At 42.3% G+C, this 61,995-nt stretch overlaps 1 protein-coding gene across 1 annotated transcript; it reads left to right on the plus strand.

The window, feature by feature from the left end:
* Positions 1–7,341: 7,341 nt before the first annotated feature.
* Positions 7,342–38,053, plus strand: kitlga (kit ligand a). The gene is made up of 10 exons (XM_076733475.1): positions 7,342–7,665; positions 27,343–27,453; positions 27,936–27,992; positions 28,400–28,552; positions 28,638–28,818; positions 31,221–31,274; positions 32,713–32,810; positions 33,041–33,150; positions 34,284–34,348; positions 34,479–38,053. The coding sequence occupies exons 1-9, from the start codon at positions 7,651–7,653 to the stop codon at positions 34,312–34,314; spliced, it is 810 nt and encodes a 269-aa protein (XP_076589590.1). The 5' UTR covers positions 7,342–7,650; the 3' UTR covers positions 34,315–34,348; positions 34,479–38,053.
* Positions 38,054–61,995: the final 23,942 nt, after the last annotated feature.

Consider the following 61,995-nt stretch of genomic DNA (forward strand, 5'->3'; position numbering starts at 1 on the left):
GGTGAAATCGAACGCTCTGATGACCTCTCATGCTACTTTCAAACCCATTTCTATTTCAAAAAACTTGCTGAATCCTTCAGTAAAGTGTCAGTTCTTCTTCAAACACAAATCAACTTGAGCCGTGCTAGAATCGAGCACAACGGTCTGATTGAAACTTCCAAGTGTGTGAAAGATTGACTGTAGTGCTCATGTAGTTGGCGTTTTTGAGCCTGTGCACTGAAGCTTGTGATTCAATATGACATTTTAATCTCATTTTAATATGAAGGAATATGTATCAACACTGTTACAGAATTACAGATTGACGTGTGAAGTCTGCAGCTGTGGATGTCTTACTCAAAGTTTATCGCAGCACCATTGAAGCTCCATCAATCAGTGTTTTTCATGTAAAAGATAACAGTTGGTGACAAACCCACAGTGCTGCAGCTCTACAGAGCCTTTTAGCATTTTTGGCTCATTGTTTTGGTTTTAATGGTGCATTTATGGGACAGTTCTGCCTCAGTACTCTCATTACCCTTGTGTCTGTCAGAGGCAGGCAGCAATTCTCAGCAAAAAAGGTCTAATATATCCTCTGTATGCCACCTGCCAGTATGCCATAAATCCCAGTATTTTCTGGGGTTTATGGAGACAAAAACAGAGTTAAATTGCACGTGGAAAAAACTGTACATCAGGGGGAAAGAAACACAAATGCATGATAATGTTGCTGTGCGCCTGATTTGTAAATAAGCTACTGTAATAATATCCAATAGTATGTCAGGGCTGTGGGTTTGGCTGCTTGTTTTACAGTTTTTTTCCAGCCCCTTGTGGCCGAAAATCAATGAATGCAGCTTTCATGTCAATACTGTGGCCAGATTCTCCAGACATTCCACAGGGAACTCATATTATAAGTACAAGAAATCCTGTTTCTTGCAAGACTGGATTAAATTCATTGATAAATATCCGTGGAGGCGTAGTATTTTACAGACAGATTTACAAAATAAGCACATTATGTCATTATGCCTCTCAGACTGCAGCTCTATGTGAGAGGTAGGTGGGCTGTGTTTCTCAATTTTTTTAGGTGGTGGCCATTCAGTGACCGGCTACAAATCTCTGATTGTTAATCCTATTATTTCTCTACCAACAGTCCAACGTGTTAAGCAAATTCTTTACCAATGCAACAAAAGCTTTTGAAAGCCGAGCACGAACTATGTGCCAATCATCTGTCCTCAAACAATCGCCACACACGCTTTTCTCTAATGAGTTCTGACGAGCAGGTTACAGGCTATAAGACGATGCTTGAAACAATAACATGCTTCACAATAGCTACTGACCACAAAAACTGTTTGTTTCCCCCTGAAGGCACTAAGTGCTACTCTGCCAAATGCTTTTTTATTGTCATTAGAGGCATGATGAATAGAATAAGTCCCCATAGGCCTTGACATAATTATAGAAGAGACAGCCATCTTATTAAAAACCCATTATCTTTTTGTCTGTGGTTATTTACACAACAGCAACTAAAAGTATGGCAGAGCAGACGCTGTTAAAATCACATTGATAGTGAGATTACTCTCACTGCCAGAAGGAGGTTTAAGGCAATATTGCACGCAGCAGCAAATGAGTAAGATATGTATGTACATTTGCACCATACTGCAGAAAAATAGGCTTTTTAAAATTGATTTAATGGTAATATAGTTGTGCTAAGCCTGTGGTAAAGTGTCGCTGAAAAACAGCCAAAGAAAGAGGCAATGCTACCGCACAGGATTTAAATAGTAGGACAACATATATCACTCCAGTCTTTGTGTGTCACTGTCAAAAACATTTAAAGATCCCTTTCGTGCAGGTGTTAAGACAAACGTAAATAAAATCCTTAAAATGACTCCTGCATTCTAAAGTATTTGTGCACTGAAGGCTTCAGGTTTCCACATCACACTTCTCTACGCTGCATACTGGACCAGGATTTGGCTTCTAAACTGTTTGTAATGTCACAAATCGTGCTCAAAGGTCTGCCTCTTAAAATCGATTTTCAAATAGCTCAGAGAAAATTTACACTTTGAGCAACAAAACAGCCTTCTAGTGTCTAAGTCTGCACATATATCATTGTGCACAGTGAAGTTCAAAACCATATTTCTGAGTGGAAGGGGACTTTAAGGGGGATATTTGGGTGGAGAGATCAACATCTCCTCTGTGTTTGTGATTAAGCTGCATAACAAATGAATGCAACATCCTCGCTTCAACTCCGGTCGGGGACTTTTGATGTAAGTCACACACTTCTTTGATCCAGCCTTCTTCCTTTAATGATTTTGAGAGATATCAGTCCCTTGAAGCTCTATTTGGGATCATTTTAGGCTACAAACAGACAAAATGGTACATTTTCATCCACACGTTCTCATGTTGTTGCATGAAAAAAGTACGTGGAATCAACAGAATAAAAAATATGTATATTGAAAAAAAATGTTTTCTCCTCACGAGGATTTCACAGCTTTGACTGCAGTCAGTGGTGGGATGAAGAGCTGCCACAGAACGTGCCATAGAACAAAACTGTTGAAGCTTGTTGAATGAAATTGTACTTTGTGACAGTGTGGATAAAACAAAATGCTGAGAATTTTTTGAAACAGAAGGAAGACTGAGGCAAAATACTTACACCATGTATACATGGCACCTTTGACATACATCATTAACTTTTTAGCGGATGAGACTTCCCAGACTGCATTGCTGTGGACCTGTCTCCAAAGCTTTTAAAGCAGTCTGCACATATTTTATTGGAAGAATAAGCCCATTAGCACATGTTTACAATTTGTCAGTATGTCAGCTGGTTCCAACTTTTCTAACAGCCTTGATTGTAATAGTCAAATGCACTCTTCTCTGCCAATAAATGCCATCTGCCAATATGTAGGTCTCATCTAAATCAGAGGATGCTGACAGTATTATTATATGCTCAACAATGACAAAAATGTTGAAGAATGCTTGGCCTCTTGCTTCTGGCAAATAGTCAGCAGGCCTCCACGTTTCTCAGTGAGAACCTGCAGTCAGAAACACGTTATTTCATTTCACTTTGAGTCTGACGACCCCAGTGAGAGGCTGACGCAGATTCATCCAGGTTTCACTAAACAAAAAGGTGCCCTTGTCATCTTAATTGTCCGAAGGGGGCAAGAAGGGAAAGATACCTGCAAATGAAAATACATGCATGTTAAGATGAAGATTAGTTCCTCAGCGGTTTGACTAATGTCACATGCGAAACAAGGCCAGGACACAAATATGACTAGACTGAAATTGTCCAGGGGTTAAATAATAAATAACCACAGAGGACACTAACAGGAAATACCTTCAGGTCACTGTAAAATCAGCATCAAGCAATGATTACACAATGTACACAACATATCTTTCAACTGCATTTTATAAACTTCTGTCATAGATTGTTAAGAAAAATGGCCATAAAGGTTTATGGTGTGGCACAAAGGTGGCTTTTTTGATCATCTGAGACTGTCTTGGTCAGTCTGTGCTTCTCCCTCATTCCTAGTGTTTCTGTTGTTAATCCTCCCCTTGGTTCTTAAACTGGTCCCCTGTTTGTTCTCTCTGTGTGTTTGTGTGTGTTTGTCTGGGTGTGACGCTTTCTTTTCCCACCTGCTGCCAATAAACCTGCACACCTGCAACCCATCCGCCCATCAAGCTGCTGCAGTATATACACCTCAGCTCCACACTCCAGTCTTTGCCAGGTCATTCAACATGGAGCTAATGCTACAAGTTTATGTCTTCTTAAGTGTTTTTCTTGTGTCTGCCTGAATCTAGTTTAGCACATTTCATGAGCTTCAGGTTCAAGGTCCCTCTGTGGTCTGTTTTTGCCCAGTGATTGCCAATCTGCCTTCCAGCCAGCTATTCAACTCTCCCTGCTTGCACCATGATTCTGGCTCAGCTCTCCACACCTACAGTTTGACAGATTATTAAAAAAAAAAAAAAATCCACATTTAAACATCTCAAGCCATATGTCTGAGTTCTGCTTTTGGGTCTAAAAAGAGTTCATCGTTGCAGAATGATCTGGCCTGCATGGACTCTGCAAACTCTGACCCAGAAATGATAAACATTCAGGAAACACGAACAACTACTACGAACCCTCTCTGACAGCAACCAGGTGGTTATAAATCAAATAACTCAGTTATCTGATCAAGTGACTGCTATCAACTCGACTCTCCTCACCAGTCTCTGAAGTGTAAATCATTCACCCTCCAGCTCCAGCATTTGTCTCCCTCACCTGGGGACTCCTAAGTTTCTGGCCCAGAACCCCCACTCACTTGGGATCTGGCAGAATGTCTGGGTTTCCTCTTTCAGTTCTCCTTGGTGTTCACTAAGTGGCCTCTGACTTCCCCTTCGGATCTATCAAAGGTCCATTACCTTACGACTTTTGTCTTTGGCAGAGGCTTTTAATGCAAACCAGTCTGCTATCATTCTTTCTAATGACGATGATTTTCGTGTCAAAGAGTTTTTGAGCGCCCAGATCACTGTGGAAATGCTGCTGAACATATGTTAAATCTCCACCAGGGATCCATGAGCGTCGCTGATTGGCAGCAGACTTGAAGTGGAATGATGAAGTTCTGCAGGTTTTTTTTTGTTTTGTTTTTTTTTTTTTGACTTTTTCCCTACCCATCAGGCTTGATGATCGTCTGAGTCAGCAATGCAGGAATGCATCACCTTTGTGAGATCTGGAGTTCATTCATTCCCCTTGGCGCAGGCTTCTTCATCTGCCATCTCATCTAAACCAAGAATGCAAGTTCAAGCTACCCTCTGTTACAGTCAGTTCACCGCGCTTCTCCCAGCTCTGGTGCAGAAGTCTGTTTTCTGATTGGTAATTTGGCCCTTCAGTCAGGTATTCCTCTTTGCACTGCTGATGCTCTAGATGTGAGGTCTTTGGCAGAGTTCAAGTGACCCTGCTCCTGCCTGGCAATCATAAGGAGACTGTTAAGCTAAATTTTATCTCCACACCTCAGACACCCCAAGTTCTGCATCATCCTTGATTGGTCTGCTGGGAAAAAAGTCAGCTGGAGTTAATTTTGTCCATCTTCTCTGCAATCTGCAGCACAGGCTACCATTGTTCATCCCCATCCTGAGCCTCCGTGTTACCCCCAGCCGGGTTTGGTTCTGTCTCAGCCTCCTCACTGCTCCTATGATTGTACCATTGAGCTCCTTCCTGGGCCCTCTTACCACCTGTAGACTTTACAATGCATCTCATCCTGAAAGAGGCCATGGCGAAATAAAGAAATGACTCCCTGACTGCCATCTTCCTCCCCTGGCACACAATCACTTTGTGTTTGTGTAGCTGGACGACCTTCTGATCTTCTCCCAGAACATTTCAGACCAAATGGCAGATCTCCCATGTCCGCCATTTCCTCCAAAGTCTTCTGGAGAAGTGTGAATTCCATGCTTGTTCTGTCAGCATCTTCTGTTACATCATTGAGACTTCAGTGGTTCTAACTTTCACCGTTGTTTCATGAGTAAAGTTGCAGCATTCCTTTCCAGGTTCACGTCCTCCATTCCATTTTCTTGAGGCTGAACAAGCATTATCTGAGTTGACCTCACCTCTGCGCCCATTCTGGTTCAACTTGATCCCCCTCACCAATTTATTGTGGAAGTGAATGCTTCTGACATTTAGGCCATTTTCTCCAAGCTCTCTAGACCAGTGTTCCTCAACTGGTGGGCCAAGACCCAAAAGTGGGTTGCAGCTTTTGCCTGGGCAAAAAAAAAAAAAAAAAGAAAGTCAAGAAAAAAAAATCCTGTGCTTTTATTTTGAAGGGGATTTTTATGCAGCGCAGTGCTGTCATGTAGGGGCTTGTCATTAAGCCGTGATGGTGGGTCCCGAAGCCAGACCAGTTGAGAAGCACTGGTCTAGACAACACATTCACACTCCCAACTCATCGCATAAGGACACTTTGTCATTACCCCTTGGCATCACTTTGAAAGGCACTGGGTACCATGTTAGCGTAATTTTCAATGTTCAAGACTCTACGGTGAAGTTAGCAATAGTAAATATACACACCCTCACCAGGTGTGTAAACGTCTGGCTACGCTTTCAAAATAACCATGGTGTTGTGAAACAGTTGCTTTTTGCTTAGGTTACGACACCAACAGGTTTAGGAAAAGGTTTGGCTTAAAATCAGTATGTTAGTAAAGTTTGTTACTTACGTACAGTATGTTACGTATGTTACGCTACTTCACTTAGAAAAGAAATCTACTTTGGTTTCACATGAACTACAGTCTCCAGGATGAAAGCCTGTGCTTGACCCATCCAACCACACCAACCATCATCCAAACGCAGACCTTTCACCTCTATATACTATTGATGTGTCTATAGAAGTCGGTCAAACTACCCTGCTTGTTGAAAAAACACGCTAAAGTGTCCACATGTGACCAGTTGGGAGTGAGAATGAGTTGCTCGTGAACTCCATCTCAACATCTTATCAATAAATCTGCATTGAAACATTTAACTGCAATTTGTGTCTGAGTCTGCTCTGAGTCCAACATTAGCTCACCAGTACAGAGACAGGGAAGCATGTCTATCAGTGAGATTCAGAAACTCATTGATATGACGGAAGCTGACTTCCGTCATATTTTTTTGTTGTTGGTCGCAAATTGTTGAATTTTTACAATCTATTGGGAAAATACCCACGCTTCCATTAGATGCTGTAACACACACACTGACTCATTGTGTCACTGAGTCACATTCACTTAGTCACACACACAAGGGGATGGGGCACAATTTCACAGTTCAAAGGTTTTTCATGTTAAATCATTTTGTGAATTGCTGTACTGTAACTATACAAATACCACTTGTTCAAATACGGTGATTCAGTTTCTTCTGACAGTTTCTGGCCATTAATATTTAGAGCACGAGGACGGTCATGTTTCCCATTTTTATTTATCTATCTATTTATTTATTTGTTTGTTTGTTTGATTGGATGCGTGATTTTAGAGAATAACTTAGCAATGCATCTGAATTGTATGTAGTTAAAAACATTAAAAATGTGCCTGCTTGTATATTGTTCTATATTATATCATGAATGAGCAACAGATTTTAAGTTTTCCCAATTAAAATCTGACTTCTTGTCATTATTATAAGAGAATGTAAACGATAGCCTCAAACTTCAGCTATGAGTGTTAATGGGTTAAATGCCTCGTAAAAGCAATTAGACTACGGAATAAAGTGATTATTGAGCAAGCGGCAAAGCGCAGCTCTGAAGCTGCTTTGTAGTTTGATCTGTTTATACTGGCAGTCGCGGTTTTAGAATGAACCTCTTCACACTGCGGCTCGTCAGTGGGCGGCTCTTGGCTGCTCTTTACGCATCATTATAAAGGCTTCTCTCCCTCCCTCTGCGCGCTGTCCCGCTCCGCCGCTGCGAGCCCTCAGTGTCTGGATCCGTGTTGTAGATAGATGGGCTAGATGCCACACGCCATTAGCCTACAGGCTGCAAAGGTTCAAAGTTTAATTTCCCCCCTTTTTTTGCCGTGCCGTGCTTCTGCTCCTTCTCCTTCTCCTTCTCGATTTTGGGGCTTTTTTCTCCTTTGCTTGGATACTGCTGACTTAGGCATTGGATATGTGCACACAGGATGATGACAACCCCTTTCCTCCCCGTAGAAGTAAAATAAAATAGGCTTTCGCACACGCTGGATTTACTCCTGTCGTTCCATATGAAGAAGTCAAACGTAAGTGATTGATTTTTGTCTGTTTTTCACTTGAGGAAAGAGACACTTTGCGTCGCGGCGTGACGCAGGGCAGTGGGACGCGTTCCCGCTGCTCTGGAGTAGTCCAGTCAAACTCAACCAGGACACTTTTACATTTGACACGTTTTCACACAAATGCTTCTCGCGTTTGAATGTAGTTTTAGAAGCGGACAAACAGGTTTGGAATAATAAAGTTAGAAGTAGCAGCTGGATCCAAGCTGCTCGGTAGCGCTTCCTTTCTCTGCGGTGAGGCTTCATTTCCGATCTTCTTGTGGTGGCAAGGTGGTAAACCCGCTGCACTCTTGTCGTAACGCACCGTTTTGGAACACGCTCTACCTGTATAGAGTTTGGTCACCTTGTCCCACATACACGTCTTCCTAATTTAGCTGCTTGTGAAGCGGTCCCAATGCGATCAGTAAGTTCACATTAGCGGCGCCTGTCAGGCACTTCTGTTTGTCCGCTTCTGGAACGGTCCGCACTTTGCGTAGCCTGTCACTTCTTCAGTTTTTATTCCGGACATGATTGCATTTGTAAGGAGGCAGAACACTCCGGGAAGACAGACTTTGCACCTTTTTACCTGCAGAGCTGTTATCTTTACGCGCACCCGCTCACTCAAAACTCACTGCTTGTCTTTCAAGGAGGTGATTCCTAAATCGAGCAGAAAGACACGCACGCCCACTGATTTATTGTTTGATATGTAAATTACCCACCGCCCCAGAGTGACAAATTAAACCGGTGCAATCAGGTTTTAATGTGATGTCAGGGTGGCAGTCTCTGCTCTTCTGAGCAGATTTCTGTCCGTAATGGTAATTGTTCGCCTGTGACTGTGATATTTGGCCACCTGAACAATTGAACTGCCTTTTCGTCCACCGTCTGTCCAGCAGATTCAGGCGACCCTTCAGGGTATTGCAGTTTAGGCTCTGTGAGGGCAAGACCTGACACCATAATCTGTGGCCTCTGACGTGCCTGACCCAAAGGCACAAATTGACGACTAAAGGCCTCTTTTAAGGCCAATGCTGTTATTTGTTTAGCAGGAAGAGACAGAAATGATGCACATTTCTGCATCTGACGACCAGCTGTCATTTTTATCACTGTGGTGCAGGTAAAGATGAAAGATTTAATCCACCAGCAGGCGATCATCTTAAGACAGCCATTCAACGCTAACACCCTTTTAACTGTCCGTAAAGACATTAAATCTGCATTTGAGGAACTCTTCAGGCTGAACATTGCCTTACACATATTTATGCCAAACGACTGTGTGTGAGATGTGTGCATGAGAAGGTGTGCAAACTAAATTTAGGCAGGTTTAACCTGCATTACATCCTCCAGGCTGTTTGACCAAACCTTGAGCATATGACGGTTTTGAGTAGTCTCTGCCTCACTCTGCTTAGCAACTGAAAGCTCCTTTGATCGCTATATCAGATAAGGAATATAGGACATGAAACATTAATATTGCTATGACAGGGCGTGTGTGTGCGGGTGTTTGTGCATGCATCTGGGGATGAAAGTCTTTGAAGTTTCCTGGAGGAAGGGTGGGCATTTCTGCATCTCTGCCACTGTTAATCAAGTTCCGAATAGGGTTTCCTTTGTGCCTTTTTAATGAAGTTATACAGTATGTTACAGTATGCTGTGCGCCTGGCTGCACCAACAGACACTTTTTGTCTCTTGCTCACAGTCCTTGCCACAGCTCCTGACGCTGTCCATTGTCGGATAACAAGATTTAGAAAATACTCAGAGGACGTCTCTTGATTTTTATGTTAGTTGTCTGGAATTTGTCCTTCTTAGAAAAGCTTTCCTCAAAGATGCACGGGTCTGTTTGTTCCCCTCGTGTCTCTGTAGGGGCTTAGAATGTGAAACAGTTAATTTACTGTGAACTCATGACAGTACCATCTTTGGTGCTTGTAATAAATTATAGCCATGAGTGAAATGGCTTGGATCCACTCTGATAAAGCTCACCAGCATCCTCAGAGGAGCTGTGGCACACGAGGCGTTTGCATGAGAGAAAGTGGGAGAGCATGTCTGGACCTTCACACCCCATAGAACATTTAACACCAGTAGGGAGCGCTCTGATGCCTGCGCAGTGTCGGAGAGGCCAGTAGTTCAGGTCCTTGGAGAGAACTTTTACATCTGCGGTGCTCCTCTGTTGTCCCATGACAGAAATACAAATGTGTGAAAGTGATTTAGTTTTATTTCCTGCTGATCTCTGTGATGACACGCAGCTTGCCAGTTGTTTGCCCAGATTACACATTTTCCACATTGAGACGCAATGATTGAGACACACACAGCTCTAACGCTTGCCGTAAATCCACAGGCCTACTGCTCACATGATGTAGGCTCAGTTTGCTTCTGCTTTATTGTTGTGACCTCCAACCTGCTGAGGACCAACACCAACATCAAAACCACCTGAGTCAACTGAGATTCTCCGGAGAATAATCATTGTTTCAGATTCTGAAAGATGCGTGTCGGTGTGATACAGAAGGCAAAGCATGAGAAGAAAAGCCAGGCTGCTCTGAATGGTTAGGTTTATGTCACATGATCTGGGAAGAATACAAGCAGTAGGCGTCGTGGCAAGGACTGGGTAGATGTGTCAGAGTGACGCTCTGCAGCTGAATGAATCAGGCAAATCTGATTATAAAAAGCACATGCAGTAAAGGCTTAAATGTGCATGTTAGGTTAACGATGTGATAGTTTTATAATAAGATCATGTTAGCAGCAGGAAAGGAAACGCAAAATATGACATTAGAGCTGCTGCGCTGTGTGGCGCAAGTTCACTCAGTGCAGAGCACGGATGGTGTTGCATAATGGAGTAATGACTTCCTCTAAAGTGCATCTTCTCATTTAAAAGTCACAGTAAGACATGGTTTGATCTACTTTGCATTCCCACAATTGAATACATTCTTTCGCCTCCGTGAACTTCAGCCCTCGGAGGTGATTTACGACACCTTTGTGGAGCCAGTAAACATCCCTGGGATGCCGGCAGTCACCATCCTCCTCCTCGCTGTCAACAGACATTTCAGCAGGTCGCAGCAGTGATGGATGCTCGTTTGTCAATGCTGCGTATCAAATAGACCCTCTGACTCATGTTTTAATCACAGCTCGTGCCTCATCCTCCCAGCCAGTGATTCACTTTGTGTTAAAAGAGATCCATCACTGCCTGATTGCCACAGCGCTGTTACCATGTGTCAGCGTAATGTACCCCTCACGCTCCAGATATTCCACTTGTTTTCTGGTTTTGATGATGCAGTTTGGGTTTTTTTTGGCAGCCTAAAATGAAATGATGAATAGATGTATTGGATATTATTTCCATGCTTTTCTCTGTGAATCATATCAGTATTTAAAACCACTGTTGATCCTGTAGTTTCGACTTCCATTTGAAGTCCCGTGTGTCTGAAGAGTGCTCGCTCGCAGGGAGGATTGATCAGCTTGTCAGTTATGGTTTCCACCTCCGAGGTGATCGACCCACCAGGGGCCACGTGGGGCTGGAGAGGCTCAGTCACATTGATCTGCAGTTTCAAGTTTTTGGAAAAACTAAATTCATTTGGCGAAGCGGCTTGTTTTCAGGCTTTTTAAGTCATGATACTTGATTTTCTTTGAGTATGAATTAAACAACTGAACCTCTTTGCTGCAGAGATTCTTAACCAGAATAGACAGAATATCTTGCAGGTCTGGTCTCTAATCAAGAAGGGAAAGTTGCCAACAGCTGTGTTTTAAATCACAAAGCCTTCACAGTGAACCACCGTTACAGAAAATCTAATTAAGAGCGTCACCGCCCTTCGCACAAGGCTGATGTTTGATCTTCCTCATTTGCAGCATCCAGGCTCAAACAGGAGGAAGAGAGAAATGGAGCCGTTTCTTTATGGACACAGCGATCTGTAGAGCACAGCTGGACAGAAGAGTGTTTTATGAAAAGGAAATTATTATTTAAATCTTGATAACGCGCCGTTTTTAAAAGAAGCTTTCTCACCTCAGTTTGAAACTGACGAAGGATCATTTGACAGGGAGGTGTGCAGGATTGCAGAGGGGTTCAGTGGGTGGTCTCTGGTGATGCCAAAGGTCAAATCATTGAAAACACAGTCCACCAAACTTTTCCTCGCGTCTCATAATCAGCTCTAAAGCTGTTTGCACTCAGTCTGGAGAAGTTGACTTTCTCCTTGTGGAAAAACAACATTTTTTTTTTCACAACTGTAAAGTACGCAGAACAATGAAAGCAACAAAGAGATTTTCTCCGGTCACAGACACCAGGCCTCGTGTCTGAGCATTTGATGTCTTAATTCTTCTACAACAAAAAATTCAGTGTGTTGTCCCAGATCCAGAGAAAGGCTGTCTGCAGCTGTGTGTCTAGTCTAACATTAACCCTGTCTGAGAGGACTCGAGTGCTTCTCTTTGTAGGAGTGAGTGGCAGAGGTTTCAGAGTATACCCGTGAAGCCATTCGGGAGATATAACTCACACAAGAAGATGCAGGTTTGGGATTTCTCTGTTCAAAAGGTGCAGAGAATAGGTGTGGTGCTAAAATCACTGTCACATGGATGGCGGCACACGATTTACCAGCACTTATCACAGCAACGGAACCTCTCCTCTGAACTCTCAAATCACTCCCTATTTGGTATTTAACTCGCTATACTAAATGTTGAACTTAATATTTGAGTCTAAGGACAGAATTTATCTTCTGCTTGCGGCCATGTAAAATTCATGGGTGTCTTCAATCTCAATCGGTTCCTCGCCATGGAGCAGCCTTTACATTGTTAATGGCTGAATGGCAATGACAGAGTTGTTTGTCCAGATTTGTTGGACTGCATCGCTGATTTAAAAGCATTTTTAAAACATTTATCAAGAAAAAAAAAACACCAACCACTTCTCAAATGTGATTTTCTGCTTTCTGTGTTTTATGGCATCATAATGTGAATGTTTTGGGGTTTTGGCATGTTGGTCTGATGGTCGCTTTGGGCTCTGAGATGAATCATCTTCATAATTTTAGAGATAAAATCGTTAATTCCTCATAAAAAATAATGGACAAATGACTAAAATTATTGTTGTTGCCAACATAACCAACACAGTCTCCATAATTCTTCTTGAAATGAGCACAGTTGCACTGGAGGACACATGACGTAAACACACTCTGTGAAGTCAGGTCCAAGTTATCGTACTTGCTTGCTTGATTGATTGATTGACTGCAGCCACTAATGTCAGAAAGCTGCCAACCACATCAGCAGGTCCACTAAAGGTATTCTCTCAGGCACCAAACGCAATATGACAATGATGCATTTAGTGGTTTGTGCTTTGGCTTCGTGTGAACCAGCTTCGGACCCACAGTGCCTCTTTATAATGAACCACCCTCCTTTGGGTCCTCTAATATTTTGACAACATTCAGCCACATTTCAAGTGATTTCAGCGTTAGTTAAAGGGTCCATTGCTCTGCTGTGGGAGGAGAGGAAATCCCCCCACACCTTGCAAACTTCAAAACCTAATATGCTGGATAAAACTCATGTCAGTTCTTGTTGGTCCCTGAAAAGCTGACATTTTGGGGACTTACGGTTTTGCAGAGTAGCTGCAACATATTTTCCGGGAGCTGTGGATGTAACCCTCATGGCCTTTCTGTTGAAAGAGTGAAACCTTTTGTGTTACCAGAAACGCTGATGGAACTCTCCTACTGTGCGCCGTCTGGCCGTGTGAGGGTACAGTAGATTCTAATGTAAACAGGATTTGGCGTGTTTATTTGGTTTTTCATCAGTTGAATAAAAGGATGGTTTGAGTGATTTGGCTTCATGTCTTCACAGAATCAGTTGATGACGTGCAGCAAACTGTGAAGTGATTGGTGGATTACTTGTGCACACTCATCATTGTGGTTGTGTTATACATGTGTATTCAGGCTCTTTGATATGCCTTAGGTCTGGTGATGCTCATGCAGGACTTCTGGATATTTTCACAAGCGCAAAGACTTTTACAAGTCTTTAGCAATGAACTATCCACGTGTACATCTGACTCAGAACAATTGCTACTGGAGGGCATTTAGAAGGCTTGCTTTGAAATTGCCATTTCCACATGATCAGTTCTTCCTCAAGCCAGGATGAGAAGCCACAAATAGATAGATTTAGCATTGGTGTGAATCATCCCCACTGTGCAATGAACATAGAACCACATTGCTTTAAGCTTGATAAGCCTGATGTGCAGTCAACTAAAAGTCTTTCTTCCGGTTTTCAGGGCTGTTAAAAGCAATATTTGTCAGTTCCAGCATGACTTGGTCATGTGAACTTGACATGATATTTCCTTAACAGTAGCAAGCAACGTTGTCTATGACTGGAATTTAGCCCTGATGCTAACTTCAAGGGGAAATTGTGTACAATGCATACTCACAATAATTTTGCAGTACATTATTTTTAGGGCAACAGAGGAAAGTTATTTTGTCTGTAGTGAAAGGATGTTTAATACTCAGCCAAATTTCCAAACATTTCCATCTGTACAATTCAGTTTGCAGTCCAGCAGGACGATAAGCATGTTATTTGTTAGGAGGGTGGCACATTCTTTCCTTTATTTCTTTACCCCTATTTGGTTGCAACAGCACATGTTGCTGATCAACAACTACTTGTGCAATCAAGAAAACAGCATCAGAGATAAATTGGATTGAAATAATTGTCCACATTGATCTTGTTATTTACACAGAAATAGCCATTACCGGCCGCAGTCATACGTATCCAGTGATAAATCACAAGGTTGAAGCTTTTTTGTTCTCTGAAGTTTAATACCTTCTTTGCCAGAGCAAACTTGGCTTTCTTCCTTGTTGACCAGGCTGAATTCCCCTTCTGCAGTTATTGCATATTAACCAAATCCATCCTTGCAGTTATTTGTTGACACAGTCCGTTATGTGGCGATATAAAGAGGCTCTAAGGGGAGCATAAGATAACACCTGTCCTTTCCAAGGAAAATAAGCATACAGTCATCGCACGCATTCTATCGTCACCCCCTTCTTTCAAATTTGCTCTGCTGCTTGACACCGACGGGATGACGCGATTGCAATCAAAGCCTCAGTGCCTCAAGTTAGCACATCCACTAAAGACGCAGCAGTTTGGGTAAATCGGTTCCCTCATGAGTTTCAGTCAACTGAAAAACAGCACATTTCACTGTGATAAAGCAGTTGTCCAGTAATTTGACATAATGAGGGCCATAATTCTTCAAAATCGCACAATGGGAACTCCAAAGAAAAGTCTCAGAGACAGTAAACTGTTTAAGTCACTTCTGCAGCTTGGTCAAGCAAAATTCCCCGAAAAAAGCACCTCTGGATTGTTTTCCTCTCTGTGCTCATTGTTTCCTTAGCTACTTTCTTCTTTGTGTTTCCACCATTAAAACCTTTAATCCTTTCCAGATCACTGACCCTAATAGTTTATTAAAAATAATAATAAAAGAAACATTTGTTCCACATAAATCTTGAAGCACATTATTTAACACCATGAGTGTTCTCTCAAATTTCCACAAAGCCCTGGTTTGGTCTCGTTAGATACTTGAAAAGGTTTGTTTTTTTTCTGTCATCACATTGGACTGGACTGGGACTGGGATCCTGCGGCGGCGTTAAAGCTGCTGCGATCAAAAAATAAACACCAGTCATGGGATTCAAAAGATGACGTTGAAAAGAGGATCAAAGCGGGTCATTTCAATGCAAAAGCAAAGCAAGGCAAGTCTGACATTTGGACAAATGTCTCCGTTGCTGCTGTCAAAGATGGACTTTGTTGTGACTAATTTGCAAAAGTAGTGACCGACAACGGGCACAAATCCGCCACCTGTGGGCTGAGGCGACATGCCTGCACCAACTTTGTCGTCATCGTGCAGAAAAGAACTAGACAAGAAGCGCCTCTCCCGATTAGTGCATTAAAAAAAGGGGAAAGAAACCAAACGGCACATATTCTAAAATAGAATTAATAAGTGTAATGTAATTTTGCACTAGAGCATAATTTCATTTGTTACTGACAAGTATAGATCTGTTTATTAATACGACTCAGTAAAATGAGTTTTCCCTGTGAGACAGAAGAGGAGTGAATGGTCATGCGTGAGTAGACACACTCTTTGCACGAGCAAAAGCACACAGCGGTGAGGCTGCAGAGAAAGAGCTCATTCAAGTAACAGAAACACGTGAAGGAAAACATAGCTGTGAATACTATATGAAATTTCTGCCAGTGAATCCTCCACTGTGGACCTTTAAGTGGCTTGACTGACCCCCACAGGGTCTCTGTCTCCGTCTGCCCTGCTGCTGGTAATACATTTGACAAGGTTTTTTTTTTTTTAGAGCCAGAGGGCATAGACACCCGTGGAGGCCGTCTTCCTGCGTGACATTTTTTATTTTTCACTTGTCAGTCAGGAATTCATTCATGTCTCACACTATTTGTCATTATGTTTATTCACTTTTTGCTCATCTGTACTTCACACACTTCACCCTGTGCAAGAAGCCATGCACCATCCAGTGTGCCAGATCAGGTTCAGCCAGATAACGACCATACGAAGCAGATTGGGTTTCGGCCACATCCCCGTTAAATAAAGTGTCTTCAGCATTGGCATTATAAAATTCATTGTTTCTGCTACAAGTAAAAAGTTAAGTGAGTTACGGGCTGCAGGCCGCAAACATAGGTTTTAGCACCACAGCGATCCCCTGTGCATAATATTGTCTTGTTTATGCCAATTAATTCCACGCAGTAAGGTAGCTGTTATATATGAGGTGGATCAGGTGTCAGCCTGATCCGTATGAAGTTCATTCTTTCAAAGCTGGCTGTCGACTCAGGTTGTAACATCACAGAGGCGATTCAGGGTGATTCGTTTGGGGAAAAAGACAGCAGTGGGTATTGGGTTATGGCATTGGGAGAGGGAAAAAAACAACTTTTCATTTTGTCTGTATTTGCAAGTCACTGTCCAGTTGAACTGGTGGAAATTTGCCCTAAAACCCTTGGAGCCAGCTACGTGGTGGTAGTAGTAGTAGTAGTAGTGGTTGTTGTTGTTGTTGTTAAGCCACGCCTCGTTAACAATGCTGACAGACACTTCCTTTGTCTGGAAACTCTCACCAGTCAGTTTAAACTTTCACAGATTTAAAGGTTCAGAAAGGTCGCTTAGACCGTGAAATGTTTTTCAACACACAACAATCATTATGTTCATCGAGGGATAACACTGAAGTGTGCAACAGTTATTACCATCAAGCAGTTTGATTCTGTTTGACTCAGCATAATTGCTTGGCTCCTCTCTATTACCTTGAAGTGTATTTTGTTACTGCCAGCAGCTGTAAGTGCACCGCGGCAGCAGCAGCCTCTCTGGATTTTCTCTCTGAATTCACAGATGCTAATTTGATTTACACATGAAATAAGTGAGCTCTAGTCACTTAAAATCGAGCGCACGTCCAGGTTTTACTCTGTGATGGTTTTGAAATACATTTCACGGGTCATATTTTATGTTATCAAGGTAATGGATGTGGACCGCAGTCTCGCTCACGGTAATGTTTGACTCATTTCAAGCTCAACGCAAACATCTAGAAAGATAAGAAACGCTTAAACAGCTGTGTTATAGGCTTATCTTTGTAGTTTCTATGTTGTTGGCTTCCCGAACGGGGAGGCTTTTACTGAGCAGTTTATAATGCTGACATGTGAACACGACCATTTCTGATGGCCTATGGCTGATCGATTCTTCACAGGGCAGAGTGGGAGAGACACACTACACAGCAGCACACACATACAAAAACATTGTAAACACTTCAGTAATCGGGGCACAGATTGTGGCTACCGACAGAACGGGAATGCTAACCCCCGAAGGTCCGTTTTCCACTAACTGATACTGTCATTTCATTTTTGAAAAATTCCCACAGAAACAGCAAAAACAGTCGAGAAACGGGACAAAAGGGGCAAAAACAAACCTATGAATGAGGTATTAATTTGAAGCCCTTGGTCAACCTTGGATCAACCCAAGAACATCTGGACAGCAACAGCAGCCTGGTTTTTTCTTCATCATCTGCCCAGTGTTAATCCTCGTTATGAAACATGGGAACTAATATCACATGGCAAAACTCAAAACAATGATCTAGACAAAAGATTAGGATCCATCTCTGGTACAAAACAGGCTGCACGTTGCTATGGTGGACTAATGTCATGCAAGCTCCTGTGTTCTGCTTTTATGAGATTATGTGGTTAAGAGGGCCACGAGGCCGGCGGTCTGGAGAGCCTGTTCAGCTAATGATGCCTCGGGTTCAAAGTGGTGGTGGAAAATGAGACAGGGGTAATCATCCACAGCATCAATATGACGAGGGAGAGCAGGCTCGCAGGCCTCGAGAGCCGTAATGCATCTGTCAATGACCGACGAGAGGGCTTTAGTTTGCACCTGACTGTTCAACTCCTGCTTTGATAGCAGCTGGTTTTGCTGTTGTGGGGATACCAAGTGGTTTGTTTGCTTCAGTGAGGGCACAGACGCAGCATCGTTTTCAGTGCTCCAGATATAAAAGGGGGCCATTTCCAGCATGGGAAATAATTTCATTCCCCGTCAGTGCTGCTGCTGTGACTTCAGCCTCATAAGGCCACTCAGAGAGTGTGAGGGAAACATTCAGATGAGTGAGCTCAAGTCGTCTCTCCTCACTCAGGCCTGGCTGTTTGTTGATATGTTCGGTTCAAGCTGTGTGTTGGGAGTCCATTAGCATTTCTGGAGCTTGTAGAAACAAGGTCTGTTTGCTTTTGCACGGGTATTATTTAACCAGATATTTTCCCATCTACTTCCCTGTTGGAATAAGACTGCTCACGATAAGATAAGAATTACGGCTCAATTGTGCCTTTTGGTTTTATAGAAGCGTACAGTTTTAGGAATCTGCATTGTCATGACTGTGGACTGGACTGAGCCAGCAACTGTGATATGACCTAAACTGCAGGGATGGAGTACGCAGCGAGATAACAAAGTGTGTTGAGCCAAAGGCCTTTTCAGTCTCACCAAGGTGTCTCTCTGGTAACTCATGCTGCACATCTGACCTGCTCCGAAGATCCACATTTAAACCGCAGATAACAAAATTTAATTATTCTGTCGGTATTTTTCACAGAAATATTCAATTATAACATTTATTTCACTTTGAGTTGGCTAAAAACTAAAGTACTGTACTTGCAGCAGCACTGTTGTTTGTCACTGCATATTTCTTTATATTTTTCATGGCTCTCCATTATAACATCCTGTTCCTTTTTGACTGAATTAAGCTGAACGTGATCTGTCCAGTTTGCGCAGAAGAAATGAAATGACGCACCAAATGCGCCCAGAGCCTAGCGAAGAAAGCCTGAGTTAACAAAGAAAGCGGATGACCACTGTCATGATATAAGTTACCACCGGCTGGCGTTTCATATTGTGTCAAGTAAGCTCACACAAAGAAAGCCTTTTTTCCGCAGTATTTTTTTATTTTTTTTTTTTCAGCACCACCCTGCCTAGCACGCATAGAGGAATGATCCATGCCAACGGCTTCCCGCACACTCAGGGATATATACGAAACAAGTTTGTACACCTTCACAGGGAATATAAACTATCACAAGTGGGATCAATTTAATTTAACAATCAAAACAAATTGAGAAGGTCAATGAAATGAGCCAGTAACACTCAGCAGTCCCATTTAAGACTTCAGTATCGAGTCAAATCCTTCATTTATCATCATTCACACAAAAACCCTCACATGCAGTTCATTCGCTGGCCAGGTCTCCTGTCATAGCTTGAGGCTTATTGGTCAGCCTGTAAGTGGATTTCCCAGTGTCTTACTCCAGTGTTCAGTATTGATATTATTATAACCTGGGCTGCCATTATGCAATGTTTTTCGAAACTGTACCCTGTATACTTTTTATTTTGACCTCTTTATGCCACTGTGCTTGCTCTTTGTATAACTTGGTAATGCTGTAACGACTAAATTTCCCCGGTGTGGGATCAATAAAGTCTTTTTTCATCTTATCTTAGCTTCAGGCCTTGGATTTAACAATGTAACTTGGTCCTTTGTATACAAGGCAAGTGCAGAGTAACTAAAAGTGGACTAATTTGCTCTGCCCTAATAGCCGAGCTACAGAGTTTTGAATGAACTGAAGTCTCTCTCAAGTGTTTTTCTTTTTTTTCTTTTTGTGCAGTAAATAATGCTCTTCAGTAGTCGAGTTGGTTTGAAATATAGACATTAATCAGTTTTTCAGTTTTTGATTTATACATGATGTGATGTGGGACTTTTGTTTAGGACTGATTCAACACAGATGTACAGTTGTGTGTCATCTGCATAACGATGAAAACATTCATTGTCCTCTCTAATGATGACACCAAGTGGCAGCATGTATGGTGAGAACAGTAATAGACCGAGGCAGCTCCCTGCAACCCCAAAACGGATGTCATGTTTGTCAGACACGTGCTCTCCAAGCCTGATGTCAAACTTTCTCCCTCTGTGTTAAACTGGTTTTCTTACATACGCCACAGTCAGAAAGAACAACCATCCTTCATGGTCAGTCACATCAAATGTACTCAGAAGAAGGTCTCAGAAGAGATGAACTGAGACCTTATTTTCATCAGAAGAGGTCACTGATTATTTTAGTTAGAGCACTTCCAGTGATGTGGTGTGTCCTAAAGCCTGACTGAAATCCCCAGGATGTTATTTTCTCACAGAAATGGATTAATTTGCTCTTTTCCAGATGACTGGGTGGTTGTCAGCCTGTAGTTGGTGAAAGCATTAGCATCTGGGTTTGGTTTCTTTAGTAATGGCTTTACCACAGCTTTTTTGAAGGCATTTGGGAAAATGCTTGTTGGCAGAGATGATCTACAGGACATGGCCTGAAACTCTGTAAAACACCTGCGTTTAAAATGCTGCAGGTACAGGGTCAACACATGAGGTGGATACTGACCTGATACTGATACATGAGACTCAATGGCGGTGCTGCAGAGCTCAGTTAATATAAATTAGGAGAATTTCCTCATGGTTACATCTGTTTGACAGGGTTTGTTGAGGTAATCTGTGTTCACATCAGCAGCTGCTGGCTCTGATTTAAAATCATTTTGTTATTGAAGAACGATGCAAGTTCTTCAGTCTTGTGCAGAGAACTGTTGATGTGTGGGGGCGGTGTTGAGTTCCCAGTGTTCTCTGTAATAATCTTGGACAAATAATCGTGTCTTGCCAGACATACTGCTGTGTTATAGACATTCATGGCCGCTTGTATACATTACAGTGAGCCCAGTTTACGTACATTTTCTTCTCTTAATCTCATTAACAGCTATTGTTTAACCATGGGGGAGGGGGTCTGTCTGCTGGCCTCTTTTTAACCTTTAGTGGATGCAACAGTGTTTAAAGCGGATGTATTGAAAAGTAATCACTTTCAATAAAACATGGAGGACTGATCAGTGTTGGAGCAAAGATGTGGCTTATTATACTTTGGTGGTGGTCATATTCAAGTATTTTTTGGTCATCATCAATTACATAATGGAATTTAAAAGGAAATATCAGCCCATATCCTGTCATGTTTAATGGTTCAATTAAACAGTGCAGAAAAATGTTTGATGATGCACTTTTCGTATATGATTGAAAACTAGAAGGTTCTTGGAAAGTCGAGACCAGAAGGTCTAAATGCAGAAATGCCAGATCTGAACCGCCATCAGAATCCGTTACTCTGTTCCTTAAGGCCCATCTGACCACAACATTTGATGAAAATTGTTTCAGAAAGCCACTGTACAACTTTTGAGCACCAGAAACTCCAGGCAGATTTTAATCACTTTGGCAGGCCGTCACAAGTTTCAGCTACTTCAACATCATTAGGTTACAGCTGCCTTATTTCACGGGCTGTGAATCTGTCACATAAAGACCCCGGGAATGGCTACCGACACCGCCGTCATCACTCACACATCACGTTGTGCTCGGCGTGCTGCTGTGTTTACGGGGCCGTACTCGCTCTCACAAAAAAGCCACAGGGATGACCGTAAGTTTTAAGGCTCAGAACAGCAAATAGCCATGAAGGCTACTATGAGCTCTGCTAGCCAGGTAGCTTTCAGCATGAGGAGTGCAGATGTGTTCGCAACATTTTCACCCCTTTACTCACTTTACTCCACAGACGGAATGCACATGTGCTATGGAGCAAAAGAGCCTTGATGTTCTTTGAATATTGCATGTCGTTTTGTTCAACATTTCCAAACCAGCCCGGAGACAAGTGTGATGATGTATGGCCACCATGTACAGGCTCATAGCAAGCACACACTGTAAGTGGATCTAGCTTGGGAGAAGCAGTTGTGCTCAAAGAGGCTTTCTTAGTGGCAGCTTCTCCTCGTGGGTTTTGACCACAGAAGCCACTCTTCTTATTTTGTCTCTGATTTGATTTTGATATGGTTTTACAGCCTGTCTACAAAGGATATAGTTTCTTTTGCCCTCTGATGTCTTTTTGACACGAAGGTATTCACCACCTACTGAGTCATCCTTTAAATAAACTTTACAGGAATAAGCGTTAGTGTCGTGTTGAATGAAGTGTTGTGTGAGGTTCTCATTCACTGAAACCAGATACAGTGAAAGTGTCTACGACACGATGAAATGAATGTAAACAGTGAGCGCTGGTGCTTTGTTGCAGCTTGAGGCAAAACAAAAAAATGTAAACCTTCATCTTCCCCTGAAAACTAAAACAAGGATTTTGACCTGCTGAATTGAGATCACATGGAGAAGCCACATGGATTTTGTCTTCCATGCTTCTGTAACAAGCTTCCCTGTGTGCACTAATTTCTCTTTATATTGCACAGTTCCTGCCTACAGGGTCATAGCAAGCAGTTCCTGCTTAAGCAGGGAGGAGGCAGCCAGGCCACCGTGTGCCAGCTGGGACTAGTCAGAAACAAGTGTGGGACACGTATAGATTGAAGTCGAGATAATATAAGAAGTAGTTGCAGGGGTTGTAATATTACCCAATAACTGTCAGTGAGTGGAGACATCACCTGAGACTGTTTATGACTTTGGGCTTTTGTCATGTCTTTAAATTCAAATTAAATGCTTTAGCTCAAATTACCTGATGTTTTTAAGAAGACAAGCATCCTGTTATAGATATGTGTATTATGTGGGCAAGAAAGATGGAATGACATCTCTGTGTTTTTATACTCCAGTGTAAATTTTCAGAACATCAGCAACAGCATTTCACAACATTAAGACACATCAGCTCAGTCAGTATATAACAGTACTGGACTCCGGCGGTGTGTTGCTCTAACAGAGATGGCTCGACCAGACTCGTCTGTCTTGCACCTCTGTTGGCGGTGGAGGAGCCAGATCATTGATCATTTTGTACACAAACTGGAAGCAGCAAGACGCTGTAAGCTGCCAAAGGTCAGGAGAGAATACCTCTGAATGATGTTAAAATGAGGGTAACTTGATGCTTTGAGCGTTTGCGTGTAAAGTTTTTGCAGATGTCTTTCCAGCGTGTGATTCAATATGAGATATGTGAAAAAACTACTGAGTGCATGTACATGCATGTGTGCATTTGTCATCCACATACATACTTCAGGGCATCTAAGTGGCAGGTCGTCAATGTATAAACTGATTAAACAAGGTCCTAGAACTGAGCCTTGGGGTATACCAAAAGAGCAATCAAATGAAGAAGTCTTGTTTCCAACTCTGCTGCATTGTCTTCTCATTTCATTACATCCACAGATAAAATTGGACAGTTTTAAGTCAGTAACTTTCACAGTGATCTTAGATAGTGAGTAAGATACCGATGGGTCTATAGTTCTTTTCATCAGTTTGTTTGCTAGTCTTGAAAATAGGAAAAACAACAGCAAACTTCCATGCATTTGGGAATATTGACTGTTTTATTGACAGTTTAACCAAGTGTGCAATAGGAGTGAGATGGAGTGTGTGTTGCTTTTTCAAAGATGTTGAATCCCACTGGATTACATCTTTTGTCTTTGAGGTCTTCAGAGTGCTTTAGGTTCAGTTTTTCCTTCAGGAACAGGAAAATGAGTTGAGTGGGATTTGGGATTGATATTTTTTTTTATTCCTGCCCTTGAGTTATGTGTCAGTCTGCACTGAATCGATGAAGTTTTTGTGAAATGTGGAGCCACTTTAATAACGATGTCTATGATGTTTCAGCTGCACATTACCAGCAAGAAGGAGGGTTGTCAACAGGACAGCAAACAGCTTCCTGTTCGGTCGTGACTCTTGCTGTGTTGGTTCGATCAGATCTTGCTCGTCCGTCTCATAGGATAGCAGTTTTAAGGGGTTTGTTGGCTCCAAGCATTGAGTGCAACTGATTGTATCAGCAATATTGCATTTTGACCACCCGACTGATCTCGCAGCAGCCAGCCTAGAAGAACAATAATGCTAACATGTAGATTAAAAGATCTCTGCACAATGTTGGCCCACGTTTGACCTTGGTGGTACAGATGCAATCATAGCTTTTCAAGCTGATTTAGAGAGTGGGGCTGAGAGCAGAGGAGGAGGTTTGCTGAATGTGTCTGCAAAATGTGGTGGAATCTATTTGATTTGTTTTGGAAGGCAAATGTCAATTTTACTTTGCGGAACAACTTGTAACACGGCTACTTGCAAAGTCCCCGACCTTATGTACCGTAGGGGCGTCTCTGATTTCATTCACTGTTATTATCCTGTACAAATGTGGTTCATGACAAGCAGAGGTTGAGGCATAACTGACGAATTACACATTTGTGTACACATTTATCTTCTGCTAATCTCTCCTAAAACATTGCTCGCTTATTGACCCTGTCTGTCATCTAAAGACGATTAGTTTTGGTGAGCAGTAGAAGCCAGGCAGCGCTGTGTTACATCTCATCTGCCCTTTACATGGTGCTTTTCCTTTGGCCTTTCCTGCTGTTGATGGATCATTGTTCCATTCTCTTCCTGTTGTGGCTTTGTTTGACAAATATATAGTAACAGGGGGAACGTGGGTGGCGGACTCTGCCTTGAGGATTTGAAAATGACAGATCTAAATCACCAAACTGGCAGGAGATAGCAGAAGTATGAATGTGTGCAATTGTGAATGAGAAACAACAAGTTTCTGCAAACGAGCAAGCATGGATCATCAAACCCTTGCTTAAATAAACTAAAGAACAAAATCCTATTGTGCTGGTTGAAGTGAAGATTAGACATGGCTGAGCTCACTATGATCTTTTCATCCCTCTCTCTGAGTCCCATTTGTGGAACACTCTAAAGCTTTATTCACCAAAGTGGCGGTTCACTTTCAAGGTTCCTGTATTGTTTTGGGTTGGGCTCCGCTTGGCCCTAATCTCTATTAAGAGGAGAATTGTGGGTCCATTGCATAATATGGTCACACTGTCACAAAGAGGAGGTAGGAGGTCACCCAATGAATGGCAGCCGTTAATGTACGACAAGCCAAAGGGAGAAACAGATCACAGGCCTACAACCATGGGAAAGAATTGTCTTCAACACCAGAAGTATGTTTAAAGACATTGAGTCCTCACAGAACATTTACCAATTTTATTTGCTTGCAAACAGTCACTGCCTTTTGTTAACACGGCCCTACGTGTGTTGGCACATTCCCATCACCAACTGTCAGTCTGCAGAATACCATGACACCGGCGTCAGGAATCATGCCGGGTTGCATGTCTTCGTGCACATAAGCAAAACAGGGACACACTCAGAAAAACATTGCTCCCACTGGAGGTTGAAAGTTCCTTTAAGGCTTCATTCATATCTGCAAATCCCATCTTACGTGTCATTTTACTTTTCAGAGAAGCATTGCTGTCAAAGATACTCTCAGATCTGTCATAGATTATAGGATACTACACACTCGGCCTTAAGTACTGATTGAGAGTGGCTGCAGAGAGTTTACGTATAAATATGTCATTCATGTTATTTTAAACTGACGCCTCCCTTACTGAGACATTACTTTGATGAGCTCCAGACAGATCGCCCTATCTTCTGTCACGCAGTCGCTTGATAGACGTTGGGTTTCTGATGGAACAACTCGTATCGAATTACCAGACGCTGCACATGCATGTCCTCACATCCAGAAGATGATAGGCGCTTCTCTTTTTGTTTAAATCAAACTGTTGTGCTGCATCTCAGCTGCACTCAGACACGTGATGACATTTGATAGCTTTAGATCGCTTACCTGCAGGTCACAATAGCATCAACTGTTCCAACAAGACAAAAAAAGTTATCTGAAGTCTGCCTTTCTCACGGCAAAGTTGGCTCAGAGTCAGCTGCACGACAGCACCTGAAGAGAGCTCAGTGACAAAAAATGCCGGTCGAACCAGTTAAAACAGAGTGAAAGATGCTAGTTTGTCAGTTTCAGGCAGCTTCTGCCATCTTTTATGAAAGGAGCCTCAGTTTCAGTGTCCTGGCATGCTGACTCACTTTTACACTGGCATGTCTTACTGGGACCCTTGAATGGAAGGGACATTTTACTGCATTGAGTACTTTTTCTTTAATACTTTAAATACATTGTTTTCAGTAACATTTCCAATACAGGCTTTACTTGTGCAGAGTATTTTTACAGTCTGGTATTAGTATTTTTCCTGAATGAATACATCCTGCCTCAGTAAACCAGCACAAACAGGAATGTTGACAGTATTTGATTTTGCACTGAGAGCTACATTTGCGCTGTTGTACTCTGAGTATGAGCAGTAAGGCAAAGTGAAGAGGAGCACTGGATTATTTATTATGAAAAACATTCTGGTCCTGCTGTACTTGAATTTACTTTTCAAGTTAGATTTAATCTTATTTAAGGGTACAAGCACGGAGGCAGAGAAAGCAGGAAGTTATTTGGAGCAGTCATGCTAATTCCTGCAAAACGGCCACTGAAGAAAGAAAGAAATCATGTTGTTTGAGTTTGTTGGTGCAAAGAAACCTGTCCTGCTGTGCTTTAAGTCAGTTTCTAGTCTCACTTTGTGCAGCTTGGTTCTGTTGTATTTCATGGAAAATGGTTCAGTGATGGAAGTTTCTCCAGTTTTGTGGGTTTTTTCTATTTCTTATTGCAGTTTTGCACAATAAATGTTCTGAAAATACACTTTGTGAAATATGTCCTAGTAATACAGTTGATATGTTTATATTGACATTAAAAAACAAAAACAAATATGTTGTGACATGTAACTCCCATTGTTGGACTTTCAACAGCAGCATTACAGCATTTCCTGAAGCATCAGTGCAGTTCAAGAGAACACAAACATGTATTTCAAAACCAAAATATAATATAAGAATTCAGTAAAGATTTTGTTTCGAGTCCACATGCATGTTTCTTTAACTCCTGTCGTCCTCTGACTGGCTCCACTCAGACTTTTGTACAGACTTCAGACTCGATGTAGTAGTTTAAGACAAACGTGACCTGAGAGTCCAAAACAAAGACAGTACTGATAGTTCACTTCACTGTACTCTGTGATATCTTTGACAGTACTTGTGAGTGTGTGTGTGTTAAGAAAAGAGCGAGTCAGCACTGTTACACCTCTAAATCATTGTACAATCACTGTAAATCACAGCATCTGTTTGCTGACTTGCTGCACAGAAAAGTCTGCTTTGTACATACGAGGTCTGCCCTTAAGTGTGGTCACAGTGAGGGAAGGCTAATTTAGTTAGCTGACGCCGCACTGATGACTCGTCCACACTCAAATCTGCTTTTTTCTGTTCTTTCTGTGATTTACTTACAAATTATCTATATGTTATAAGTAGAAAATGTGACTAACTGCCCAAACGTCTTGTGTTTTCTTCTTCTGGTTTGCAGATTTGGATACGCATTTGTGTCCATTTACTGCTGTTCATCACACTTGGAGTACATTCAAGTAAATTTGACGTCAACCCAGTGACAGATGACATCTCTAGACTCTCTATTTTGGTAAGGACAACACTGTCAAGGTTTTTCAGCTCAAGTCAACTTTACTTCACTGTACAATGAGTAACAATCATACTTTGACTCATTTCATGGAACGATGCGCCTGCTTTCTGCTCATAATTTGCTCATTATTCTTCTTATAATGTTTAATTAACCTCAGGTCATAATCATGGCTGCTGCCACTGAACCAATATACTGCATAAAGAGAGAATTCAAATGCTGCTGTATTAGCAACATGTACGAAGGTCAAAAGTGAAGGAGGTCAAAAAACTTTCTGTAAACAACGAGAGAAAATCAATTCACGGCACTGGACAGAAGAGAAGAGAATGATCAGCAAAACCTGCTCTGCGCTCAGCAAAATGTGTGTTTCTGACAAAGAATGATGTGACTCTGTCCATATTAACTCAGCGTAAAGTGCATTTCTGTGTTTTAAAGTTGAATGAAATTTTGTCTGCATTGTAATGTTTTTTTTCTTCTTTTTACAGAGACAAAATATTCCTAAAGATTACAAAATTCCTGTACGTTACATTCCAAAAGAAGAGGTAAGACAACGCCGTGTTTGCTAGCTCATGAGGAGTAAGAAAGCCTTTTAAGCATCCTTTCATTGGCAGGAATTTCTCAAACTCTACCGACGGACGTGTGACGTCTCGGTCCAAACCTCCTTGAACAGGAAGAAAGCCATTGACTTTGTTTTCCTCAGCTCCTCAGCTACACCTTCACACTGAACTCTGGCTGACTTTATCACTGTGCGCTGTAAATATTGTGTCACCTGCCAAGTGCAGTCTTAACTGTCAAAGTAACATTTGACTGGGGGTGTTAATAGACTTTGGTGGAAAATGTATTAAAAGCAATAAGGTTTTGTCAAGGCTGATTAGCACACTCTGTCTGATTATCATTCAGTGTTTGCTGTTGCTCCTTTTATGCCACATCTCTGCTCTTTCTCTTCCAGGGTGGGATGTGTTGGATAAAATTAAATGTCTTCTACTTGGAGGAGAGTTTACAAGATTTATCACATAAGTTTGGAAACATTTCATCCAACAGAAAAGATATTAGCATATTCATCCAAATGCTCCAAGAACTACGGCTCAATTTGGGGTCTGTGGTAAGTTCATACGCACCATAACGAAAAGAGGTGCCATTGTTATGCGTGCTAATCCTTTTAGCTAATGAATTTCTTTGATCTGCAGGAGCTGATCATGTACGACTTTGAGTGCCACTACAGGAAGGAGAGGTGGCAGACAGCGCGATACTTCGACTTTGTCAAAGACTTCCTCACAGCCGCACAGAATAGAGAAGATTCAGACGACTGTGATCCTCCCTCCTGTCCCACCACACCGCACACAGTAACAACAGAAGAATATTTAAACGGTAAAATCTTCAGGATATGTTGTGTTTCTGTGCGCCGTGCTTGTCGGCAGAGTCGGTTTTGTAGTTTAGAAGTGTGAGAGGTGAGAAACGTCTTGAACTACAGTAGGTTTGAATATCTCTTGGTTTGCGTCAGGATATGAGCTCACTGATTATTAATTAGTATTTTCATTGTACAGTTATCAAGAAATACCACAAAAATATTTAGACTTGCAGTGAATGAACGCAGTTACTTTAAGAGAGAAAGATGAAGATTAAATGATCATTTTTATCCTTTTGTTGATCAAGTCAGTCTCCTAAAACAAGCCCTTTGCTGTTACTAACGCTGTGCATTAGTGCTGGAACATTCAGTCAATCAATCGTTTGAGTTTAGTTTAAGACAGTTAAGAAACGAGATGCATCGAGCACAGTTTTGACCATCCATTAGTTGTTGCAGTCTTAAGAAAGCTGGTTCCCACTCCTCAGATGTGAGGATTTCAGTTGGTGACTGCAGACCATGTGTGTAGAGAAGCAAACTGAGTCCACAACCTCAGACTTTCTGATGCCGAAATATTTCGTCTTTACTTTACTCAGCATGTTGCAGCACTTTTATCTTTCTCCAACCTGGCAGCTGTGATTTAGAAATGATTGGACCTCTCTATATTTGATCAACATTGGTTAAAATTCTTGTCAAATGAGCTATAAGCCGGGTAGAAGTGTTTTCTTCAAGTCAGGGGGCCTCTCTTCCCTGGGGTGACAGCACTGGCTAAGACAAGCTTATGGACTGAAAACACAAAGACACGTGGACTTAAAACAGAAACGAGACACGGCTGTGATTCCTGCCTCTTGTGGAGAGAAGCTCAGTAAGCTGTTTGAACTGACATGTCTCGGGCATTAAGCAGACGCAGAGTGATTTGAAATGTTCACGTGTGATATCCTCACAGTGAGCTGTACACTCTGTTCATCCCATCTGCTGCGTGATGCTTTAAGCCAAAGCACACTACAATGAAATGGCAAGACTATGAGAAGATCTAACAGTCGGTCAGGCTTTCTCTGGACCAGGCTGATGTTTTGGGAACTGTTTGAATTTCACATTCTGCGTTTGGATATGCAGCATTGGGTGGATCCGGAAAGTTTTATCTGGCAAACGATCACAGAACGTCTATAGGGTGTTGACCTGCAAGCTCAGAGTATGAACAGTGCAGAAAAACTATGCATTCACAGCTGTTGGTGGTGAAAATATGGGCATCAGGAGAGATAAATCCATTCGTCATATTTAAGAGAGGGATTGGTGATAATGTCTCCAAGTCAGCGAGCTTCAGATTTACAGTACATATCAGTTTGAAATGAAACTGGCTCCATGATTCTGTCAGGAGAGAGATAGCATCACCTGAACGGCTGCCAGCCACACATCCAATGTGTGATTTGTGAGTTTAGCTTTTTTTTCTTTTTTTTTTTTGTTTTTGTAAAGTTTCGACAATCCTGAGAACAATTCTTCAATGTTCCTGCGATTAGTAACAGGAGGAGCTTTAAATTTACTGTGTCGAAGGCGCTAAGACAGCTTTGCGGTCTGTAACAGCGCCATGCTGTCAGACTTTACGATGTCTTTCTTCAGAACAATTATTTCAAATAATCCGAAAAGACGCGTCCGTTGAGTCGTCCACGATTTCACGACGCTACCGCCGCATATTTGGGTGGTGGATTTAAAATTTCAGACATCTCCAGCCCTCAGCAGATAACTCCAGACTATCTGCGTTGCCCGATGGAACCAGAGATGAAGACAGAACATGTGCGCTTTTATGACTTAGGTTAACCGACCCTCAAAGCCTTTTAAGTATTGCCGATGTAGGTCACGCCTCTCACGCACATTTTCTGAGCTGGTCCACATATTCCAAGCCGCAGCATTCCAGTCACAAGCTCGCTTCTCTTTGGACTATTGTGAACAGGCTCTATTTAGGACAGATCTCTGGTGGCCATTTTGAGGAGCTTTTAATCCAGGAACCATTATTTCTTCACAAGAACTTTGCAAGATAAAAGCTCAAAACGCTCTCAGTGCTTAGACGGCCCATTGAGACACGGCTGAGTCACAGGACTGAGGGAAGATGTCCCCTGGCAGCGCATGTGAAAAGGAAGAAAAGGGCCGAAACCTGATTGTATACGTGTTGATTACAGAGCAATCTTCCAATCTTCCCAAGCGCTCGGCTTTGCCGGAGTGGTCGGATCAGATCCTTTATGTGTGTGTGAGGAGGGGTAAAAAAGGCGGCGTTGAGTTGACTTTTTAGCACCTGACAATGAAATGTTTTCACCGTACGGCGCGAACGCTCCACCCTCATCCCCCTTTTTCAACCCTCCTCTCTTTTTTTTGTGCCTCTCGTGACCCCCGAACTCACCAACTCGTCTCTTTCTGCCTACCCCCCCCCCTCCAGAGTCACCCACGTCCAGCAGTAAAGGCTCAGAGTGTACAACAGGCTGCAAACCACGTAAGTCTGCAATTCTCTGCATTTCTGAGAAAACAAGTGTCAGTTCTTGATGGGTTGTAAAACCAGTCCAGCTGGTGTGTCAGAGTGGAAGCTTCAGTATTTTGCCACATTCTAAAGCAAGTCACCCCATTACCCCGAGGCCGGTGTGACTTAACTAATGACGCTCTGCAGGGCAAATTCCTCATCACGTCCCGTGTCTCATGTCTTATCTTGTGTCCTGTAAAAAAGGCTTTTCTGTATTCCCCTTGTTGAGACCCTCACACAGAGCTGCGTTTTCAACAGTTTGTCTGTTTCTCTCTCAGGGACAGGAAGTCCCAGTCATGTGGCTCAAACAGAGATAATGTCATTTATTTTTTAAACTGCATTGCATGTACACAATGCTTAATGTCGCGATGAGCAGGTTGGAATAACACCACAGTGACGCTCACTGTGTCTGGAACGCTGCCCTAATGGAGCGCTTTGTCTTGTAAAATGAAAAATAACTGTCTGGAGAAATAATTCATCTCAGTTTTTGTGTCTGTGTGGCGTCATGCACTTACATCAGCATGGATGGATTACCAGAACATGACGATTAAATCTAACTTCAAAGTTCGCCTCCGCTCAGAAATGTATTTTGCTCACTGTTGCTTCTGTTGGATGTTTGAGCTTCACTGTGCAGAATGTTGTATGTGCACAGTTCGACTCCTCAAAGCTGTTTCCACTTTCTTCTGCTGAAGGCGGAAAGTCTCACTGCGCTCAGATTGAATCTGAGTTTAACGCTCCGCTCACACGGATACGCAAACATTTTACTGCGTCTTCATTCTGCTCAAATTTACTGACATCCATCCGAGGCTGTGTCCTTCGGCAGCCACATTCACGATGTCATGTAACGTTGTTCTGGCACCTCCTGCGTGCTACAAGCATAAATACACACTGGCAGCTCATTCAGATCAGGTAACAGATGCCTCCTCGCTGCGCTTAGGACGACCTTTTTTTCGCTGCCATCACTCATTTTAAACGTCAATATGGCCGAGCTGGTGGCTGCTGTTTCACATTTTATGAGCTGCGATCAAATTTCACACTGCTCAGTATCTGACAACAGAAAAGAAAAGAAAAGAAAACACGACCCCAAATCAATCACATGACCGCTCGCTCGGAACTGATATTATCACATGACGAAACATAGCAGCCAATTTGTGGAGGACTTTTCAATTTCCAATTTACGGACAGACAACCTTCACAGTTATTACAGATTAGTAGCCAGGTGCAAGCCAGGGTTTAAGACGTGATCGTACCGGCGTGATTCTGTGACATCACCATTGTGGAAGCCAATCATGGTCCAGTATGAGATTCCTACTCATACTTTTGGCAAACAAAGCAGATTATTTGTATGTATTGTAAGACAGATGATCGCACTTTAAGTTTTAATTGATTAAGTTTTGTTTCTTTTTTCTCTCAGATCATGAACCGAGCGCCTTGACTGAGGTGATGGAGCGAAGCCTTCTCTCCTTACTGTTCATTCCACTCCTAGCCCTGGTATTCCTGCTTGTGTGGAAGGTAAATTGACCTTTGACCCCTGGCTCTGAGCTGTTAAACTTCCTGATGTTTGTTGGTGGCCTGTTTTATTGTCGGAAGATAACGCTTTGTTCCATGTAATTTATGACTGCCGGTGACGTCCTTTCAACTTTCTGCAGATGCTTTGCAGACTGTGCTGATCTAAGTTATGGTGATTTCAGCTGGAACTGACAACTTTTGGCTTTAAAAGTGATTCCCTCCCCCCGAAACAGGTCCGATCACGGAGGAACGAGGAGGATCTTCAACAGAATCCCGGAGAAGGTGCACTCTTCACAGGAACAGAAGGGACTGCACCTCCACTAGATGCTGAAATATCAGAAAAGTGAGCTGTTTTTCTTCTCTTTTACATGTATTTCATGGAAACTGTTCTCCTTTAGGTGATTCACTGCCTGTTCACTGTGCAAACTTACTCCAGACCAAGTGGCTGAAGGCCAAGTTTAGATTAAGAAATAGCATTTTCCCGCAGATGGTTTTGGGATGTGGATGTGTTAGCCTCATCTGAAAGGCTACTACTTTGGCAGGAGTAATAAAAACTGAGCAGAAAGAAAAGAATTCAATGAATGAAGGGATGAATTAATGGCATGAATGGATGAATGAGCAGCAAAAACCTTGTGAAGAGCTTTGGATGAAAGGCCTAGAAAAACCTCGCAAATCGCTTTCTAGAAAATAAAGACAGCAAAGAGCAGATGAGTGTGTTTGAAAGGGTGTGCATAAGCCTGACATGACACCTGTCAGGAACATAAAATGGTTTTTGAGAGCATTTATGACCATTTAGTCATTTACGTCATTTTTAATGGGGTTAGAGTTAATTGAGCGATTCACACTCAGTGACAGCAGTCATTAACGCTCATAAAGTTTCCTTCATGTTCATGACAGGTGTTATGTCAGTCTTACACACACCAGGTGGTAAAAAGCAGGAGCTGTTGGGAATTGCAGACCTGCAGCGTCAATTGTGCAATCTTCACACTTAAAGTGGTAGAAAATGAAGAAAGACAGTATCTTGAAAAGCTTCTGGACCCATTAAAGGTGTAATGAAGCTCACATTTGACAACCCCGAAGACGTCATCGGTTTGTTTTTGGTCCATTTTTAACAGCATTCCATCTTCATAAAAGAAAATTGGATTTGGGACGCAGAGTGGGCCAAATGAAAGACGGCATTCAGTTGCATTATGGAGCTTGACCCATACGAGGGACCAAAGGTCACAAAAGTACAATTCCCTTCCACAGTTGTGTCCCTCCAATAGGGCCCACAGCTCATTGCACATAAGAAGTACATGCTTAGAATAGAGAATCTATATCTGCAGGTTTCTCAACAGCTGAACTCTTCATTTTGTCCTTACAAAGCTCAACTTTTACTTTACACGAACAGACATGTGAGAGGCTTTTGACAGCCTCTGACCCTCAGAGGTTAAACCTCGACGACACATCAAGTCTCTTTTCTGTCTGTCCAAACAGAAACAAGTTGCACGTCATCGAGACAGTGTAACGCTTCTGCTCTTCGATGTTCCTCAGCGTAATCGGTGAGACTTTTCTTATCACGTTAAATTACAGCGACAAAAATGAAACCTACCCTTGCAAATTTAGAAAATAAAGAAAAATCTTTGTCTGACGCTGAGCTCTGAAACCTCTGCCCGCTCTTTCCTCCCACAGGGCTCTACTCTTTTCTCCTGTCGGTGATGAAAAACAAACATGAAGCTGATTCCATTATGAGATCTCGGAGGTAAAGGGCCTGTTTTTGACTGCTCTCCAGATACACGGTGGCAGATTGACAGTTGCCATGAATCCTCTGGTTGAACCACGCCTGCTGCCGTGTGGATAAGCTTGCCTTTCTTGTAAGACTGCATTAACCCCATGCTTTTGAAAAAGACTGAGAGAAAACCCCCGTACCACTCCCCCACTGGATTCTCTGGCTCTCACGAATCGTCCACCAGAACCTGCTGCATCGTGAACTCTTCGGGGAAAACTCTGCATCTCCCTCAGCATGTTGCTCCAGTCTGCCTGTGTTCTTGGGCCCGCAGAGAGAGACTGACACTGGTTATCTCTTGTATGAACTGAGGCATGAATTACTACCTCCGGTGACCCTAATGTTAACCACATGCTCAACAGCTCCACAGATTCCTCCTAGTCTGGGTTCTCCCAACGAATATAATGTAAAACATTGTAGTATCAAGGTGTAGTCACGTTGTCTGCTTCAGCCATGTACCCACGGGGGTGTATGATGTATTTATTTATTGGTGGCGGCACTGAGCCGCTGCTACTGATACAGCTGAAATGTTTCAAGCGATCATGTAAGAGCACCTCTACTAATGGGTCACATTTAAAGAACAATATGTATACTAACACATCATAACCCCTCCCCAAAAAAACCCCTTCCTGAACAAGTTACATTTCCTCATATGATGTTGTTGTCTGTATATATGACTCGGGTGATTTAGGTTGTGTGAATGGATTACATGGAGAAAAATTATATACACAGAATATGCTGCTTTGACTAACTTACATTTAGACAATTGAAATTTGCGATGACGTTCTGCTAACGAGTATCAGGGATGACTTCTGTGGATCCAGGATTTTTCTTTTTCTTTTTCTTTTTTTTTTTTTTTTGTAAGGTGAGTTCAGAGCGTAGGTGTCAGACACATGTGAGACAACGATGGGCCTGTTAGCTCAACAATGCCTTTATTTTTTACACATCTCATCTTTAAGCTTGCAAGGCAAACGCTGTTACGGGAGAGATTTTTGACAGCCTTTCCTCTGTGAAGGGCAAAGAAACGAAATCAGTAAGATTTGTTCAAGGAAGAAACAGAAAAAGAAAGTAAATAAGAAAACACAAATGCTGTATGATATCAAGTGTTAAATCGAGCTTTCAAAGCTTGACTATTCGACCAAATATGCTCACACATCAAGCCCATTAGCTAAGACTGTTCACTTGTGAGGTGTACTCTGTTCTTACTGACTTTGCCTTTGTCCAGTGTCAGTGTTGTGCTTGCATAATAAAACCCATTACAGACAATCTGACAAAGCTAGTTAGTGCATTTATCAGGATTCAAATACTAATGAAATGCTGAAGGATGAAACCACTGGGTATGAAATTTGTAGTCGTGCACCTTAGTTATTTTCACAATCCACAAAGCCCGCCACATGGGAATGCCATGCACACCTAAATATCGATTTTGCCTTAAATTTGCGCCATAACACACTGTCAAAGGAAGTGCACTGTCACCTCCTTCACATGCTGAACTGCCACACAACGGTGTAACTTTCAAAAAGTTTTTTAAAGAGTCGCTTCTCTCCGACATACACGGATCCATAAGAAGGGCAGGAAATCACTTAGTGGCAGTGAAATGCAAGCAGTTGACCTGAGGTTGCCCGATCCACGTGTATTTAGCTGCAGCAATTGCAGAAGCCTTCAGGCTCATTCCAGTGTTAAGTCTATGTGCCCCTCCCTGCTTCCTCACCATTATCCGCTCTCTGATCTTTTAAGTTCAGAGCTGGAGGTCCTCAGTAACAACACGTCGTATCAGAGCCGTGAAGAGAAAATGGTTCGAAAACATCTGAACGGGGGCCGACTCCTGCAAAGCCTTGCCCAAACGCAGAGTAGATCAATAATGGATTATAGGTGTTAAGGTAATTATCAAGAGTATTAATGACAATCAGTAAAGAGGTAGGAGTGTGAACAGGGCACGCTGGCTGTGACCTTTCCCATCAGGCCATCAAGTGGCAGGACTCAAATATCTGTTTCTGTATCTAGTTTCAGTATTTCTATCATGTCTGTGGTCTTACATTGCACCATGTTCATTCTCAGTTTTGTGCCTTGTTTGATTAGTGTGATTGACTCCGTGTTAAAAGCCTGTCTGTACTTCCGTGTGGTAGCAGAAAGTGGAGAGATCATTACAGGGCAGATCATCATCTCACCGCAAGACCCCCGAGCCCCAGTCTCTCACTCTTACTTAACTTAAAACCAGTTTAGTTGGCCTGACCTGTGCCCAGTTGTGATTCGAACAGTCTTCTGGATAAGCAGCGGTTCAGAAAGTGGAAACTTGGGGCAGAATAAACTGCAGTGGTTGTGGCATTTCCGTCACACGTTACATTTTAGCCTTTGTAACCTTTAGGAAACACTTAAAGTGGTAACTGCTTGTTTCATGTGTATTTGGGACTATACGTTGGGAATTTTTCTTAATAGGAGACAAGAGTTTATTGTGCAAAATTGAATTTTTGTTTGAAAAAGGTATACCACATTGGTGTTCATATAGTTCAGAGCAGCAGTACCCTTCAGCATCAATAGCTGGAATTCTTCGGTGTGGTAAAGTATTGTTCGTTGTGTTGACCTGCAAGATCATTTTTTCATTCAAAAATGCATTTTTGAAGAACGCTCTTTGTTATTTTTACTCTTGATGGTGATGTATTACCTGTGCCATATTCTCTATGGCATCTTAGAGCTGAGTCTGTGTTAGAAAAAGTATACCACATTGGTGTTCATATAGTTCACAGCAACAGTACTTAGTAGGGATATCTGAAATTGCTGGTGTGGTAAAGTACTGTTTTTTTTTTTTTTTAAAGCTTTTATCCAATTATCTCTATTCAAAATGCATTTTTGAGCAATATTGGAGCATACTATCTATGGCAGTTTAGACCTGAGACTTTCTCTTCGATCATCTTTAGGTTTCGCTTCTCTACATGAAGACCGTTATGTGCAGTGCCCAGTATTCTGACAGAGACACAGGCTAGTCTAGCCACAAACTAACTAACAAACAAGGTATACGATGTCAAAAGTTGCTTTTTATACATAGTCTATGGATATCATGAGCTGCAACAGGTCTAAGCTGTGAACAAAAAAGAAAAGAAAAAAAAAAACATGGTCTCCCATTTTCCTGTCTTTGCGAGAGCCTCAAACAGTCTGTATGTCTGATGCATCGAAGCCAGAAACCAAGCAATTTCATGCATTAGTCGAGAGAATGACCGCCCTCAAATACTGTTCCTATGTGGGTTGTTGAGAGTGAGCAGAGCTGCATCTTGAACAGTGCTTTTGGGCTCGAGTGATCCAATCAATCCCACTTCAGTGGGTGAATCAAGTGGCTCGAGGCAGGAAATAAGTCTGGGTGCCAAAAAGCAAATGTAATTATTGCCCAGTTGGTATTCTGGGTGAAAACTCTACTGTATTCTGTATTTTTGTATAAATGTAAAGAAACATATATGAGATATGAATAAAGTACATGTATCCAACTGTTATTTATTGGGCTGTGTGTTGTTGTTCAGGAATCAGCTGGGAGTCAAACTGAGAGCACACTGACATCTCAAACATTTGCCTCAGGTGAAATAGCTCAACTGCAGTCGTGTGGGGTCACTGTAATTACCCACATGCCTCTGGGAAAAAAATCTACAGGTTTCAAACTGCGTCTTTACCAATACCGTGGGATTGTGTATAAATAGCATGCCGCTTTTAAGAACATTTCGTGTGCCATTTTAAGCCCGAAGGACAATCAGGTGACCTTTGTTGTCACATTAACAATAATAAGCATGTAGTTAAAGTCGTGAAACAGACAAAACGACTTGGTTAGGATTAGGAAAAGGTCATAGTTGTGGTTGAAATAAGAACTTTAAGTTACATTCCATACATAACGTATGTAAGTTAAGATACCTGATGATGTGTGCATGAAAAATTAAGTGGAAAATTTCATGCTGGCGGCGTTAAATGACATGCAAAAAGCAAAAAATGTGTTGTGGTCACAGGTGGAATCAATTAAAGCACCACCAGTGTCGTTTCACAACCAAATGAACACCACTATCCTTTACTTGCTCCACCCTCTCCTTCGCCCTTTCTAAAGCCAGTATTTGTTTTGTCCATTCTGGCCTACTGTAGAAATATGGAACATGGCGTACTGCACAGCAGACGACCCGCTCCCTCCGTAAATATAAAGGGGTCATTCATTCGAAGGTAAGAAACCACAATAGCTTCTTCTGAATCCTACAAGCTGGACCCTTAAAAAGCTGCCAAGAATAATGTGCTATGTGTCTGGTTGATAAATTAAACTGGAAAAACTGGAAAATTACATCTCTCTCAATAATTATTACAAATCCTGAATTATAAAGATGTATATTTTGCAGAACAAACTTCAAAATGAATCCTTGATTTCATTATGACTCCGTTTACAATTAACATCACAAATCCAGTGTCTGCCGATCACGTGAACGTGTGAGCCTCCGTTACACCTGACTGGAAGCCCACTGGCCGAGCTGTAATTAGTTTGTGTCCAATTTTCAAGCTGGAAGAGCAAAGCTTATACATTCCACCTACTAAGACTGAGGTCCTTTGGAGTGTGTAGGACACTGTTAAAAAACATTTTATGACTCTGTGGTGGCATCTGCAGTTTTCTATGCAGTGGTCTGCTGGGGCTGTGAGAGCTCAGAGAGGGGCAAGAAAAGACTGAACAAAGAGAGAGCTGGCTCTGTCCTGGACTGTCATCGAGGAGGTGGGTGAGAGGAGGATGTTAGCCAGGCTGACATCAATCATTAACAAACCATCCCACCACCTGCATGAGAGGGTGGGGGGCTTAAGCAGCTCCTTCATCAACAGACTGCTGCATGCAGTGTGCAAGAAAGAATGCTACCACAGGCCCTTCATCCCAACAGCTGTCAGACTGTTTAACTCCAGAATCCTGTAATGTAGCACTGTGTTCATGTTTCCCATTTCAACATCACAAACCTACTGTTCATATACAGTATGCTCACATCCATTACATCTTATGCAATTTTTACTGTATTGTATATTTTTTTAACTGTATTTATTGTCCATATTTGACTCATGCGCAATTCAACATATGGCATTGGTAGATTATTCATCGTGATCCTTCCATGCCACTGTTTTTGCCTGTTTTTTCATACTTTGCTCACTGTAACAACTTTATTTCCCCGGAGTGGGATCAATAAAGTTTATCTTATCTTATTTTGTCTTACGAAGCTTCCTTAATCTCTAAAGTCATACGTCTTTTGTGCGTCTGTTTGAGCTTGTCAGGTGTGGTAAAAGCTTAACGACAACCCTGCTTACTTTGAAGATAGAAGTCTATTTACACAGAACTGTCATTAGGAGCCTATGGGCATTGTTGGTCGGCTGTCACCAAACTCCTGTCAGAAGCATTCCAAACTAATAAGTCCCACTTTCCACCTTGATTTTCTAAAGCTTATATAATAACACAGCTTATACTCAGTTATTAGCCCATTTATCTCATTTATCTGCTCAGCATGCACCACATTTCTGGAAAACGACTTGGAAATCCTTGGTAGCGTTTAGATAATAAAAAAACACATGCCACTGTCTGTCAACCTTCTTTTTCCAGCACAGCAATGAAGCTGCTCATTGAGTGGTTGTTAAGTTGATGAATGCTAAAGCTCAAAGTGCTTCTTTATGTAATTGCAGCTTTGTGAAAATGTTTTAAAGGTTGGTTTTTGCAAGGGCTCTTTCAGACTCGTTCTTTGGTTGTTTGATGAACAGAAAAGCAACCGTCCATTTCTCTTCCACATGACCGAGGTGGTGGTGCACCACAAGAGTCTTGGTTTTCTTCATGATGATAAGCCTTAAATTTGAACAACTTTCAATAGATTATGGGACATAAAATAGAAGAATACACACCTGTATGAGAGGTGCATTGGAGAGTGAAATCTTGTGACTCTGCAGACTATAAGCACAAGTTTTATTAAAGACAGTGTTATGGTCAGGGATGCTCATCTGGTATCATTTCATGCAATTGTGCAAATACTTTTCATGTCATTGTTGTATTTCTTTAAACTATTCTGACATAAAGTTATGCAAGCTTTTCTTTGGAGAAAGTGTCTGCCAAACTGTCTTTTCTGATATTGACACTGAGGGCTCTAATGTCAGAATTTTCCAGTTTGATGCATAACAGCTTTAATATATTTTGTGCTTGTGTGCTAGATGTTCAGATATAAGCACTATATTTGTTTTGCTTGGCCGGTGGCTTGGGATTTCCATAAAACTGGTTTATCAACTGTTTTGTGTATGCAAAGGACATACATCACTCTGACCAATGTTATGATTTCATCTTTGCTATCAGGGAACAACAGGAAGGCTGTAAAAAGTCCATTGTTCATAGACATGTTACAACGAATGTGCAATTGTGTCGCTGTGAATAGATTTACTAAAGCACAACGTTAAGTGCCGTGTGAGATGGAACACAAACAAGTTGCCTGACCTCAGCCACTGGCATGTATATGGACGACGTGAGTCGGCTATTTCCAGGGTCACACGACTCTCCTCCATCATGCTGTGCCAGTTAAAGGAATCACACAGAACAAATGATTGGTTGGAAGGGCACTCCCATGACCAACAGTGATTTGATTGCCCTTTAAATAATTATGTCCTGGCAGCAATCACAGCTCCAAGACGTCAAGCCCTTGAGCGTGGGCCTTAGGTTTTCCCCCTTTTGCCATAAGAGGAAGCTGATTGCAGATAATGATTGTGATCACTATTGCAACAAAGCAGCACAAGGAAGCATAGCTGAAAGAGAAATGAGGCTACTTTGGCCTTGAGTGATAACATGTAACGTACAGCAGACTCTAACCAGAAAGTATGATAGAAAATGTCTTGAGATAGCGCTTATGGCAGCAGGCGTGTCAGAGCAGGCAGATGAACTCAAATCCAGACAATATTGAAAAAAGATATTTGATCAAATATGATAGGAAAATAAGTTCACAAATGATTAAAAAAAAAAATCACTTTATAAACGTTTACAGGGTGCTAGGACGGCTGAGGACCCCAGAGATCTGGGGGTTGTACAGGACATATAGTATCATATTCAAGGCTCATTGATGACTGAGAGCATCACTCCTCTGCAGGAGAAGAGCAGAGTCCCCAGACTGCCTCCACAGAAGGAGCTCTCCCACTTTTATAAACATGACCTTGAGGTCTCTTTTCTGTCAAGACTTTCATAATCTCCCTGGTCTCCACCTCACAGCCAGGAGCTTCCGCTTTCCTGTCCTTCCCCACAGACAACTCCCAGCTGCACAAGCTGATGAAGGAAGAGCATTTAGCAACCCGACCTTGTTTTTGTGACTGTAAGCCAGTTGAACTTAGACCACAGTGTGCTGGCTCTTTGTGCGAGTGCACTTGATGGATCAGTCCCTCATGGACCCATGAATGCAACTTGGATACGTGTTCAAAAAGGAGGTTGTTTTTTATTTTTGAAAAATGTGTTTTTAGTTTGCTTTGTCTCAGGCGAAGACAAATGTGCTTCAGTGTTTCTCCATCAGTTCTGGCTTAGATAACAGCTCAGGAAAAAAATGAAGAGCAAACTACTCGATCTGACAAACAGCAGTTCAAGTAGAGTCACTCAGAAAACATTTAACTGTGGGTCTTATCCAGAAATAACAATGCGTGCAACTGTAGATTGGTAGCAACAGCTTGAAAGCCTTTTACTGCCAGCTTTAGAAGCCTACGGATAGTAAACACAATTAGATGCACACTGCTCAGACAATGGCTTACATATTTGTGTTTTCCTGCAATGTTCCTGTATAATACAGAAGTCTTTGACGAGAACTGGGTTAATATCATCATTTGCAAAATCGGCTCAACAGCCCAGAAGCGCAAAACAACTCGCTGCAAGTGTCTCGGGTTAAACCGAGATCTGCCTCGAAAACCTCAGTCTTTTGTACCAAAGTAAACATTTAAGCAAGGTTGGCAGGCTCAGACATGAGCCAAAATGAACCAACCGAACAGGTTCGCAGCTTCAACGTGCACACATTTGGGAACCAGCTTTTGTTTATTTAATGATATTGTAAGCCATAATAATAGAACTGGAACTGGACCAATCTATGGCCACACAGATTAATATCAGTAAGGGTGTCAACAAGGCAAAATTCAGGTTGGGCACGGTATCAGACGTGCCGATCACCTGTCGCTCCGGTCCACCTCACTGGATGTTTGCAGCATGTTTTTCTTTAAAATACGATTTGGACAAAAGGAGAAATGACAACATAATTATGAATATTCCTGCCAATGGATTCACCTCAATCCTGTACACTGGACCTTTAAGATACTTTCAATTTGTGAAGCAGATCCTTCAGGCTGAATGCCAGAAGACGTAACGGCTGATCACTTGGTCAGAGTTGTTTAACTGCCGTCATGTAACTGTAAACCTCTGATCCTCTGGTCCACCTCGGACACCTCTGTTTGTACACATTTTTCTCACATCCACATCTTCACAGACCTCCTTGTGAGAATGGTATGTGTTTTTTTTTCAGGTGCGTCCGTGTGTGTGTGTGTGTGTGTGTGCGTGTGTGTGTGTGTGTGTGTGTGTGTGTGAGGGCAGGCAACAACAGAGTCATTCCAGGCAAAGACAGTGAGAGGGTGTCATTAAGGCTGCGAATGCTCCCTGCTCTCCAGCGTTGACGCATACATTAACAACACACACAAAACACATTATCCACTCTCGAGAATGCATGACAAAGCTCTTTATCATCATAAACTGTCTTTTCTGTGTGGGTGTGTGTGTGTGTCCCCTCCCACTCCGTCTCTGAGTGTGTGTGTGGGAATCAGCACAGGACCCTAGTCACAGGTCAGGGGCTCTAAGGTTACTAATAGCCCACACCAATAGACTTGTGATCCACGTCTTGCCCTTTATGGCGCTCTTCCCTACGGCTAGAGGAGAATGCCTTCCCCCCCAGGTGGGGAGCGCAAGCCTGGCCAGCCCCGTCCCGAGAGGACGTAACAGGAGGCTTATCGGAGCGCCAGGCTGTGCTGTAATACTCCTGTGAAAGGTCTTTCAGGTCGCCTCCCAATATTGATTTTTCTGGGCAGGAGGGAAATGGAGAAGGCCCCCCTCAGAAGCACCGGAGAGACACAGAGAAGAGATAAGTTTACCCATCCGTTCGCCATACAGGGTTAATGTTTTATTCCAGTCTGTTTATGTAAACCATGCGCTTGACTAACCCATCCACCGCAGACTGTTTTCTGCTAATAGGCTACAAACAGGCTGCAGACAAACAAAAGTATAACTAGACAATTTCCCTGCGGGAAATTTTGAAAGGGCCACGGGGTCTACTGCCCGACCGCGTACATATACATTACATTATATGCCCATATGTCTGTTTATTTGTGTGTGGGAGCATGAGAGAGAAGTGCTCACAGAGGTACTGAGCCTCAGAGGTTACCACAGCAACTTGAGAGCCCCTCCCAATCATGCTCTATGAGACCCAGCTGCGCACGCACACACACGCCCCCTCTCAGCACTCAGGCACACATGCACTCAGAGAGAGAAAAAGAGACACAGACAGACGTGGCTGGGCTTAGAGGCTGCTAATTCAAATTCTGTAAGTCTCACACATTTTTCCAGCACATTGTGAGAGAGAGGACAAGTTTGTCTACAACTGTGGAAAAAATCATGCCTGTAGTGTGTAAACTGTGGCCGGGAGGAGCCTGGAAAGACAGAAAATCTGGAGTTAAAAAAAGGCTCTCTGCCACTGAGGCCCAGTGGTTGTCATGGCAATTTGGCTTGGTTGCCCATGACGATAGGGGCAGACAGAGAGGGGCGACAGAAAAGCGGAGAAAACGAGCGATTTTCTGCCTCTGCACTCCTCTCACATTTGGGCTTCTCCTGAGAGAACGGAAGCTCCTATCAGAAAAACAAAGACACCGTGAGCGCCTTGAGGACTTCCTGAACGATTTGGTGTAATTTTGTGTTTCTACAGAATATTTTGTGGACACAGTCGCGAGTTGAAAACAGGGCTCCTTTCTGCTCTCTCCGAAAATCTTTGTATTGGAGTGCATGGAGAGCAGAGACAGACGTGGCCGCGCTTAGAGGCTGCTAATTCAAATTCTGTTCATCTCACAGATTTTTCGAGCACATTGTGAGAGAGAGGACAAGTTTGTCTACAACTGTGGAAAAAATCATGCCTGTAGAGTGTAAACTGTGGCCGGGAGGAGCGTGGAAAGAGCAAAAATCCAGACGTTTTTAATCGGCTCTCTCCCACTCTAGCGATGATGTCACCCACTCTAGCCTCTAACTGTCCACGCAATACACACCCATTGAAATCAGAGAATTTCTCCAAAAACGCTCATGGTCATTGATGAGGGATTACTCAAAAACTACACAAGTTATCAAAACGTGGCTTAATACACCAATAGACAAGACTTGTGTCTACAATTTAAAGTTTAAATGGAGTCTCTAGGTGAAAGTATGCCGGAGCAGTAGCCAGTAGAAAAAGTGCGACAATTTTTACGGCCTCCCATTCATTTCTTATGGGAAATTTATCGCAGTTTTTCGCGACTTACGTCGCGAAAAACTGCGATAAATTTAAGAAAAATAATAGCATAGCGATCCCGATCGAGACGCACGTTTTGATATAACATTTGCGTGGGTGCTCCCAAAACTGTAGGAGGAGTAGCGAATCGAAAAACGTCCGGAAGAGGAAGAATAATAATAATAACTAGACAATTTCCCTGCGGGAAATTTTGAAAGGGCCACGGGGTCTACTGCCCGACCGCGTACATATACATTACATTATATGCCCATATGTCTGTTTATTTCCATGTGGGAGCATGAGAGAGAAGTGCTCACAGAGGTACTGAGCCTCAGAGGTTGCCACAGCAACTTCAGAGCCCCTCCCAATCATGCTCTATGAGACCCAGCTGCGCACGCACACACACGCCCCCTCTCAGCACTCAGGCACACATGCACTCAGAGAGAGAAAAAGAGACAGAGACAGACATGGCCGGGCTTAGAGGCCTCTAATTCAAATTCTGTAAGTCTCACACATTTTTCCAGCACATTGTGAGAGAGAGGACAAGTTTGTCTGCAACTGTGGAAAAAATCATGCCTGTAGTGTGTAAACTGTGGCCGGGAGGAGCGTGGAAAGACAGAAAATCTGGAGTTAAAAAAAGGCTCTCTGCCACTGAGGCTCAGTGGTTGTCACGGCAATTTGGCTTGGTTGCCCATGACGATAGGGGCAGACAGAGAGGGGCGACAGAAAAGCGGAGAAAACGAGCGATTTTCTGCCTCTGCACTCCTCTCACATTTGGGCTTCTCCTGAGAGAACGGAAGCTCCTATCAGAAAAACAAAGACACCGTGAGCGCCTTGAGGACTTCCTGAACGTTTTGGTGTAATTTTGTGTTTCTACAGAATATTTTGCGGACACAGTCGCGAGTTGAAAACAGGGCTCCTTTCTGCTCTCTCCGAAAATCTTTGTATTGGAGTGCATGGAGAGCAGAGACAGACGTGGCCGCGCTTAGAGGCTGCTAATTCAAATTCTGTTCATCTCACAGATTTTTCGAGCACATTGTGAGAGAGAGGACAAGTTTGTCTACAACTGTGGAAAAAATCATGCCTGTAGAGTGTAAACTGTGGCCGGGAGGAGCGTGGAAAGAGCAAAAACCTAGTCGTTTTTAATCGGCTCTCTCCCACTCTAGCGATGATGTCACCCACTCTAGCCTCTAACTGCCCACGCAATACACACCCATTGAAATCTGAGAATTTCCCCAAAAACGCTCATGGTCATTGATGAGGGATTACTCAAAAACTACATGAGTTATCAAAACGTGGCTTAATACAGCAATAGACAAGACTTGTGTCTACAATTTAAAGTTTAAATGGGGTCTCTAGGTGAAAGTATGCCGGAGCAGTAGCCAGTAGAAAAAGTGCGACAATTTTTACCGCCTCCCATTCATTTCTTATGGGAAATTTATCGCAGTTTTTCGCGACTTACGTCGCGAAAAACTGCGATAAATTTAAGAAAAATAATAGCATAGCGATCCCGATCAAGACGCACGTTTTGATATAACATTTGCGTGGGTGCTCCCAAAACTGTAGGAGGAGTAGCGAATCGAAAAAAGCACGGAAGAGGAAGAATAATAATAATAATAATAAGAAAAAACCCGCAGGATAACAATAGTGCTCGGGGCTTCGCCCCGAGCACTACTGTCTACAGCTTTGCTGTAGGCAGTAGTGCTCGTGGCTTGCCCCGTGGCCCTAATAATAATAATAATAAGAAAAAACCCGCAGGATAACAATAGTGCTCGGGGCTTCGCCCCGAGCACTACTGTCTACAGCTTTGCTGTAGGCAGTAGTGCTCGTGGCTTGCCCCGTGGCCCTAATTAGTTTTATAATTTACGACCCCTGTACAGACTATTGATGAAAACACATAAATCCAGTTAGTGCTGGAGCTGTCCAAATTCCTCACGCTTTTCTGGCTTGATTGTTTCTGCACGGAGGGCAGCAAAACTGCTGTGCTTTCAACTTTTCAACTCCTTACACTGACCTTTGGTGTCCTGAGACTCTGCCTTCAACTCATCAGTCACTTTATTTCATCTGGACATGCTGTAAATATTCACAGGCAATTTGAAAAGAAATGTGTTTTTCCAGTTTTTTCCAATAAAGAGCAGCAGTGGTCACAAGCACAGCACGTGATCGTCTTTGACAAGCACATACCTTCTGCACAGGACGGACTAGAGATGATGAATGATAAATGTGGGTCTCAGTTTGCAACCAACTCTGTGAAAACATTCCCAGTTGATCATAAATCAGGCATCTCATCTTCTATTGTGTAACCTTTGCTGCATAGCAGCCACTGTGATGATGACAGCATTACGGCACATTTTTCTTAATTTCCCAAGACCGTGGAGTCACACATCATCATTAGACGATCTGGCAGAGAGAGCACTGGGTCCACGAGCAGCAGACAACAACCGTGCATGCTGATGAAAAAAGGTGTGTTCGTTTCTTGTTTTCTTTTTGGGATGTTTATCTGTGGCGTGTTAAAACGTAGTTCAGAGGTAACACATCAAGACGACTGGCATAAAGTCAGAAGATTATGTAGTCAGATACACAGCCACATGTACCATGAGTTTGCTAGCTTTAGCCACAGGCCGTAGCAGGCCAAGCAGGTTTATTTGCAAACACACTGAGCTTGTAGAACAGAATATGTGTGTGTTTTAAGTAGTTATAAAGGAGATTATGTTATTGTCTTGTTTAAGTGTTAATCCTTGAGATTATCGTGGAAAAACGAAAAAATGAGAAAATCTTCTCTTTGCCATTTACTGTATGTGGCACAAGCAAATTTGCATAAAAGACAAGGAACTGCACTTCAGTGTACTTATACTTGATAAGTCTCAGTAAGTATCAGTATAAGTGCAGAGAAGGTTTACTTGTGATAATGGATATCAGGAGCAGGAAATGGGAGCTGGTAGCAGACAAACCGGAGCGACACATTTTTCTCAAACTGAATATTATGACTGGTACTGCTTTAATGGGTAGAGTGTTTATAATTGATGACAGTATTAACAGTGCATTTTACAGGTGTTTGAGAAGCTGCTGCAGACAGTTTGGCTTCTTTGGACACGCGAGGTGCTTCTATTGCAAATGTCATTTTATGTATGGATTAACTGTGACCTGCCGAGGGACTACAGATACAATGAGCTCTAAAGTATCTATCTTTCCATGTATACATGGCAATATTTATGTTTGACAGGTTAAGACAAACTCACAGTCTTCATGAGCCGACGAAAAGCTCAGGCATAAGCGGTAGTTTATGGGAGGATCCCCTGTCTCTGTTCAAAGGCAGTCTTTGGCGTCAAACAGGGCGTCCTCCTTGATCTTTCTCCCGAAATCCTTCGACCGCTGACTTTTGAAGACGAGAGAAGTTAATCTATCCTCAGGGAAACTGTGCAGCAGTTGCCAAACAAAGTAGGAATGATGCAAAAAATAACAATAAATGGGCAAAAAATCCAAAACATACACAAGAGAAACACAAGAGAAATATAAACAAGGTTAAAGGACCATAAGTTTCTCATTTCTCAAGATGCTTCTTGTTGAGTTGCATGTGAATCGTGGCATATGTTGCGGCCCATGCACAGGGATGTAAGTGTTCATGCATGTTAGTGTTGAACTGCTTATGGTTAAAGCTGACTACTTGTGACTTGAAGACTCCTTTGAACTGAGACAGGGGTTCGCCGTCACTCAGCCATGTAACACCACTTGTCATGACCGATGTTCCACGCTTAGACTGCCTGATGACACCCGATCCAGTTCTCCTTTGCTCCCAAAGACTGTGCTATGTGGTTTAGATCTCCAACAGGCTGGAAAGTGGACCTTGAGTTCAGATTATTTTGTCACGCATACTGATCCCAAAGTCAAGAACACACTTCCACGCTCAAGACAGGAGCTTCTTTTTTTGATATTATCGACTTTAAGTGGAATCATATTACGATAATATGATCAAAATGTCTAAATCTGCTGTATAAATCCAAGTGGACTGTATTTGAAAACTAATTTTCAGTTTTACAGAAATAAAGACTTTTGTCTGATGCATTGAACAACAGTGGAAAACAGCATTTGATGTGTGATTTTTGACTATATTTGTCATCTTGTGATATGCATCGGTATTAGAATAAGCACCATAGATTTGACCAAATTCAAAATGAACCCAAAACAGCACTGAAATACAAGCAGAGTGAGTGAAAAGGCCGGGCAGAGAGAGTGGGAGACCGAACAAAATACTGCAGAGACAAACCAACAGACAGTGATAGAGGGACATGGATCACCTCTGTGGGAGGAGGTGACTGAAGGGAGGAGGGGGGAGGTGTGTGGATGAATCGCTCAGACAAGAGGGGCCTTGAGAGCTCTTGTTCGGTGTCACCTCAGTGCGGAGCGAGAGTGCGCGACGAGTCCACCCCCGTCATCTGATCTAAGGTCACCCCTCCGCAGTGTGACTCAGTGGCTCCTGAATGCTGCTTTCAGGCCTGTTCAGCTCTACTTGAGGATGAATCACTTAACTTCAGCCTTTTATTTCTGGAGAGGATCCCGTTTCTCTGCAGCCGTGTTTCCGCTCCAGAGGGAACACTGGTCAGCACCTCGCCCCCACATGAAGGCCGTCGTAGGTATGATCAGACCATCTGGTGGGCTGTTATTTTAATAAGAGGCGGATAAATGAAGCACCCAGGAGCTTCCATAATGTTGTACAATATGCTTGTTTTGGCTTTATTCTTGTATTTACCTCTTGCATATGGACTTACAGAGACATACAGTATGTTCAGGCACTCATACATTCATGCACACATGCATCTTCAGGTACGTTCAGCTAGAAGTCACCCATACGCCGTAAGGTCTACTCCGTATCATTAAAAATTTAATTTAATTTAACGACACTGAATAATCCAAAATGAAAGAATGCCTGTTTGTTCCAATCTTTAAAGAGTAATTAAATAGTTCTGCCAGAACCAAATGTCTCCCCCGAGGCACTTTATTTGCAAATGCATCGACAAAAGGAGTTGGATGGGTGTTGCCATATTATCTAGACTTGAATAACACGCCGCTTCCCTATTCAGTCTCCCTTTTGACTGATTTCAAAGGGGAAACATGATAATACTAAAAGATAGCTGACAAAAAAAATGCAAACAAAAGCTAACTCCCTCTTTTAGTATTATGACATGAAAGACACCTGTTCTTTCTCAGATGTGGCACAAATAATATGTAATGAATACCATAGATAAGGACATCATCTGGCAGATTGACTTGAAGATGCTAATGTAATATACAGTATGTCCATGCAGTATGATCTTTCATAACCAGCTGAAGTCCATTTAAACAGAACTCAATTTGTTGACTAGATTTTAGCTTAAGATTAAGCCCTGTGGATCACGCTTGACTGGTCACAAGTTGTCTTGGGGTATGGAGTGATAAGGCGGGACGAGCTGCTTCAGACGTCCTGGTTCCAGAAATAAAAGTGGGATTCATTTTTCACAGTTGGAGCAATGCTGTGATACGGATGACCGTGAAAGTCATCAGTGCAAAAGATAAATGTTGAGAAAAACCTGGTTCTTTAATGAAAGTCAAAGGCACATGCTTGTGCAGTTCAACCTTCAAGTTACGACTACAATTAAGGTGCTGGGAAAACTGACAATCTGCAGCTTAAATCAAGTTACTTAGGAATGATTTTGGGTAAATTTTGAAGAATTTGGCTGTTTTTTGTCCACCAACTCATCAACAATCATCTCTCTTGAATCTTGAACAAGGCATTTCGAATATGCAGCCACACCGATTCTTACCTCTGACTGACTCCTCTCCACAGTAACATCAGCCGAGGCTCATGGGTATTACAGAGTTTGGACCCGTCCAGCAACAAAAACATGATTTTGCAGAAATGTTGAAACTATAGAAGTTTACATAAAAGACATATTTTTGATACAGAATATGAAAATATGACCTTAACGTATGTATACAGCTGTAGTGCTATTGGCTCAAGAGAAGATAAATAAAGAAATCCCATTGGTAAAAGATTGAAGGAACAACAACATATCAGCCTGGAAAATACCCAACATTAACCTCAAGGGATCTGGGGTTTAGAGCAACTGAGATGTGAGATTTTCACTTTTCTTCACTCGTTGCATTGACTAGCATTGATTCTCTTGAGTCAAACCCTCCCACACCGGATCCCTAACCCCAACCTCGCCCCCCCAAAAAAACGTCCTGGGGAAGTCTCTCTAAAGCACAACATTTCTGGTCTGATTCTAGCTTGATCTCTCTCATAGTCAGGGTCAGGAAACCTCCAAACTTCTGCCTCAGTATAAAAAAGGTGGTGTAATTCATGAAGTGCAGAGTTGTCAAATATGAACGCTGTAGTTGGAAACTGACATAAAATTTAGCCAAATACAATTAAAACTCAGTGTTTTAAAATGGCATCTTACATTTAATCCAAGTAAAGAATCCCTGTCTGTAGTCAGTTAGGATCTCTATTTTAAGTTAAGGATGTGAAATGTCAGAATGATAGAGATATTGATTTATTTCTTTCAACACGTTCCCAGTGGGTGCACACCTGACGTACGCTCATTCCTCCCGGCAGGTCTGGTGTAACTGAGTCAGGTTTGTGGGCTTCTTTGCTCGCGCTCACTTTTTAAGTTCTGCCCACAAATGTCCTTCTGGATTGAGGTCAGGGGTTGTCCTTTTCTTGTCCTTAAGACATTTTGCCTCAACTTTGGAAGCATGCTTGGGGTCATTGTTCAGTTAGAAGACCCATTTGTGACCAAGCTACTGGTTGATGTCTTGAGATGTTGCTTCAGTATATCCACATAATTTTCTTTCCTCGTGATGCTGTCTGTCACTAGTCCCTACTGCAACAAAGCACCTTCACAACATGAATGATGCCATCACCCTCCTGCTTCACAGCTGACATGGTGTTCCTAGGATACTCCAAATGTCCCCAACGGGAGGTGAGACACTATAATATAATCTGTGTGAACACAGTTTTGTTCCCACTTTGTGATTATGAAAATACACCTATTAGTACATGTGACCAAACATAATATCCAACTTGACCCCTACAAACCCATTTGCCCTGGCACATTCTGACGTGTTTTTACACGTGTACACTATCCTGTTTTGCATGGCAGTTATAAATAAATAAATAAAAAAAAAACAAGAGGTGTCTGTGTCCAGTAAAAGAACCAATGCGACCATAAGAACACAAAAATATAGTTAGTAGAGAGCAGAAAATCGAAAAGACTCGGATTTGCAGTCTTTTATTGTACCATGGATGCAGTAATCGTCATTCTCCAATCAGAGAGGAGCTTTGGGGAAATTGGTATTCATGTCAGAGTAGCAAGGCGGGAATCAGTACTCCCTGATAAAAATATATGAATGCTTGTTCAGTGTTGGCCAGAAAGCACATGATGATCCTCTGGAGCATTGGAACAAGGCTCTATGGAAAGATTAATCAAAGGCGGCAGCTGGAGAAAATCCATCACTGCATTCCACTGAAACTTGCGCAAGGGGTCAAACAAGGTGGTTGCAGGATCCCTGTGACAATCATCAAATTGAACAATGTTCTGCTGCATCACAGCCTGAGTGATGTCGCAGTATGTGACGAATCAAGAATTCTGTGTCCGTATATCTGGATCAGTGCCGAGCCAGGCTGAAATGCCTTCGGGTTAGAAGACAATAAACACAAGCAAGCCTCCTATTCTATGCTGTTCTGACGGCCCATTGTATGTTTTGGCATTGGCAGTTGCAGCATGTTAATAATGTTTTTGCAGCAATTTTTACCAAGTTACACAAACTTAACATGCTGTACAATAAGCTAGACTTTAGGGACATAGTAGGGGAGCTTTTTAAACTCATATCGATATCATATATATTTAGCTTCATGCAGAGGAATTTCTGTTGTGTTCCTACTTCACTGGTTGTTACTTCCACTGGCAAGATGGAGTCATTCTTACGTATGTCTGACATGAAAAAGTCAGCTGCAGCTAGTACACATGCATGGTCAATCTGGAACAAAAATATTATCATGGCATCTAAATGCTCTGTGACCAACTGTGACAAACAGGGAAGGACAGAAAATGAAGGGAGAGAGACGAGGGATGGACGGCCTCAGCTGGGCTTAAAGGAAAATGCTCCTTTTACAGTCTGGCCATCGCAAATGATTTCTTTGGCATCTTAAACTCTTTACGTACATTTTTTCCCATTAACTTCCCCTTAAGTAGCTTTGAGGTTGGGAAAATAATTTCATTTTGTTTGTGTAGTATATATTCTCATAGATACAACTCTCGAGTGTAGCTATGATGTTTAAACTGAGTGAAATATTCAGTTCATTCTTGTCTTCTTCTTGTCTTTGATATGATTGACCATGATATCTTAATCAGACGTCTTGTACAGTTGGTGGGCCTTTCAGACTGTGTGCTAAACTGGTTCCAAACACACATCAAAGGGAGAAAGTTTGATGTCAGGTTTGGAGACCATGTGTCTGAGGAACATGACATCTGTTTTGGGGTTAGAGGAAGCTGCCTTGCTCCATTACTGTTGTCACCATACATGCTGCCAGTGACATCATTAGATGTCAATGTATATTTCCATAGTTACGCAGATGACACACAACTGTACATCTGTGCTGCACCACATGATGTTGCAGCTATAGACTTCATTACTGACTGTCTTTTGGCAATATATCAATGGATTAGCAATAATTTCTTGAAGATAAATGACTACAAAACTGAAATCCTACTAGTCAGTTTTAAAACAACGAGAGGAATGGTGTTAAATAATCTGGGGAAACTAACTCCCTGGATTTAATCTAAGGTTTCAAGTCCTGGTGTTATCCTAGACTCAGCTATAAGTTGAGGTCGTCCATCTGGCAAACTGATGTAGGGAGAACCACCTGGAGCTGAACACCTCCAAGACCAAGGAGGTCATGGGGGATTTCTCCAGGAAGCAGCAGAGGAGGAGCTTTCTTCCACTCAGCATAAATGGGGCCCAGGTGGAGAGGGTGGAAAACTTCAGGTACCTTGACATCACCATCTCCCAGGACCTGACATGGTCACGCCTCCTCACCTCTGTGGTAAAGAAGGCCAACCAGCGTCTTTACCATGTCAGACGGCTGAGGGACTTCAAGCTCCCCCTCAGGGTGCTCAGGAACTACACCCACACCGTGGAGAGCATCCTGAGTCGGAGCATCACCACCTGGATGGGGAACACCACCAAGCAAGACCAACTGGCTCTGTGGAGGGTGGTACGCTCAGCTGAGCGCATCATCAAAACCACCCTTCCCAATCTGCAGGACATATACATCAAGCACTGCAGATCAAGACCCAATAGGATCGCCCAGGACCCCAGCCCAACAACACTCTCTTTTCCCTGCTGCCAAAGCAAGTTTATATGTGTGTGTGTGTGTGTGTGTGTGTGTGTGTGTGTGTGTGTGTGTGGTTAAGGTCAGGAGATGATCATGGACTCGTGGTTCGAAAATTTGCTAGCTCATTCATCCACCTCATCCTCCCCCCTATCCTGGCTTTGTTGTTCTTTAATAACATCATCTGATCTCCTTCTTCACTTCCCTCACAATTAATACGGCTGCCAGAGGGTGTTAACTGCCTGAAATTTGTACCTTTTTCTATCAACAATACCACTGATTTCCTCAATACTATGTGTAACTTTCAATGTGAATATAATTAAATAGTCATAGCATTCAGTGTCCAAGTTCAACTTATTGGAATGAGAAAGCTGATAAAAAAGGGGTGATTGATTAAAAGCACTTAAAAGCAACCCACCCTCCTGACATGTTTACTTACTCTCAATGAATTCCTCAAAGTGTCTCAACATTTATTTTTTGATATGGAGGTCCAGCCTCTGTGGGCTTGCATGGGAAGCTAGTTGCATCTTTTCACGCCTCACTGACAAAGCAAACAGACCCGTACAAACACATATTTTTCACCAAACATGAAGAGAAAACACCCTAATCAGGGCAGATAACAAGGATCCAAAACATTCCATTGGCCCAATTTGTCTTCTTAAGGACAAACTGAGTGAATTTCTGTGGAAAAGAGCAATGAGAAAAGTGAGAGATCAGGCAAGACATGGAGCCTTTCAACAAGTTATCAGAGGGTACCAGGTACCTCCCTTCTCTACAGTCCCATTTCAAGGTTTTTAGGTGAAGTTTTCTAATGCATAATAAAGGAGACACTGATAAAATAAGTTTAAAGTAGCACATTTCCATTTAAAAGGGTATTATTATTATTGTAATGTGAGGGTTCGATGCGTCGTGGTTGAAAAAGAAGAAGAAACATACTCCTATTATCACATCACACAGTTAGTTGCACACTACATGCACACACCATGCTTCCCGTGAAATTATTTTCTCTGCATTTAACCCATCCTTGGTCCGTCCTTCCTCTGCGACAGACCAGGAGCGGTGGGCTGCCAGCCGACAGTGGCGCCCGGGGACCCAACTCTCGTCACCATTGGTCAGGTGGTGATCTTCTTGCATGTTTTTAGTGGGGATATATTTTTATGGAGGGTACTCCAGGTGAACACGGGGAGAACATGCAAATTCCACACAGAAAGGCCCCTTTCCTCAAGCAGCAGGCACTGAAGGCATGGTGGAGGACACACCCCCGGCGCCCTCAGCCAATCGAACCCGGGACCTTCTAGCTGTGAGGCAACAGTGTTACCACCGTGCCAGCCGTGTTGGATCACTCTTGTTGGAAATAAACAGCAGGATGGAGATGGATATTTTCTTAGGAAGCACTTTACTGGTATCCACACATCAGCAGGTTCACAACAACATTTTCCCCAGTTACACTAGAATTCACATGTCTGTTAACCAACCAAAGAGAAGCCAGAAGGCCGTAGGCTGAGGTAAATGTGTGTGAGACTTAAAGAGGCAGATCCAGTAAATTATTTAACTGTTTTTAACAACGCTGCTGTAAATATTTTAACTTAAATATGAAAATAATACTTTCAAACATAAATGTGTAAATAGCTAACTGTACAAACATTGTAAATATATTTTTAAGAAGTTATTAAAATACATGAATTAACTTAATTTGTAAACCCTAAATATAAATTAACTTGTAAATCTTATATTATTTCTGTTGTTGTATATGTTGAAAACTGAGACCAGACTTTGTTAAACTTGTATTAGTACTTGTGATTAACCAAACAAACCAAATTGCAATACCTCTTTGAAGCACCCAGAAATCCTTTGCAGTTCATTCATTACATATGAAAGATTTGTGTAGTTCAGTTGCAGGTTTGCTGATCATTCTCTGACTTTTTCACACTGCTGCTGCTGCTAAACACTTTTGTTCTCTTAATGTTTGCTTCTGTGCACTTGGGATTAAACTCTGGGGGGGTCAAATGTGTGGCGCAACAGAGCAACTGTTGAACGAGGGAGTCACATTCACTCAGTCGTTCTACCACCGGAGGCTACAAACATTTTTTTTTTGAGTCAGCCGCTCATGTGAGTCCGTGGGTGAGTCAGAATGAGCTGGCGACTACAAATATGTCACACTCAAACGCCCCCACACAACGCACTGCAACCCAGGAGTACTCAGAAAGTACTAAATCTATCATCGAGAGATCATAGCACTTTAATCTTCAGAGGCTTACACTGGAGGAGATTAACTGAGCAAAGTCTTGGCAAGAACTCCTTGAAAAACGAGTAGGCCTACTGACGCTATAGACTGCAAACTCATGTGACAAAAAACACAGAGATACAATTCTCTTACAGTTGCATGCGCTGTTGTGTAACCTTCAAACATCAATCAAATAAAGTAATCGTATGGGTGTTATTTTTCCCACGAACTTAAGCACCAGCATCCAAATTTGATCACTAAGCCGCTTAAACACTGCGTTACATACTGATTTCATGCTACTCTAAAAAAATATTCTATTATTTTTCTTTAATTTGTCACGCAAGATGAGACTGAGGTTTAACTAATTTACTGTGACATGGCTATACAATCTCACCCAAACCTATCTTGAAACAATCCTGCTTTTGATCAATCAAATGAACAAAATGTGATATAAGACTGCACACAGAATGTGCTTGACTTGCTTTCTTTCAGATTTCACCTGGCAGCGCTGCACAGGTGACAATCGTTGCTCTCTTAATGGTGAATAACTGGCAGCTGTCACTGATGCACCTTAAATGATCCTCTGTCTTGCTTCTAGCAACATAGGTGCCGTCACCTCTTGTCGAATTTTTCTTGCTTGCCCAAAGAGGTAGTGTTGCAATTGTTGTGAGCTTTGCCCTGCAGCAGCTTATCTTGGTGGTGTAGGTTGGAGTGTGTGTGTGTGTGTGTGTGTGTGTGTGTGTGTGTGTGTGTGTGTGTGTGTGTGTGTGTGTGTGTGTGTGTGTACTTGTGCATGGACTCCAGTTACCTGGAGTTACCTTTATTTTGTAGTACTTACCTTCATGCCTCATGTTTTACTTCTGGTCATTGTTCACTTTCCCGCCAGTTTCACTCATCAGCTGCGGTCTATTATCCAATCAGTCCGTCCAGTACTTATAGGCTTAGCTGTTCACTACCTGTTTGCCACATTGTCTTTGTTCTCTCTGCATGCTCCAACACTCAAGCCATTATTATGCCTGTTGTGGTTTTGTAGTGGTTTATCTGAAGAAGAAGAAGAAGAAGAAGAATCGGAGGGAGACATTCCCCTTTATTTGTCACACACACATGCGAGCACGGCACACGGAGGTGAAATTTGACTTCCGCCTTTAACCCATCCTGGTCGTCCCTCCTCCGCGGCAGACCAGGAGTGGTGGGCAGCCAGACCGGCGCCCGGGGACCCATTCTTCTGCGTCACCATTGGTCAGGTGGTGATCTTCTTGCATGTTTTTAGTGGGGGTATATTTTTACGGAGGATACCCCAGGTGAACACGGGGAGAACATGCAAACTCCACACAGAAAGGCCCTCCTCAAGCAGCAGGCACCGAAGCATGGTGGAGGACACACCCGGTGCCCGCAGCGAGATTCGAACCCTTCTTGCTGTGAGGTGACGGTGTTGCCACCGTGCCACCGTGCCACCGTGCCACCTTCTATCTTTGCCTGGTTCTGTGTTTGGATATTTATCCAGCTGACTTTCTCTTTTGTCCTTGTTTGATCCTTGGGGTAATCAAGCTTTTATTTCATTTTATTATTATTATTATTATTTTTTAACTTGGATTTATGTATGATCTTTGCCTGAGTATCTTTGAGCTCTGGCTCACATTAAAACTAACTGGTCCTCACTTTGAGGTAGACCTTCAAAGGGCTGTTTGAGGGTTAATACTTGATTTAAGAGTTAGGTTAGAATAAGGTTTAAGTCAGAGTAAGGGTTCAGGTTTAGTCCTGATGATTAAGGTCTGGGTTAAGGGCTAGGGAGTGCATTATGACAGCATCCTCACAAGGATAGAAGTACAAATGTGTGGAAGTGAGCGCAGTCCCTCATGTCTTATTTTCACTTTGCTGTGTCAAAAACAGAAAAAATATCTTAATGCCAGTTCCAGACTCAATGTTCACCATGTAGACCTCACAACCACTTGGTCTAGAGGGTGTGCTGTAATGCTTTTGTTGTGGTTTTAGATGTTCATGTGCAACTCACTTCGCCAGCCTTAATATTGTGTAATTGTCAGGAAAATGCATCCAGTTGCAGCACATAACCATAAGTGTCATGGACAAGAGTCAAAAAGAACATTCAGTCTCTGTGTTTTAAGACGCAGCCTCAGAAACGGTTATGGGCTGGCTTTGTAGCCACAGTCTGAACTGAAGGAGACATGATGCCCACAGCTCCCAAGACACTTTTCCCCCCTCAGTCTTTACAAACACAGCTGGAAAATGAACACACTCCAAAACACTTCTTTGTCTTATCACAATATGAACCATTCTGCCAAACAAAAGGTCTCAAAGAGACCTGTCAGTAAAGTATTTTCATGCCATTTGAGTGGGCAAGGTGTGACAATGTGTGACAAGATGTGCTCAATCATCCGTGTAGGCACCCCCCCCTGCTGGTCTGCTGCACAGCTGGATGTCCTCCACCTTTCAAGTTACCCCACTGCTACTCCATCATCTGTTAAACAACCCCCCTGCTACAGTGACCTGTGTCTGTGCACATGTTTGATTTCATTAATGAGAACAAAAGTGCAAGTGATCAGCCTCTTGTCCTTTGCACTCATCAGGTGAACCTATAACCAGTGACACATGGTAAAGAGCATGACATCATGCCCACATACAAATTGGATTGGCTGCTAAACCAGCTCTCTGGGGAAATGATCAAGTTTTACATGCTTTCTGTACACAAAGTGAAAGATACCTCCTCAGATCAGATGTTTGTATGGTGGTGAGTTTGGTTTCCAAATGTATTTGTAAGAGGAAAGCTAATGCAATTTAAAAAAAACAAAAAAAAAACAAACAAAAAAAAAAAAAAACCATGCTGAGGAATTTGAAGAAAACGGCTGACATGGAAGGAAAATGTGTAATCTAATATGTGCTGAATTAAACATTATCAACAGGAATCAATTAACAATCCAAAGAGCTTTCCTGTGGGGTCAATAAATCTCTTTGATAACAGATTCATTATGACTGTCATGACTAATTGCCTGAGGCATCGGGGGGATCAAAGAGATAACTGAAATGCTTCTTTCTGATTCCCACAATGTTGCTAAGCTGTGTTCTATCCGAGTGAGAACAGTTACATACCTGTGCCTTGGGCATGAATTAATCAAAGTACTATGAGCTCCTTTTTGTCTGCAATCGTCAAGAAGAGGAGCCAAACATATGAAGCAACTGTTTAGTTCAAGACAAAATAACATTGCAAAGCAATTTAAGTATAAAAAGCCTTCTTTAAAACAAATGTTTCCGTTTAGTTTCGGCTGTTATGTATGTTTCGGTTCATAATTCAGACAAAAAATAAAGAGTTTCTGATCTCTGAAGTTTTGTCATAGCAATTCTCTTCAAAGCTCATAGGTTCACATGCAATTAGACCAAACCTCCGTGGAAGTGCTGCACACTTTCTGTCTCTCACAGTTTTTAAATGGAGGAATAAATCCCAGGTCATTCAGGGGTGGTGATCCACTGGATCTAATGAAAAACTGGAATCAAGCAGAACACGAGACACGGGCCTGGTTTAAGTTATTCTGTGACTACTGCCATGAATTCGAACAGCAGACCACAAGCTGGTAGAAAATTATCACAACCACTGTGACACAAAGTAGGTCTATGCAAACTATGAAAGGTTTCTAGTGGTAAATGTGTGAACAACCACAGAATGAATCAATGTCTGAGCAGATTAAACCAGTTGCAAGCTTTCTTTTGCTAATTCCTGTGCTTTTGAATGACAGTCATGCGTGTGGATGGTTTTACAATGATGATGAACAAAAACACATACAAATGTGTTTCTCAGTTGTTAATCACGTCTCTCAAGTCTAGTGTTATTGTTGGAATGTAGCTAGAATTCATGTATGATTACACCCCGAAGTGAAAAAGTGAAATTCATTCACATGTTGCTGTGAAATACGACGCAGTTGCTAGATTGATAGTACACTCACATACATGAACATGTTCTGTTCAAGATACGAAATCGAGCAAAAGTCTTTGCTTTCCTGTGCCCAGCTCAATCAGCTGACTGAGGGCAGTCACACATTTCACCTCAGCCAATCAGATTTGGCTATTCTCTCAAAGGCAAATATTGACGGTGCGGTTTCCCAGTTTTACAAGTTTGCTTGTCAAAAGTTGAACACAAACGTCCACTTTGATTTACTGTACTTTTCCTCTGTGAGCAGATCCACCAAGTCCATTGCAGCGAATTGATTTCAGTCATAGATTTTGCTGGTTTCGATGCTGGTGTGACCGAGCTCTTTACGAACTGACCCACAGGCTGAAGACACCCTGGACACACACTGGCTTCAACACGTGCTGTGCATCCCAAGGATCACAAAGAAAGACTTCCGAAGGGAACAAAATGACAAAAGAAGAAAGAAAACCAATAAAGCTTGGTTTAAATTAGGAGTTTGTACAGAGTACGTTGCATTTATGTTATGGGGAGAGCTGGGAGCTGCTTTGTGTTTGGCTGGTACATTTTGGGGCATTTTCAGTGCTTTGAATATCAGGTAAAAAAGTTACTCAGTGGCCAACAGGCATACCGGACCTTTGCCGTAATGGACCTTCACTGTTGTGTGGTCAACATTGTGAAACAGTCGCAGTTTGGTTAGATTTAAGGCACCAAAGCTGCTTGGCTAAATTTCAGAAAAGATCATGGTTTGGGTTAAAATAAATATGTTACTGTTAAGTATGTTCTGTCTCTTAAGTACATTATGTAAGTTAAAATAAGTCAACGTCCACCCCAACTTCCTCCATATGCAGGTTTTCTTGCTCTTTATACATCACCAGACTTCCCCCTTTGCTCCCATCATAATTAATACGGCCACTAGAGGTCGCCACCCAGACGACCTCTACGGCTGTGTGCTGTGTTGGCGAATGTGATGCCTTCCAGGGATAAATCTCACCTTTAGGCAGATGCTGGTTATTATTAAATGTCGCACGTCTTTTCCCTCCAGAAACCAAAAACAACACAATGCACAATGCTGGGTCTTATACCTTATGTAACAAGGGACACATGTCAACCTGTTTGGCTAGTTTGAGGGACCTGAGCTCCCCTTAGAGCAGTGCTGAGGTGCCATCCAGCACATAAGGGCAGACCTAAAACATGTCACCCATTGATTGATTCAGTTGGTGAGTGATGAGTCATGCTCTTTTGACCTTTAGAAAAATGTTAATTAAGCACACATGTACTTTTCCACCAGCACCACTTTTCAAACAGGCAATGAAATTTAGCAAAACAGCATAAAGTCTTAAAATGCTAAATGAAAAAAGGGTTTATAAGTGTTTCCCTGTGCACACAAGCACAATTTTTTCTAGAA

The sequence above is a fragment of the Chaetodon auriga genome, chromosome 6 (genome assembly GCF_051107435.1).
Source record: "Chaetodon auriga isolate fChaAug3 chromosome 6, fChaAug3.hap1, whole genome shotgun sequence".
In the NCBI taxonomy this organism is placed as follows: domain Eukaryota; kingdom Metazoa; phylum Chordata; class Actinopteri; order Chaetodontiformes; family Chaetodontidae; genus Chaetodon; species Chaetodon auriga.

Bases quoted from the DNA above. Each gene is read 5' to 3' on its own strand.
- kitlga (XM_076733475.1), top strand. The intron at 28,553-28,637 runs GTAAGTTCATAC...TTTGATCTGCAG, and splicing joins GGCTCAATTTGGGGTCTGTG to GAGCTGATCATGTACGACTT. The intron at 31,275-32,712 runs GTAAGTCTGCAA...TTTTTCTCTCAG, and splicing joins TACAACAGGCTGCAAACCAC to ATCATGAACCGAGCGCCTTG.